General features: G+C 51.2%; 3 protein-coding genes and 1 long non-coding RNA gene across 4 annotated transcripts in view; 3 read left to right on the top strand and 1 right to left on the bottom strand.

The window, feature by feature from the left end:
* Window positions 1–22874, top strand: part of LOC119098923 (prisilkin-39-like) — a 61487-nt gene extending 38613 nt beyond the window's left edge. Inside the window, exons 8-11 of the mRNA XM_037221971.1 lie at window positions 5746–5943; window positions 10989–11126; window positions 22366–22599; window positions 22866–22874. Coding sequence (XP_037077866.1) covers window positions 5746–5943; window positions 10989–11126; window positions 22366–22599; window positions 22866–22874 — 579 coding nt within the window. The remainder of the gene's footprint in view (window positions 1–5745; window positions 5944–10988; window positions 11127–22365; window positions 22600–22865) is intronic.
* Window positions 22875–28607: 5733 nt separating this feature from the next.
* On the top strand, window positions 28608–35781 carry LOC119098913 (larval cuticle protein LCP-22-like). Its single transcript, XM_037221961.1, has 4 exons — window positions 28608–28616; window positions 28826–28852; window positions 29048–29281; window positions 35770–35781. Exons 1-4 carry the CDS (start codon window positions 28608–28610, stop codon window positions 35779–35781), a joined length of 282 nt encoding a protein of 93 aa, XP_037077856.1.
* A 1709-nt stretch (window positions 35782–37490) lies between these two features.
* Window positions 37491–64694, bottom strand: LOC119098901 (cilia- and flagella-associated protein 44). Its single transcript, XM_037221949.1, has 24 exons — window positions 64605–64694; window positions 64163–64301; window positions 63496–63599; window positions 62875–63037; window positions 61446–61600; window positions 59768–59896; window positions 58554–58689; window positions 57405–57477; window positions 57240–57365; window positions 56472–56633; window positions 55923–56028; window positions 54588–54664; window positions 53992–54097; window positions 53545–53657; window positions 52833–52952; window positions 51916–52096; window positions 51364–51552; window positions 49806–50000; window positions 49445–49477; window positions 49170–49258; window positions 48759–48899; window positions 45118–45220; window positions 44489–44666; window positions 37491–37672 (listed from the first exon to the last, which is right to left on the bottom strand). The coding sequence occupies exons 1-24, from the start codon at window positions 64692–64694 to the stop codon at window positions 37491–37493; spliced, it is 3090 nt and encodes a 1029-aa protein (XP_037077844.1).
* Window positions 64695–66487: 1793 nt separating this feature from the next.
* On the top strand, window positions 66488–68355 carry LOC119097971 (uncharacterized). The gene is made up of 3 exons (XR_005094219.1): window positions 66488–66656; window positions 67619–67872; window positions 68254–68355. It is a non-coding gene; the product is annotated as an uncharacterized LOC119097971 (long non-coding RNA).
* The last annotated feature ends 2955 nt before the right edge of the window (window positions 68356–71310 follow it).

Here is a 71310-nt window from a genome sequence, read left to right as displayed (position 1 = left end):
TGCAATAGTGTGATTCACCGAGGTGATCCCTTGACCGATTTGTGATGTGTTAGGCTATTTTTATGAGGTTTCCAATTGTCTCTTTTATGCCCGTTTTTATCAATGATGACCTGTAACTTTTAAAAAGCCCCTAGATCTTGGCGAAAGTTACGAAATGTGTGGACATGAGCTCCAAGGCTCTATCTTTATTCAATTACTTTTATTTTTATTGGTCCTATACGTTGTGATGCGACTTCAATTTTTCTTCCTTTCCGATTATCTTTAAAGACACCATCTATGGCTTAAAATGAAGGCCAGTTTCTTTGCAAAATGTTCCAACTGCCAACTTCCATTTCATTCATATATAAATTGGATTAATTCGCCAGCCGCCAAAACATGTCTGATATGCACCCGAGAGTGAACAATGCGTAGGGAATTAAGGTAAAAATACGTTCCGTGCTTTGCATTGTCTCCCTCATTCCCTACAAATTGTTCACTCTTGAGTGCATACCAAACATGTTTGGGTGCCTGGCATACTAATGCAAATTAGGTATGAAGTGTATGCAAGTTCTCAGTTGGATTATGCTGCAGAGAAATTGTACAACGTTTGAAAAGGAATGTTCCCCATTTAAATATATTGAGATTAGCGTCAGATACGATGGGAAAAGATTTCTTGTAACTATTGGTAAAATTTACAGGTTCAAAAACGACCCTAACTAGCAAAATTTCAAAGCTTGAAAAAGGCGCCTCATTACGTCATTGTTTGATGGCGTCATGGAGTGGTTTTGTGACGCCAGCAATACCTGGCAGCATCTAGCAGCAAGACCTAAAGAATACGTAGATGCGCACGAAAGCTGACGCCAACCGGCCATTCTCGTCGCGGGCGCTGTGTTGGGCGGCCGATTAGTGAATGGCTTGTCTGGGGATTTTTTGTCTTGGTATCGGTCGTAAGAAAAGCCTTGGTGGACTGTTTGACATACGTATTGTAGTGTCAACTCATCCCTGCCTGCAGTGCTGTAGTCCTGACATTGATGTTATGTAATGTGCGCAGTAGTTACTAATTAATGTAATTATAACGCAGGTGCATGCAAAAATAAATCAATATGTAACGCTGCTGTGAAATGGTTGCCAAAACATTGCTAATGCCGTGGCAAAGATGGTAGGGTTGAGCTACCATGAATGTTTTTCTTGCTTACGATTATTTATGTAATTACTAGTTAACCCTGATATCACCATTGTGGTGGAACAGCATTCTTGCTGTTGATAGTCATTTAGCGTTGTTAAATCAGTTCATAAATCATTCATAAATTACAAACTGTTATCTCACGGGCTTGACATAAGCTTGTCAACCAATGCGGTACGTTGCATAATGGCACGGGTTAACAGTGTCATTGTAGCAGTACCTCAATGCTGTACTGTGGCATGACATAATAAACAATGGTATAGTTTTTGTTCTGTAATCTCTGCTGCTTTCACAATAAATTTCATCTTGAAAAGATGGCTCAGGCTTGTATTTTTGTACTAACTCCGCATTTGGCATACGAGTGACCGAAAACACGTGATGCAAAATACAAATCCCTTTCAGCAAAGCACACAACCAATAAGTGACATCACTTGCTCAGCATGTTTTGGGAATCCACAAAACATAGGTGACAAAAATTCGGTCATGTCCTCTGCTCCCACAGCTCACAACATGTTACAGCCATCAGACTGCTTCACTTAACACGCGCTCGGGTGGGGGTCAAATTGACCCCTCCGAAGGTTTTCCCAAAATGATTTCCAAACGGCGCGCTGTAGCCGCGCCAAATTTTGCATACTGTAGGCAATTGAATAGCAAATTGTCTGACATTAAATAATAAGAAGTACCTTGTAAGGTCGCTGACCTATGATAGGTAGAAGTCAGGTCATGGTTCCAGCGAAGGCACGTTCTAGAGAATCGTTCAATCCGATCAAACAACGCATTGTTAGACGAAGCCATACATCACTGAGATACTTTCTTAAGCAATACAACAATTGAATAAACAAATAGCATTGACCTACGGTCAGGTATGAAGGTCAGACCAATGTAAAACCGACCTGTTTTATTACTCTAGAGCTTGCTGTATTGGCTGGTTTCTGGTGCTTATTTCGAACATATTGATGGCAAGAACCGTATTATACACCTTCCATGGACTTCTTATAAGTCAGAATAGATCACTGACCTTAAAGGCCCCAGGTCAACATTTTGTCTTTAGGAACATACTGCCTAGCGTATTCTTTGTCGCTTATCCAAATGCACAACTCAAAACCCTCTTGTATCATTTTAATCATCATGACTTTAAAAAGTCAAACAAGTTCACTAACCTTAACTGAGCGTGTGGTATTTTGCTTAGAACAGTTGCCTGGGTTCTAGAGGCCCTTTGGAGACTCATCTGGAATTTAACCTTGTTTGATCTTATCTGACCCGGAGGTCATGACCTAAGAGCTTTAAATTTTGACCTAAGTGAGTTCACGTACAGTTCAACACACGCTGTGAATTTTGTCTCTCTAGCGCTCTTCATTCCGGGGATCTCAGCGGTCAGATTGCCCAACTTACCCGAGCATAGGTTGACCAACCGGTGACCCTGGCGCGTGTTGAAAGGTCAAACAAAGTCACTGACCCTTACTGAACGCGTGAAATTTTTCTTAAAACAGTTGCCTAGATTCTAGGGCTCTTTTGGACACCATGCTGGAATATGACCTTGTCTGACCCTATTTGACCCGACGGTCAAGACTTTCGAACTTCACACTTTGACCTAAGAAATTACGTACAGGTCAAGACACTCTATGAATTTGGCGTGTCTAGCTCTTTTAGTTCCCGAGATCTCAGGGGGGGGGGGGCAAATTGACACCCCACCCGAGCGATGGGTATCCAAACGGCTACCCGGGCGCGTGTGAAAAATGCGATTCACACAAGTAATCGCACATGCATAACAAGAAAACATTCGATGTCGTGAAATAACACTGCGAACGGCTGACCTTGCTCAATGCTGGAGACATGACAAGTGCATATAGTTACGGTTAGATGGGCGAAATGCAAAGAAGTGATGAAGCTGCCGGTGCACACAAGGCAGATGATAAAAATGCTATTAAGTGCTGTCCAAGAAACCAACTGCAATACTTATCCACCTCCCTCCGTACCCAGTATCTCACACAATTGAAATGCTCAGACCAAGCATGTGCATTGATGAGCCGCACTGACCTGTCCCCACTGCCGAAATGAATTCCTAATATAACGGCATGCGAGGGATTAATTACATGGTGGAATATCCCAATGGGTTCAAAATTATGGCAAGATCATAATCAAATAGCGAATTGCCTTTGAGCATCCCTGAGTCATAGATGCCAGTGTTTCTTTCAGTTTGACGCCATCACAACTTTATCATGTTAAATCGAAAACCTAGAACAGGTCTCAAACCATATCATTTTATTGGGATTCATTAGATTGACAGAATACCAAAGCAATGTTCTCTGTTTCAAGTACAAACCTCGCACGCACCCTCCCCATTACATCAAGATTAATACAAGCCACTGGCACGCCCTATCAGTGATCACACCAATTTCAAAGCCCTAATTTACACTCTAATTTCAAATAAGTGTAATCCCACACTTGCATAACCCGCGAGAGTATCAAATTGCAGGTTTTCTTGCAATACCCCACAGGTTTTCGGTTATAACACCGTGTTTCGCCTTGAGCTCCCTTCAAAAACGGAATCCCAACAGGGGTTCATGGTAACACAACTCAAGAGTTTGCACTTGAAGGACACAATCATTTTGTTCATGATTTAAACTTGTCCTCCGACATGTGACGAATATTTAGCAAAATCTATATATCTAAAATTACTGTACTATTTTCCCGATGTTACAATGCCTGGCTAACCCATAACACCATGCAGGGCCCCTTTCTCCGGTATACAAGACGCTAACTGAGTTGTCTGTAAAAAACACGTCAGTAAAAGAAAAGAAAACGTCAGTACGAGAAAAAGGCGGATTTGCTGTCGTGTCTTGTCTGTTTTTATGACATTCGGAAGTGTGCCGTTTTTCGGTACTGCGCTATATTTGCAAACAGTGGCATTCTCTTTTTATAACCTTGACCTATGGCGTAAATCTAAGGAAAATGCCCAGTTGGCCACAAGTGCCAGACAACCTGAAAGTGCCCGCCGTTAAGTTCGCGACGCGCATTCAGCAGCGAAATTTTTAACAGCCAATCACCTTCCGCGACCATGCGTGCCGCATCGTCACTCGTGTTAATGTATTAGCAGCAATTATTTTTGGACCATAAGCAGAAAACAGCCTGAAATATAACGACGATCGTATGACGTTTCTATGATGTCATCAATGCCAAGGTGACTTTAAAGTAGTCTCCCATTAAACCCTTTCGCACTTTTGCAGGCCTTTAACTCAGGAACCAGAGAGCTTGATGTCTTTTAGGGTCTTCACTAGCCTTTCAGCATCAGTCACAACGCAAAAGACATCCGTCATAGGCCGCTTCCCTGCGAATCATTGGCTGGTGTTCGATTCCGCGGCCGTGCCGCTCCGACGCCGACCTGAAGGTGGCGCAACCAAGAGCGTCAGCCTGTCCCCTGTACCAGAGAACATTTTAACCTGCTAACCCTTCTGCTTGTAACCTGAACCTGTCTCAATGCGTGCTACGTGCCGCCGTCCCCGCCCTCTCGGAAGCGGTGCCGGGCCGAGCCGTCTCACGTGGAATCGGTGGACCGGAGGCCGGTTGTGGTCGGGTCGTCTGGCTGGACGGGGACGCCCGCTGCAGAGGGCGTTGCGTCAGGTGGGGCAGCGCCGCCGGCGGCAGCGTGACGGCCAACCGCGTCGCCCTCCCACGGCCGAATAAAAGCCCGGCCGCACACACACCAGGCACCAGTCACTCGCCAGCAGTGGTGTCCACCTCACAACGCCACGGCAAACATGAAGCTGGTGAGTACGGTCCGGAAGATCGGTGCTTCACATCAGCGTTGCCTTTCGTATTTTAGCGGTGTCCGTACTGTCAGTTAGGGCGCCACAAAAGGTCCTGCAAATAGGGTTGTTGATCATCTTCCATAAATTCCGCGTCCGGAAAAATCAAAGTGTTTAATTTTAGTGCCTGAACGTTTTTTTTCATTCCGTTCCAAAGAGCCTAAACAGGTAGGCATGGAGCCATTTCGGTGAACCGCAATATTAGCAAGACGTGCTTAAATTGGTCAGCTTAAAAAGCAAGAGCGTAATTTGACATCCAAAACGTTGCTACGATACCACACTGGCCAGAAGAGATCAGAACAAAAGTGCGGACGTAGGCCACAATTTCAACAGTCCCTGGATCAGTGCGAGAGGCCACGTCGCCGGTCGTCGCTGTCAGGTGCTGCACACATTCCACAACTATCCCTTGATCCCTGCATCCACTGATGAGAGAAACTGGCCTGACAAAGGCGCTGAACCACGTCTTATCACGGTAAAAAGGTGCGTCGTGATTTCAACCTCTGCATGCACCGCTGGGTCGGCACCTCCTCTGACGTCAGCTGGGTGTGTTTCCAGTTGATCGTAGCCTCGCTGGCGGCTCTGGCCTGCGCTGATGGCCCGCGGCAGCAGCCGGCGCCCGCCTCCTACCAGCGGCCGGCGGCCCCGGCACCAGCCTCCTACCACCAGCCGGCGGCACCGCCCTCCCACCAGCAGCCGGCCGGCTACGGCCAGCCCTTAGCCATCCTCAGCGAGGAGAACGTCCACCCGGGCGACGGCACCTACCAGTTCAGCTTCCAGACCGAGAACGGCATCTCACGTAACGAGAACGGCAGCCCCAAGGCCGGCTACGGCAAATCCGAGTACGGCCAGCCCACCGGCGGCTACGTCCAGCAGGGCGGCTGGAGCTACAGCGACGGCTACGGCAACCCCATCCAGGTGACGTTTGTTGCCGACGAGAACGGTTACCAGCCGTCTAGCGACATCCTGCCGACGCCGGTGCCGACCGAGTACCCGCTGCCGATCGTGCCACAGGTGTACCAGGGCGAGCAGAGCTATGGCTCTGCCCCAGCCCCCGCTCCCGCCCGCTACAGCGCCCCGGCTCCTGCTGCCCGGCAGTACAGCGCTCCCGCTCCTGCGGCTCCTGCTCCTCGGCAGTACAACGCTCCCGCTCCTGCTCCTGCTGCCCGGCAGTACAGCGCTCCCGCTCCTGCGGCTCCTGCTCCTGCTCCTCGGCAGTACAACGCTCCCGCCCCTGCTCCTGCTCCCAGGCAGTACAACGCTCCCGCTCCTGCGGCTCCTGCTCCTGCTCCTCGGCAGTACAACGCTCCCGCTCCTGCTCCTGCTCCCAGGCAGTACAGCGCTCCCGCTCCTGCCCCCAGGCAGTATAATGCTCCTGATCCGGCTTCTGCTCGTTATAGTGCTCCTGCCCCCGCCCGCAACTACTAAAACGGATGGACGGCGAGCGCTGAGAATAGCGCATATGCGAGTGCGAGGATGTGAGGCTGCATGAGTAATATATTTATGCGTCCGTATTGCTAAGAAATACAGCCGCATGTAAAATAAACTGTTTTCACCGCACTGTTATGATCATTTGTACTTGAGACAAACGATGCCAACGATGTAAATGGCCAGCAACATGATGGACCGACGAGGCAACATTTTCAACTGAATAGCTCACATCCCCACCAGATCCCTGACCTGGCTGCCAGCAGCTCACAGAAGAGGGATCGACAACGCCGGGCTGCTAGTCAGGTCGCACGGCACGGTCCGGGGTGCCGTGAAACGTCCCTGCTCTTTTGAAAGGTAGCGCTCAAATCGTCGTTTTGGGAGCGCTGCTTCATTGGATTGTTTTCTTCTGATGAGAATATCTGCACTGCAATTGAAACGTTTCAGATCCAGGAGCTGTCCACACCAATGCATAAAAGTTGTATATTAGTATTCACTCAGCAACCCAAATAAAAGTGGCTCCGGTTTATAGTTTGCTACGGTGTGGGCATTCTTGAGTGGGTCAGAAACTACCTCCGCACTCGGTAAGGCAGGGACATTGGAACATCCCAATGACATGACCGGTCCCAAATCGGGATTCACCTAACCAACCCTGAAATTTCGGTTTCCCCTTGGATTTATGCCAGTTCCACTTTACGGTCGGACGAAAAGCCACAAAACATATAGCGAATATCATGTGAAATGTGGTGGGGCTAGGGCGGAGTCAAAACACTCGAGAGTGAGGGGTGCTGGGGTGGGATGGGCTGGGGTGCGGTATCTCTAATTTGTGGAGGTAGCTTGTGCGGGGAAGGTGGCGCTGCATGGAGTGCGCGCTGCACAACAATGGTTTTGTGCCAAAGTTTCCATTTTTTCTATCACTGCTTCTTAGGGGTCTCTTGGCCCTTACGAGAAGATTGGAGGGAACCTGGAGTTCTGTGACGCTTTGTTTGGACACGCGAATGCTCGTGAGGTGGACAAGCGACTCCGCCTGAGCTGAACACGCGACTAAGTTGGACACGCGACGGCTCCTGTGCTTGGCTTATTGCTACTCCAACGATGGGCTCAGCGAAACTGGGCTGAGCTACGCACACGTTTCGTTCTGGTACACTTGATGTGATGCGTTTCACCGTTACCGTGATAGCCATTAGCTTTCAAAGTATATTTCTAATTCATATGTGCGTTCCGTTTACGTAGCCATTTCCTTCAAAACAGGTATCTGCATGCAGGTCTGTGTAAAAATACAGTTCAGCATACGACGTGGCATACTGCGATTAACTGCATACTGCATACTGCATACTGCGATTAAGACCCGAAAGCTGCAGTCAGCAGGCAATGTGAATCGTAAACGAAGGTCTAGGTATCCAATGCTAACTATTCATCTTCGTAAACATTTTGTGACAATACAAATTTGCTCAATGAGATATTGATAAATATACCACGTTGTTTTGCTGCTTTGCTAAGTGCGCATGTCAGTGACACGGCAGCATTTTTGAACAGCTTATTCTTACTATCCTTGCTTGTACGCAGCATAACAAACAACAACGTAACTTTATTTTATGCTGTTGAATGACACGTCCTTCTAAGGACAACACACACAACATATAAGATCCCGAGTTTGATACTCCAATACGAATATGGCATTGCGGCTGTTGTGGCGCATACAAATGTTGTGAAATAGAAAGAGTGAAACTGTCGAGTTCTAGTGGCTGTATGAGACAAAATATGTCTGCATTTCCCTAAACTATATAATATTGGTGTCCATGTACCATATAATTTGCAAAGTTGACTTTCCACAGCTGGAAATATCCAGGTTTCTTTACGCTTTGCCGGTGCAAAGTCATGAGCTGATGCGGGCTATTTAAGAAGACCACGCCTTGGTCTTACCAAGATGAGGTAGAGGTGTGAAATCTCCGTACCTTTTATCTATATACTGTTTCAAATTTCAAACTCCCTTTGTAATCTGCATTCAAAAATCGGCACCGCAGTGCTAAATAAGATGGCAATTAAATGACATATTGTTGGCACATTTTATCTGCATGCGAAAAATTACAGAATACCGGAAAAATACAGATTGTACTTAGCGTCAGATAAGATTTGTAGCACAGTCAGTTTTTGCGGGTCAGATCGCTAGCTGGCCAGGGCAGGCCGGGATACGGGAGGACATTTTGCAAGAAAGTGACCTTTCTGAACCGTACCCACCGTCTTACAGTCGGAGCCAGGCGGACCTCTGCGGCTGGAGAATGCGGACATCACATACCGTGTCCCCTGACAGGGTGTCAGGCCGTGTGACACCGCTCAGAAGAGCTCAGAGCCCTTCTGCCCGTTCGGTCGAGAGTTACGTGTAGCCCGAACACTACACGGCTTAGGGTTCGGGCTCAAGTAAATACACTTTCACACGATGGCCTTCCAATCGAGTACGAATACTAGTGAAAAACAAATTTGCAGTTGCCACCTGGGACAGAGGGCAGTTGAGGAGAACCGACCGCACCGTTATCTTCAATATCTTGTTGACCTTTCCTTCATTGACCATTTTATCATACGTTAACCGAGCATTGCTGCGCAGTCAAAATTTAGCACATCATCGCGTGGTTCTTTGTCCATCCGCCGTTGTTTGTGCGGTGGCTACCACATCCCTCTAGGAGATATATGCATGCCATGACACACCGCGACCACAAACGATGGCGTTAGCGGGCGTGAGCCGGCGACCACAGCCGTGCCAGTGAGTGCTCATGCCACGCCGTGCTATGCTCGTTCTTCTCAAGAGCAGAAAAACTTGCAAAAGTCCCGGCAACTGTTCAATGGCAAATTGTTCATTTATCATCACACTCGGCTCTATCTGCCATTGCGCTACTTTTTCCGAACACAGTGACATCTAAGTGGCTACCCTGCCCGGTAGCGATGAACACGACAGGGTAATCTGAAGAGCGCGTACTGCCGCCACGCAGCGGGATGGCAGGCCAGCGTGCATTGTACGCAGCGGATGACGGTCGACTTCATTGGGATTACGAGCCAAGTCAAAACTCAAGGCCGGTATGTTGAGGGCGCGCACAACGTCAGCCTGTCCATGGCATCATCAAGCACACGCAATTGGCCATACCCACGCAGTCCGCGTAATTGGCGTGTTTAGTGCCATAGCGCTATTCCTCTCAGTATTTAGTCTTCCCATCTGGCTAAAAAGTTGCGAAGAATTGACTAAATGTGTCATCGTATTCCACCATGAGCTGCTTGTAGGCACTGTTGGGCCACGCCGTGGCCCAACAGTGCCTACGTGTGTTTTTAAAACATGCACAGACAACGACTCAGTTTTGCATAATCGCTTCCAATATAGTTCAAGATCTTCACCAGCCTCTCAATATTAGTCACAACATCAAAGGCATCCGTCATCTGCCGCTTCCCTGCGAATCATCGGCTGGTGCTCGATTGCGCGGCCGTGCCACTCCGACGCCGACCTGAAGGTGGTGCAACTCAGAGCGTCAGCCTGTCGCCTCTACCAGGGAACATTTTGACCTGCTAGCCGCTCTGTTTGCAACCTGAACCTGTTTCTGTACGTGCTCCGTGCCGCCGTCCCCGCCCTCTCGGAAGCGGTGCCGGGCCGAGCTGGCTCACGTGAGATCGGTGGACCGGCGGCCGGTCGTGGTCGGGTCGCCTGGCTGGACGGGGGCGCCCGCTGCAGAGGGCGTTACGTCAGGTGGGGCAGCACCGCCGGCGACAGCGTGACGGCCAACCACGTCGCCCTCCCACGGCAGAATAAAAGCCCGGCTGCACAGACACCAGGCACCAGTCACTCGCCAGCAGTGGTGTCCATCTCACAACGCCACGGAAAACATGAAGCTGGTGAGTACGGCCAGAAAGGTCCGTGCTTCATATGAGAGCTGCCTCTCGTATTCCAGCGGCGTCTGTACTGTCAGTGAGGAGGCCAGGGAAGGTCTTGTAGATAGGGTCGTTGATCATCTTTCATTTCTTTCTGTGTCCGGCAAAGTCAAAGTGTGTTTAGTAAACGGGTAGGTATGTAGCCATTTCGGTGAACCGCATTATTAACATGACGGGCTTTAATTGGTCACCTTAAAAAGTAAGAACGTAATTTGACACCCCACAGCTTTGTGTAAGAAATCAGAACAGAAGTGCTGACGTAGGCTACAATTTCAACAGTCCCTGAATAAGTGTGAAAGGCCACGTCGCCAGTCAATGCGCTGTCAGATGATACACATATTCAACAGCTATCCCTTCCCCACCCTGCATCTACGCCCAGAGACTGATGACAGAGGATGGCTTGGCAAAGGTGCCTGCACCGTTGGGTCGGCACCTCCTCTGACGTCAGCTGGGTGTGTTTCCAGCTGATCGTAGCCTCGCTGGCGGCCCTGGCCTGCGCTGATGGCCCGCGGCCGCAGCCGGCGCCCGCCTCCTACCAACGGCCGGCGGCCCCGGCACCAGCCTCCTACCACCAGCCGGCGGCACCGGCCTCCCACCAGCAGCCGGCCGGCTACGGCCAGCCCTTCGCCATCCTCAGCGAGGAGAACGTCCACCCGGGCGACGGCACCTACCAGTTCAGCTTCCAGACCGAGAACGGCATCTCACGTAACGAGAACGGCAGCCCCAAGGACGGCTACGGCAAATCCGAGTACGGCCAGCCCACCGGCGGCTACGTCCAGCAGGGCGGCTGGAGCTACAGCGACGATTACGGCAACCCCATCCAGGTGACGTTTGTTGCCGACGAGAACGGCTACCAGCCGTCCAGCGACATCCTGCCGACGCCGGTGCCGACCGAGTACCCGCTGCCGATCGTGCCGCAGGTGTACCAGGGCGAGCAGAGCTATGGCTCTGCCCCAGCCCCCGCTCCCGCCCGCTACAGCGCCCCGGCTCCTGCTGCCCGGCAGTACAACGCTCCCGCTCCTGCGGGTCCTGCGCCTGCTCCCCGGCAGTACAACGCTCCTGCTCCTGCTCCCAGGCAGTACAGCGCTCCCGCTCCTGCAGCTCCTGCTCCTCGGCAGTACAACGCTCCCGCTCCTGTTCCTGCTCCCAGGCAGTACAGCGCTCCCGCTCCTGCCACAAGACAGTACAACGCTCCTGCTCCGGCTCCTGGTCGTTACAGTGCTCCTGCCCTCGCCCGCAACTACTAAGACGGATGGACGGCGAGCGCTAGGCATAGCGTATACGAGTGTGCGAGGATGTGAGGCTGCATGGGTGAAATATTTATGCGTCCGTACTGCTAAGAAATACGGGCGCATGTGAAATAAACTGTTTTCACCGCACTGTTATGATCATTTGTACCTGAGACAAACGATGCCAACGATGTAAATGGCCAGCAACATGATGGACCGACGAGGCAACATTTCAACTGAATAGTTCACATCCCCACCAGATCCCTGATCTGGCTGCCAGGAACCCACAGATGATGGATCGACAACGCCGGACTGGTAGTCACGTCGCATGGCTGGCTCCGTTGCACAGGTTGTGCTTGCAAGGCGCTTGTCCGGCGGAGTCGGGCGTCAGAATGGTAGGCCCCGCAGCACGGGTTGTACTTCCAGAGCGCCTGTCCGGCGGAGTCGGGTGTCAGAATGGTAGGCCCCGTCGCACAGGTTGTATTTGCAAGGCGCCTGTCCGGCGGAGTCGGGCGAGAGGCTCAGTCTGTTGACGGAGAAGTTCACGGTAATGTTGATATGGCCGCTCGCCTTCTCCAGCGACGCCTTCTCTAGCAAATCGCTTAAGAGGTGCCACTTGAACGTGCAGAAGCGTCTGAGTCGAGATGCTTTTGATGCAGATCTTGCACTTTAGATACTTTCAAGCGCGTTGGCTTTTTGTCTCTGTGGAGCGCTTCCGTCTTGAGGACGACGTTAAAGTAGGCCTGCAAATGGACTGGCCCGTCTTGAATGAGATCGGCGGAACCATTTTCCAGGACCTGCCAAAAGCCACGGACACGTGGCCCCACGCCGTTCACTGCAGTGGGGTCTTAAGCTGTCAGCAAACAGATCAATACACTTCTAATTTACAACACTACAAGCTCTTCAGACGCGGCAGACGCCTGTAGGCTTCCGTTGGCCTCTGTCTGGCGCTGAGGCCGTCGGTCACCGATGTCAGAAGTGGTAGGATTTGGTCGCCTGTTGACAAGGTTGACGTCTTTACACACAATGTTTTTTAGCATAGCTAATGATACGGCAAACCTTTTGCTGCAAACATTGCAAGCTCATGCCTATTTATTGCTGGACGTTCTGTGGCACCGTGTCGATACCTGTTGCGTGCACCAGGCTGGTGTTTAACCTGCCGCCTTTCTGCACTCCAGCTGACGTGCCCCGGGCCTGAAAGCTTTCCCATCTTTCCAAGTCTTCCTCATGGGACAATGTAAGAGCATGGCAAAGGGGACATGTACCACCCGCCCAAAGGCAAAGAGGAGGCTTGAAACCACCGGCCGTGGTCGCAACAAATTTGTAAGTGAAGGTACAGGAAGGAGTAACTGTGACCACACGTATGCAAACGTTCGTGGCAATCACGGAAGTCAAGTAAATCTATGACGTTGTACTAACTAAGTTGTACGTGCCAGAGCCTGACTACTGCAGCGGCTGGACCGCACCGGACTGGCGCTCCGCGTGCCTCAGCCATTGTTCACCATGCTCTTGTCCGCGTGCCTGCTCCGTTATCCTTCGCGCTCTTGGACACGTGCCTGTGTCGTTGTCCGTGGTATTATTGGCCACGTGCTCCATGCCGGTGCTCTTCCACCTTCACTCATCAAGGCCGACCAAGCGCACGTTCAGCCCCCTGTGCGATATGCTGTACCGCTAAGCAGCGCTCCTCGTCCGTGCCCCTGCGCCAAGCCGGGGACAAAGGATATCCCAGTATTTCCGCCGAGCTCCTTAGCTATCATTACTGAGGAAAGCACCGTTTCTATCCAAATAGTGGGGTCTAATTCAACCACTGCCCCACACAAACTAAAATCCTATCCAGCCTGTTGATATTTGCCGAGGCAGATATGCTTCGAGTACGACTACAACGCGGCGACAAGCAGGTTAACCCGCAGTGGCCATCCAATCAGCAGGAGCATCGCAACTTAAATATGTCGTCTTAGGTAACACGGATCATTTCATTTTTATATAAGAACTGTAAGGTGAAATCAATACGCAGATTAAGTATGCATGCCCATACCCATGCTCAGCGTTCTAGAATCACCGACTTTGCGTGTTAAAGAGCACCCCATGAGGCGTTATTTTTCAGTCATTCTCCCCATACTTAATGTGAATTTTTCACTCCTTCCTGTTATCGTCTAACCACACATGCCAAACCCATATTTCCCTTTCAGAGGTTCTAAGACGTCATCCAAAACCGAGCTCACTTGAAGCCATCAAGCATAAACAAGGCTAAACAGAACCCGGACACCCATGGCTATATCCTGCCTCACCTACATTTGATTTATGCCTATGCATTTACAAGGCAAGGGCACCAAGTACCTTCAATCCCGAGAGCCTCAGTGACTCAAGCTGCTTGCTTGCATTAAGTTTGTGATAAATTTTATTCATAAACCAAACTTAATGCAGGCAAGCAGCTTGAGCCTCAGTGACTCAAGCTGCTTGCTTGCATTAAGTTTGTGATAAATTTTATTCATAAACCAAACTGAATGCAGGCAAGCAGCTTGAGCCTCAGTGACTCAAGCTGCTTGCTTGCATTAAGTTTGTGATGAATTTTATTCATAAACCAAACTGAATGCAGGCAAGCAGCTTGAGCCTCAGTGACTCAAGCTGCTTGCTTGCATTAAGTTTGTGATAAATTTTATTCATAAACCAAACTGAATGCAAGCAAGCAGCTTGCATTAAGATAAATGCATTGTGATAAATGAGTATTATATAATATCATATCATAAGATAAATAAATGCATTGTGATAAATTTTATTAATAAACCAATCATCAGCTCTGTGCCAAATGCAAGGTTTACAGGCATCCCGAATTATTTGGGTCACACTACACAAACACCGCAGCAAAGAAAAGCTTAATACAAACACCACCAAAGCGTGGTAGATGATTTTGCTCCACGTATTTCTTGTACCCGAAGAAACTTGACGACTCAATTACTACTTAATGAAGTATAAAGCTGAATATCAAAATTTGAGCACTCGTTTTCACAGATTTTTGATCAAGCTGATTGATGACAAAAACTGACCCAACAGCTCTACGTCTCTACCTTTATTCAATTACTGTTGTTTTTCTTGGCCTCATACGGTTGTAATACAACTTCATTTTTTCTTCCTTTCCGATTATCTTTAAAAACACCATCTATGGCTTCAAATGTTGACCATTTGTCTGCAAAATATTCCATCTGCAAGCTGGCATTTAATTTGCACATGAATTGGATTAATTTTCAAGCCGCCCAAACATGTTTGATATGCGCCCGAGGGCGAACAATGCGTGGGAAATTAAGATGAAAAGCAATTTTCGTGCTTCACATTGTCTCCTTCATTCCCTACAGATTGTTCAGTCTTGGGTACAATCTCCTTCATGTTTGGGCGGCTGGCAAATTAACTCAATTTAGGTATGAAGTATATGCAAGTTTTTGGTCGGAACATTTTGCAGAGAAATTGCACAACACTTGAAAGGGAATGTTTCACATTTAAACATATTGAGATAAGCATCAGATATGACGGGAAAAGCTTACTTGTAACTATTGGCAAGCTTTCAAGGTTTACAAGTGACCCTAAAAAGCAAAATTTCAAAGTTTGAAAAAGGCGCCTCATTACGTCATTGCTTAATGGCGTCATGGAGTTGGTTTGTGACGACAGCAATACCTGGCAGCATCTGGCAGCAAGACCTACAGAATACATCGAAACGCACCAAAGCTGACGCCAACCGGCCATTCTCGCCGCGGGCGCTGTGTTGCGTGGCTGATTAATGGACGGCTTGTTTGTGTATTCTTTGTTTTGACATTGGTCGTAAGAGAAGCCTTGGTGGGCTGTTTGACATACATATTGTATTGTCGACTTATCCTTACCTGCAGTGCTGTAATCCTGGCAATGATATCATGCGATGTGCACAGTAGTTACTTACTTATGAAATTGCAACGCAGTTGCATGCAAAAATCAGTGAATCTGTAATCGTTGCTGTGAACTGATTGCCAAAACATTGTTCATGTCATGGTGAAGATAGTAGGGTTGAGCTACCATGAATATTTTTCTTGCTTAGGATTATTCATGCAATTACTAGTTAACCCTGATATAACCGTTGTGGTGGAACAGCATTCCTGGTGATGATAGTCATTTAGAGTTGTTAAATCGGTTAATACCAGTCAGTCATAACTTATAACCTGTTATCTCATAGGCTTGACATAGAGTCGCTAACCAATGTGGTACAGTGCATAATGGCACGGGTCAACAGTGCCATCGTGGCACTACCTCAGTGCTGCACTGTGGCATGACATAATGAGCAATGATATAGTGTTTGTGCTGTCATCCCTGCTGCTTTCACAATAAATTCCATCGTGAAAAGATGGGCCAGACGTGTATTCTTGTATTACCTCTGCATCTGACATATGACTGGCCAAAACCACATGATGCAAAATACAAATCCCTTTCAGCAAAGCACACAACCAATACGTGACATCACTTGCTCAGCCTGTTTTGGGAATCTAAAAAACATGGGTGACAAAAATGCAATCACGTCTCCTGCTTCCACAGTCATGCAACATGCAGCCATCAGGCTGCTTCACTTAGCACACGCTCGGGTGGGGTTTAAATTGACTCCTTCGAAGGTTTTCCCGAAGTGATTTTCGAACGGTGCGGCGTAGCCGCGCCAAATTTTGCAAAGCTGTATACAGTTGGATAGCGGATTGTCTGGCAACAAACATTTAGATGCACCTTGTAAGGTCGCTGACCTATGGCAGGTCAAAATCAGGTCATGGTTTCAGCGAAGGCACGTTCTGGGGAATCGTTCAATCTGATCAAGCAACGGAGTGTTTGACAAACCCATACATCTCTGAGATACCTGTTTAACCAACACAACATTTGAATAAACAAACAGCATTAACCTAGAGTCAGGTATGAAGGTCAGACCAAGGTCAAAATCAGCCTAATTTGTTACTCTCAGGCTTGTTCTATGGGCTGGTTTCTGGTGCTCATTTCGAACATATTGGTGAGAGGAACCGCATGGTACGTCTTCCATGGACTTATTATAGGTCAGAATAGGTCAGTGACCTAATATGACCCAGGGCAACAATTTTTTCAGTAACATACTGCCTAGCGTAATCTTTGTCGATTATCCAAATGCACAACTCAAATCCCTCTTGGATCAGTTTGATCATCATGACTTTAAAAAGTCGAACAGGGTCACTAACCTTAACTGAGTGTGAAGTTTTGCTTAGATTGGTTGCCTAGATTCTAGGGGCCTTTTGGAGACCAATCTGGAATTTAACCTTTTGACCTTTTCTAACCCGGAGGTCATAACCTCGGAACTTTAAACTTTGACCTAAGTGAGTTCACGTATAGTTCAACACATCCCGTGAATCTTGCCCCTCTAGCTATCTTCGTTCCCGAGATCTCAGAGGGATCAAAGTGACCCCCTCCGCCCGAGCGAAGGGTATCTAACCGGTCATCCGAGCGCATGTTAAAAGGTTAAACCAGGTCACTTACCTTAACTGAGCGTGTGAATCTTTTCATAAAACAGTTGTCTAGGTTCTAGTGGCCCTTTGGAGACCAATCTGGAATCTGACCTTGTTCGATCTCATCTGACCTAAATATCATGACCCTATGAACTTTAGACTGTGACCTAAGGGATCTCACGTACAGGTCAAGACACTGTGAATTTGGTGTGTCTAGTTCTCTTACTTCCCGAGATCTCAGGGGGTCAAATTGACCCCCACACGAGCGAAGGGTAGCCAAACGGCTACCCGGGCGCGTGTTAAAAATGCGGTTCACACAGGTAATCACACATGCATAACACCTGCTGACCTTGCAGAATGCTGGAGCCATGACAAGTGCATGTAGTTGTGGTGAGATGGGCGAAATGCAAGGAAGTGATGGAGCTGCCGGTGCACACAAGGCACATGATAAAAATGTTATTAGGTGTTGTCCAAGAAACCAACCACCGTACTTCTCCACCTTTCTCAGCACCCAGCATCTCACGGAAGTTGCAGTGACTAAGACTATATAACAGTGTCAGTGACTATATATGAGGATGGTGACCCACAAGCAATGCTTGCCTGCATATAAGATTCGTTAAAACAGTGGTAGGTGCTTCCATGATAATACAGCACTATATTTTCAGAATTCTTAAGTGAAAGACAATTTTCAAAGTTGCACCATGCAAGCTTATACCAAGCATGTGCATTAATGGTCCACACTGACCTATCCCTTCTGCCTAAATGAATTGCTAATATAATGGCATGCAATGGATTAATTATATGCTGAAATATATCAATAGGTCCCAAATGTTGGCAAGATCATCATGTAGTGGCAAATGGCCTTTGGACACCCCTGCAGCATGGGTGCTTGCGTTTCTTTCAGTTTGACGGCGTCAGTACCTTGTCATATTCAAACGCAAGCCTAAAGATAGAGGTAGGTATTAAACAATAACATTTTATTGGGAGTCAATATATTTAAAGAATACCAAAACAATGGTCTCTCTTAGAAGTATGAACCTTGCACGCACACTCCCCATCACATCAAGGTCAAAACAAGCCACTGCCACACACCTCCAGTGATCACACACATTTCAAACGCCTGATTTATACTCTAATGTCAATGAAGTCTAATCCCACACTTGCACAACCCGCGGGACTATCAAATTGCTGATTTTCTCGCAATATCCGCGCAGGTTTTCGGTTGTAACACCGTGTTACGCCGTGAGTTCCCTTCAAAACAAAGTCTCAACAGGGGCTCATGGCTGTATAAGAGGCATCAAGAGGTTGCACTTGAAGGGCGCAATTCTTTTGTTCCAGATTTAAACTTGTCCCACAAGATGTGACGAATATTTAGCCATATATATACATATATATATATATATATATATATATATATATATATATATAAGGTCATATATATATATATATATATATATATATATACCATTACTGCAATATTTCCCAAAATTTGATATGCCTGGCTGACCCATAAACCCGTACAAGGCTCTTTGCTTCGGTGCACAAGGCGCTAAACGAGCTGTCTGTAAGGAATACGTCAGTAGAAGAAAAAACGTCAGCACGAGAAAAACGCGGATTTGTCGTCGCGTCTTGTTTGCTTTGTAACATTTGGGAGAGTGCCGTTTTTCGGGTCTGTACTTTCTTTGCGAACAGTGGCATTCTCTTTTTATAACATTGAACCAGGGCCTAGAACTAAGGAAAAATGCCCCGTTTGCGACGAGTGTCGCACAACCTCAAAGTGCTCACGTTTACGTTCGCGACACGCATTCAGCAGCGAAATCTTTCTAACAGTCAATCACCTTCCGCGGATTGCATCACACGTGCCACATCATCGCTCTTGCAAATGTATCAGCGGCCATGCTGTTTTGACCATGAGCAGAAAACCGCCTATAATATAACAGCAATCTTATGGCGTTTCTATGACGACATGAATGCCAAGGTGATTTTAAAGTAGTCTCCCCAAAAAACTTTTCACACTTTTTCGGGAGTACAACTCGGGGACAGAGGATTTTGGGTCTTAAAAAGGGCATGGCCGTGAACTGCATCAAAAGCTCCTCAACACGTCTATTTCAGTTCAAAACCCTATGTAAAGGTGGAACGTTGCCTTTAAGGACAGCAGACACAACAGTTTGAACAGATCAGATCTTGATTTTGATCAGGTCTTGAGTTTGGTCTCTTTTTGGTTTGGTTTGGTCTTTTTTATCAGATCTTGATTTTGATCAACATATCTTGAGTTTGGTACTCTAATACGAATATGACACCGCAGCTGTTGTGGCGCATTCGAATGTTGTGAAAAAAAGAGTAAAACTGTTGATTTCCAATGGCTTTGTCGGATGAAATATGTCTGCACTTTCCTAGAACTGTATATCATCTGTGTCCATGCACACCGTAATGAGCTAAGAAGACTTCCCATGGCTTGAAATATTCAGATTTCTTTACGCTTTGCTAGCGCAAAGTCATAAGTGGATGCAGGTTATTTAAAAAGACCAAGCCTTTGTCTTGCCCAGATGAGGATCAAAGCGTGAAATACCTGTACCTTTTATTTGTCCGCTGTTTCAAATTCAACATCTTCCTTTTGACTTGTACCCAGAAACTGGCACCACAGCACCTAATAAGATGACGCTGAGATGACATGCTATAGGAGCATTTTATACACATGCGTGAAATCGCGAAATACTGACCAAATCTAGATTACCCTTCATCTAACGCTTGCGGGTGAACGCCGTGTTAGATCTGTCGAACAGCCGGCATTTGCTGGTGAGATCACTAGCTGGCTAGGGCGGGCCGGGATACTGAGGGCATTTTGCAAGAAAGTGACCTTTCTGAACCGTACCCACCGTCTTACAGTCGGAGCCAGGCGGACCTCTGCGGCTGGAGAATGCGGACATCACATACCGTGTACCCTGACAGGGTGTCAGGCCGTGTGACACGTGTACCCTGACAGGGTGTCAGGCCGTGTGACACCGCTCAAAAGAGCTCAGAGCCCTTCCGCCCGTTCGGTCGAGAGTTACGTGTAGCCCGAACACTACACGGCTTAGGGTTCGGGCTCAAGTAAATATACTTTCACACGATAGCCTTCCTATTGAATACGGACACCAATGAAAAGCAAATTTGCAGTCGCCAACAGGGCCAGAAGTAGTTGAGAACCGACCGCATCGTTATCTTCAATATTTTGTTGACCTTTCATTCATTGACCATTTTATCATACGTTAACGGAGCATTGCTGCGCAGTCGAAATTTATCGCATCATCGCGTAGCTCTTTGTCCATCCGCCGTTGTTCGTGCGGTGGCTAACGCATCACAATAGGGGATATCCACATGCCATGACACACCGCGACCACAAACGACGGCGTTAGCGGGCGTGAGCCGGCGACCGCAGCCGTGCCAGTGAGTGCTCATGCCATGCCGTGCTATGCTCCATCTTCTCAAGAGCAGGAAAACTTGCAAAAGTGCCGGCCACTGTTTAATGGCAACATATTCATGCATCATCACGCTCGGCTCTGCCTGCCATTGCGCTACGTTTTCCGAACACAGTGACATCTAGGTGTCTACCCTGCCCGGAAGTGATGAACACGACAGGGGAAGCTTTGGAGCGCGTACGGCCGCCACGGAGCGGGATGTGAGGCCAGTGTGTCGTGTGCACGGCAGATGGCGGTCGGCCTTAATGGGATTACGAGCCAATCCAATACCCAAGGATAGCCTGCTAAGGGCTCACGCACAGTCAGCTTTTTCATGGCAGCACAAAGTGCAAGCAATTCGCCATACCCTCACAGCTCGCGTAACTGGCGTGTTTTCCTGCCTGTATTTAGCATCCATATCTGGTTAAAAGTTGTGAAGAACTGATCAAGTGCTTCATCGGATTCCTCCATGTGATGCTTGTGGGCACTCTTAGGCCACGCCATGGTGGTGTGGTTAAAATATCACGGGCAACGAGTCGTATTTGCATAATTGTTTCGAACATTCTTCAAGATCTCCAACAGCCTTTCAGTATCAGTAGCAACATAACGGGCCTCCGACATCGGCCGCCTGTCTGTAAATCATCGGCTGGTGCTCGCTTCCACCACGGTGCCGCTCCGACGCCGACCTGAAGGTGACAAGGTCTAGCACGTCAGCCTGCTGCCCATCCCAGCGAACCAATCAACCTGTTTCCTTCTGTTTCCTTCTAACCTGTTTCCCCCTGCTTCCAACCTGAACATGTTACTGTGCGTGGTCCGTGCCGCCGTCCCCGCCCCTTTGGAAGCGGCGTTGGGTCGGGCCGGCTCACGTGGAATCGGTGGACCGGCGGCCGGTTGTGGTCGGGTCGCCTGGCTGGACGGGGGCGCCCACTGCAGAGGGCGTTGCGTCAAGTGGGGCAGCGCCGCCGGAGGCAGCGTGACGGCCAACCGCGTCGCTCTCCCACGGCAGAATAAAAGGCCGGCCGCACAGACACCAGGCACCAGTCACTCGCCAGCAGTGGTGACCATCTCACAACGCCACGGCTAACATGAAGCTGGTGAGTGCGGCCAGGGAGATCGGTGCTTCATATGTGGGCTGCCTTTCGTATTCCAGCGGCGTCTGTATTGTCAGTTAGGGCGTTAGTATACGCCTAGCAAAGATAGGCCCATTGGCCAGCGTCCGTTTCTTTACGCGGCCGGCTTAGTCGAATAATCTTTAGTCCTAGTGTCGTTGCGTTTTTTTTTATCATTCTGATCAGTCTTGGCGGACGGGTATGGAGTCATTTTGGCGAACGACAGGGCTACCACGACCAGCTACAATTTTTCAGCGTGAATAATAAGCGCGTGCTTTGAAACCCAGCACCTTGGCATGATGTCCCAAAGGCCAAAAGAGATCAAGCTAGACGTGCGGACGTCAGGCTACAATTTCAGCGGTCCCTGAATCAGCGTAAAACGTCATGTCGTCAGTCAATGCGCTGTCAGATGCTACACACATTCCACAGCTATCCCTTAATCCCTGCATCCACGGGTGGAGATCGATGACAAAAGCTGACCTGACAAAGGTGCTAAATTGCATCTTATCATGGTAAAATAATGCGTCGCAATCTCAACCCTTGCCAGCACCGCCGGGTAGGCACCCCCTCTGACGTCAGCTGGGTGTGTTTCCAGCTAATCGTAGCTTCGCTGGCGGCTCTGGCCTGCGCTGATGGCCCGCGGCCGCAGCCGGCACCCGCCTCCTACCAGCGGCCAGCGGCCCCGGCACCAGCCTCCTACCAGCAGCCGGCGGCACCGGCCTCCTACCAGCAGCCGGCCGGCTACGGCCAGCCCTTCGCCATCCTCAGCGAGGAGAATGTCCACCCGGGCGACGGCACCTACCAGTTCAGCTTCCAGACCGAGAACGGCATCTCACGTAACGAGAACGGCAGCCCCAAGGCCGGCTACGGCAAATCCGAGTACGGCCAGCCCACCGGCGGCTACGTCCAGCAGGGCGGCTGGAGCTACAGCGACGGCTACGGCAACCCCATCAAGGTGACGTTTGTTGCCGACGAGAACGGCTACCAGCCGTCCAGTGACATTCTGCCGACGCCGGTGCCGACCGAGTACCCGCTGCCGATCGTGCCACAGGTGTATCAGGGCGAGCAGAGCTATGGCTCTGCCCCAGCACCCGCCCTCGCCCGCTACAGCGCCCCGGCTCCTGCTGCCCGGCAGTACAACGTTCCTGCTCCTGCGGGTCCTGCTCCTGCTCCCCGGCAGTACAACGCTCCTGCTCCTGCTACCAAGCAGTACAGCGCTCCCGCTCCTGCGGCTCCTGCTCCTGCTCCTTGGCAGTACAACGCTCCCGCTCCTGTTCCTGCTCCCAGGCAGTACAGCGCTCCCGCTCCTGCCCCCAGACAGTATAATGTTCCTGCTTCGGCACCTGATCGTTACGGTGCTCCTGCCCCCGCCCGCAACTACTAAGATGGATGGACAACGAGCGCTAGGAATAGCGCAGACGGGTGTGCGAGGCTGTGAAGCTGCATGAGTGATGTATTTATGCGTCTGTACTGCTAAGAAATACAGGCCGATGCAAAATAGACTGCTTTCATAGCACCTTATCACCATTTGTGGCTGAGACAAACCATGCCAACGATGTAAATGGCCAGCGAAATGATGGACCGACGAGGCAACCTTTCAACTGAATAGTTCACATCCCCACCAGATCGCTGACCTGGCTGCCAGGAACCCGACCCACAACACACGTCGCATGACATAGTTCAGAGTGCCGTGAAACGTCCCTGATCTTTTGAAAGGTAGTGCTTAAACCCTCGTTTTGGAAGCGCTGCTTAATTTGATTGTATTCTTGTGAAGAGAATATCCGCTTTAACTGAAAGCTTTCGCATCCAGGTATTGTCCATACACTTGCGCAAAAAGCTTATTTTAGAACGAGCGTCTGAGCAACACTGCAGGGCCCGAGTGTTGCTCAGACGTTCCAGCACCGAGTTCAAGCACGCAGTGCCATAATGTGTTGTAGTCGCGGTCTCGTCCTGTCCAAGCCTTTTTCACGGGATAATGTATGGACAGGGCACAGGAGGCATGGACCACCCGCCAAAGACAAAGAGGAAGCTTGGAGCCCCCGCAGTGGTCACCACAAATTTGTAAGTGTAGGTAAAGGACAGAATAAATGTGACCGCATGTATGCCAGTGTTCGTGACAATGAGCGAGATCAAGTCAACCTGTGAAGTTGTATGTGCCAGAGCGTGGTCACTGCAGCGGCTGGACCACACAGAACTGACGCCCCGCGTGCCGGCGCCGTTGTCCGTCGCGCTTTTGTCCGCGTGCCTGCGCCGTTGTCCGCCACGCTCTTGCCCGCGTGCCTGCGCCGTTGTCCGTCGTGCTCCTGTCCGCGTGCCTGCGCCGTTGTCCGTCGCGCTCTTGTCCGCGTGCCTGCGCCGTTGTCCGTCTTGCTCCTGTCCGCGTGCCTGCGCCGTTGCCCATCATGTTATTGGCTACGTGCCCCATACCGGCAGTCTTCCACGCTCACCCGTCGCTACGGCCGACCAACCGTACGTTCAGCCCCCTTTGCGGTATGCTGTACCGCTAAGCAGCGCTCCTCGTCCGTGCCCCTGCGCCAAGCCGGGGACAGAGGATACCCCAGCATTTCCACGGATCCCCTTAGCTATTATTATCGAGGAAAGCAGCGTTTCTATCCAAATAGTGAGTTATAATTCAACCAACGTCCCACACAAACTAAAATCCTATCCAGACTGCTGGTAGTTGCCGAGGCAGATATGCTTCGAGCACGACTATGGCGCGGTGACAAGCGGAGTAACCCGCAGGTAACCTGCGCTCTAATTCAAACGTCTCAGATGCAGGAACTGTCTGTATAACGGCATAAAAAGTTTACTTTAGCATTCACTCAGCAGGCCAAGTGAAAGCGGCTCCGGTTTATAATTAACTACGGTGGGAGGATTCTTGAGTGGGACAAAAACTACCTCCGCACTTGGCGGGGAGGGGCTTTGAAACATCCCGATGACATGACCGATCCCAAATATTGATTCACCTAACCAACCCTGAAATTTGGACCTCCACTAAACTTATGCCAATTCCACTTCACGGTCGGACGAAAAGCCCCAAAACATGTAGCGAAATGGATGCGATGTGATAAGGCTAGAGCGGAGCTAGAACACTTGGGAGTGAGTGGGGGCGTGAGGGAGAATGTGGTGTGATGGGTGGGAGGTGGGCGGCATCTGATTATTTGAAGAGGTAAGTTGTGCGCGGAAGATAGCGTTGAAACGGAGTGTGTGCTGCACAACGATGCTTTTGTGCAAGATTTTCCATGTCTTCTTTCAGTGCTTCTTAGGGGGCTCTTTGTCCTTGCGAGAAGATTGGAGGGGACACACAGTTCTGTGACGCTTTGCTTTACTGTATACTGCCTTTGCAACAGTCTGCAAATTTTTCAACATCTCAAAATCATTATATGTGAGCGCTTGTACGGAGACCACCGAAGATGGTTTTAGGGTGTTAGTCTGCTTTGTTGAAACCAAATATTACTAAGACTTGCCACAACAAGGTATCTTCCAACGGCGGCAAGATAGGATTTAAGGTGTCGCTTTTCTCCAGCTCTTTAGTACATCAGAATGGAATTCAATAACGTTAACACCACGCGCCCGAAGCATTATAACTGGTGCCGTGGTCAATGGCACAGGTCACATGTGCCATCTTGCATTTGCACAACCGAGGTACATAGCAATGCAGACGGCCGTGGCGCCTGTAAACTTTCGTGGGACGATTGAACCACTAGCTCAAGATGCGTAGAAAATGCACAGAGAGGGGAGTTGGTGTTCTCTTTTCCATGCAATATTCTAGTCAAATTAATCCGCGAGTATACGGGAGTATGCCCATTTGAGCCAAAACCAACTCCAGCGCTCCAGCAGGTATACACGCATGGGTGAGCTGACATGGATCACCCCTGGTGGCAATAGATATCATCCTCCCCAAAATTTAGCCATTTTCGTTAACATATGAAAAAAATGTCGACAGCAGGTCTAAGAAATCCTAGATTTAGCAGACTTAAGTATTTTGTAAATTGAAAAGGTTATCCCCATGGGACAATATAAGAGCAGGGCAAAGGGGGCATGTGCCACCAGCCCAAAGACAAAGGGGAAGCTTGTAATCCCGCGCAGTGGTCACCACAAATTTGTAGGTGCAGGTACAGGAAGGAGTAACTGTGACCACACGTATGCAGATGTTCGTGACAATCACGGAAGTCAAGTTAATCTATGAAGTTGTACGTGCCAGTGCCCGACTACTGCAGCGGCTGGACCCCATCGGACTGGCGCTCCGCGTGCCTGTGCCATCATCCGCCTTGCTCTTGTCCGTGTGCCTGCGCCATTGTCCGTCTTGCTCTTGTCCGCGTGCCTGCGCCGTTGTCCGTCGTGTTATTGGCCATGTGCCCCATGCCGGCGCTCTTCCACGCTCACTCGTCGTCACGGCCGACGAGGCGCACGTTCAGCCCTCCGTGCCATATGCTGTACCGCTAAGCAGCGCTCCTTGCTCGTGCTCCTGGGCCAAGCCAGCAACAGCAGACACCCCAGCGTTCCCCGGATCCCCTATTACCATAAAGGAAAACACCTTTTCCATCCTGATGGCGGATTCTAACTCAATCAATGTCCCTCACCAACTAAGATTCTACCGAACCTGGCAGCAGTTGCCAAGGCAGATATGCTTCGAGCAAGATTACGGCGCAGCGGCAAGCAGGGCAACCTGCACTGGCCAGCCAATCAACAGTGGCATCGCAACTTCACGCTAGTTTAATCTTCGATAATACGAATAGTCTTACTAGTATTGAAATCCTGCAGGGTGAAAATAAAGTATATGTTAAGTATACATGTTCATATGTATACAAACATGTATACACGCGCACACACACACACACACACACACACACAGACACACACACACACACACACACACACACACACACACACACATATATATATATATATATATATATATATATATATATATATATATATACATAAATATATATATATATATATATATATATATATATATATATATATATATATATATATGTATGTATGTATGTATGTATATATTACGCTTTGGGGAACACTGCCCAGACAATTAATTGAAGACGTTTGTTTCGCGTGCCAAAGCATGCACTGAGAACAGCGTGTCCCAATGGGAAACGTAGTCGCGATTCTAATTAAATGAGAACGACGGATTATCATATCAACATCCGTCAGTTTCCCCAAAATGCATGTATATATATATATATATATATATATATATATATATGTATACATGTATATATATATATATATACATATGTATACATGTATTTTGGGGAAACTGACGGATGTTGATATGATAATCCGTCGTTCTCATTTAATTAGAATCGCGACTACGTTTACAATTGGGACATGCTGTTCTCAGTGCATGCTTTGGCACGTGAAACAAACGTCTCCAATTAATTGTCTGGGCAGTGTTCCCCAAAGCGTCAAAAACGTCACGATTACTCCCCTGTTACGACTGTATAGTAAGACATACTGTTTCTGCACTCCTGTTTTGCCTCAAAAGCGTTAAATGTGATGGAAAAACATAACGACCCGATTTTTTATGAAACAACACGAAGGTTATGATATTTACATATATACATATTATATATATATATATATATATATATATATGTGTGTATATATATATATATGCATATGTTTATATACATCTATCATATATGTAAATTCATATGTAGCGTCTTTCGGTGTTCACATGTAAGTACCATGGCCTTGTACCCAGTGCGGGGCCACCGCGAGAAGTACTTTTATCTTTAAGAAGGTTGGGTTTTTGTTGTGGAAGAGAGCTATAGCTAGTTAGAATGCGACCCTGATAGAGTGTGTGATTTACATTGCCTAGATAAGGAGTTATGCGTTGTAATTCTGCATTCGTACTGTAATAACACGGAATATTGACTTTAAAATGGTTATTATATTAACACTCCGATGGCTTGGTTTTGTTTTGGCTTCAAGTCCCAAAATCGAAATGAAATCGAAGCATCCGAAGCACATATCCAAATCAACTTAACGCGATGTGTTTCAGCCTCATGGCTCGGTCGAGGTTCAGCTATATATGTATACATATACACGTAATATATGAATTATCTATGGAAAATACCAACGCCAGGAAGAAACAAATAGACCTGAAAATATCGGTAAACGATAACGCAGATAACACTAAGCGAGTAAAACGTGTACAATGGCATGGCATCTTAGCTAAGTTTGGCAACGAACTGTTCATGAAACGTGCCTCGCAACTTGCTCATTCACCTACTTCCCGACTTACTTTGCGCTTGACCTATTGCATCATTATTCAGACACCGGACGAAGCAATGCTCTCCGAAACTATGACGTTCCTTGTCATGTTTTGTATTTCTGGAACTGTTTTGAGCCCTCAGTCAACGCGTCTCATTCAAACTAGTTTTATCACTGATTTAAAGCCAGGTCAAAACTCGGTAGATGTAGTCATCAAACACGCCGCAAGAGCCAATCTAATTATATTTGTGATCCTGATTGTCTAGGTCAGATCATCTGTCTGTCTAACCATATATGTGATACCGTGAGCATGTCGGAGCCTAACCTGTCGATGCCGTAAAACTTTGTAATGTACTTGAGAAACTACACTAGAGAACTCTTGGTCGTAGAACCAAAACAGGCCACCCACATGGGCGCCCGTCAGTCCGCCGTCCATCTCATCGAACCGGTCGCTCCACAAACACTGACGCCGGCTCCAAATTGCAGGACAACAACACACTCTTCAAGACGGCCCACCCACCGAAACATCCCCGTGGTCCTTTCTGTGCGTGGTCCGTGCCGCCGTCCCCCGGAAACGGCGTCGGGTCGGGCTGGCTCACGTGAGCTCGGTGGACTATTTGAGTGGTTGTGGTCGGGTCGCCTGGCTGGACGGGGGCGCCAACTGCAGAGGGTGTTGCGTCAGGTGAGGCAGCGCCGCCGGAGGCAGCGTGACGGCCAACCGCGTCGCCCTCCCACGGCCGAATAAAAGCCCGGTCGCACAGACACCAGGCACCAGTCACTCGCCAGCAGTGGTGTCCACCTCACAACGCCACGGCAAACATGAAGCTGGTGAGTGCGGCCAGGGAGATCGGTGCTTCACATGAGGGTTGACAATCATATTCCAGCGGCGTCTGTACTGTCAGTAAAAGTGCCAGTATACGCCGAGCAAAGACAGGCCCATTGGCCGGCGTCCGTTGGCCCTTGGCCCTTGCCTTCTCAACCCTTGCCTGCATTGCTGGGTCGGCACCCCCTCTGACGTCAGGTGGGTGTGTTTCCAGTTGATCATAGCCTCGCTGGTGGCTCTGGCCTGCGCTGATGGCCCGCGGCCGCGGCCGGCGCCCGTCTCCTACCAGCGGCCGGCGGCCCCGGCACAAGCCTCCTACCACCAGCCGGCGGCACAGGCCTCCCACCAGCAGCCGGCCGGCTACGGCCAGCCCTTCGCCATCCTTAGCGACGAGAACGTCCACCCGGGCGACGGCACCTACCAGTTCAGCTTCCAGACCGAGAACGGCATCTCACGTAACGAGAACGGCAGCCCCAAGGACGGCTACGGCAAATCCGAGTACGGCCAGCCCACCGGCGGCTACGTCCAGCAGGGCGGCTGGAGCTACAGCGACGACTACGGCAACCCCATCCAGGTGACGTTTGTTGCCGACGAGAACGGCTACCAGCCGTCCAGCGACATCCTCCCAACGCCGGTGCCGACCGAGTACCCGCTGCCGATCGTGCCGCAGGTGTATCAGGGCGAGCAGAGCTATGGCCCTGCCCCAGCTCCCGCTCCCGCCCGCTACAGCGCCCCGGTTCCTGCTCCCCGGCAGTACAACGCTCCCGCTCCTGCGGCTCCTGCTCCTGCTCCTCGGCAGTATAACGCTCCCGCTCCTGCTCCTGCTCCCAGACGGTACAGCGCTCCCGCTCCTGCTCCTGTCCCCAGGCAGTACAGCGCACGCGCTCCTGCCCCCCAGCAGTACAATGCTCCTGCTCCGGCCCCTGCTCGTTACAGTGCTCCTGCACCAGCCCGAAATTACTAAGAAGGATGGACGGCGAGCGCTAGGAGTGTCGCACACGAGCGTGCGAAGCTGTGAGGCTTCGTGAGGGATATATGTACGCGCCGGTACTGCTGGAAAATACAGACACATGCAAAATGGACTGCGTTCATGTCACCCTTGTAATAATTTGTGGCTGAGGCAAATAATGTCGACGATACAAATGGTCATCAAAACCATGTACTGACGAGACAACTTTTCCATTGAATAGTTCGCATCCTGACCACATCCATAATCCGGCAGCCTAGAATCCACAGACGATGGATCGACAAACCCGGGCCGACGCTGTCTTAACTTGAACAGCAACTGGACTTTGAAGAGTGGATAGAACGCCTGTCATAAAGTATTGGCACGGGTGTGAGGATGGAGTGATGTCTGGCATCATCCTCGATGGATCATCTTTAGCGGTCAGACTCCTCATCACCTGCAGCGTGAGGACGCCCGTCCAGTGAAACCACGGACCCGGTCCACAGGGTTTGTTTTATACTGTTGCCGTGCTCGGACACCTCCATGCCCATTGCCTGGACGACAGGGTTCTCGATCCGCTCATATCGCCAGTGCGATATTCCAGTGTAACGTCATATTCACGGGCATGCTGTCAGGTTTAAGAGGAGTCCAACGATTGCGCTTGACTTCGTCTGGAGACCATGCCGCTCCGAGCTTGCGACACTCTATCTGCATCTGAATGCAGTTTGGACCTCTCCGCACTGGCAGAACGTATTTTATTTTCACCTGACGTCGGATAAAGTTATTTGTAACTACTTAGGGTACTTGCATTTGTTAAGGCGTCATTCCTCAGCACTACAAACGCACCAAACCCTCTAAAACTAGTTGTGGGTATAGTAGCAACTTTGCATCTGAGCACACAGAGCAGCAGAGTCATGCTACATAATATAATCAGTCGTAAAATTCATGTCATTCCCCCGAAGAAACGCTGGCGATATTGCCAACTTCGGTTGGAGCGTCGAAGCCTTCACTTTGCTGCTCCTGCTACTGCCGTCTAAACAGCAGCAGGAGCTTCCGAGGCGCTCGGGGATGTAGTGACCTTGTACTTCCGAGGCGCTCGGGATGTAGTGACCTTGTACTTCCGAGGCGCTCGGGGATGTAGTGACCTGCTGCTGCCGTCTCAACAGCAGCAGGTACTTCTGAGGCGCTCGGGGATATAGTGACATTGTACTTCCGAGGCGCTCGGGGATGTAGTGACCTTGTACTTCCGAGGCGCTCGGGGATGTAGTGACCTTGTACTTCCGAGGCGCTCGGGGATGTAGTGACCTTGTACTTCTGAGGCGCTCGGGGATGTAGTGACCTGCCGCTGCCGTCTCAACAGCAGCAGGTACTTCCGAGACGATCAGAAATGTAGTGACCTGCTGCTACCGTTTCAACAGCAGCAAGTACTTCAGAGGCTCTGCGGGACGCAGAGATCTGCAGCTGCACCATTAAAAGCAAGACATGCAGCGTTGCACGCCGCAGCTGCAACAGCCACAAAGCAGGCCTTTGGCGTGCAGACTGCTGCCAGTCTTAGGAGGAAATCGCATGCTCTAGCCGTTGCACCAGCAAGCAGATGAACATCGAAGACAAGGAAGGGGAGTTAGATGTACATAGTGATGATGCCTTTAAAAAGTAGTGGGGCAATGTGACGGGTGCTGTCTGGTTGTACTGCATTCAAACTTTTTCTGGATATTGTAACATGGTACATCGGAGGTTTTCTACTCTTTTGATATTTAACATCTGATTTGACGTTAGATTAGGTCTTGTAGCCCAAAAATAAGTCCAGAAATGGACTCGTAATAGTGATAAACCCGATAAAGATATGTCATACGGCCATCTATGTCATCCAGATGAACATGAGAAAATTGGTTATCATTCAAGATAGCGATGGCCACCACCTTGAATTCTGAGAAGTGCTAAGGTTGCACAAATAGCAACCAAGCTATTTGGCTTGCCCCATTGTAGAGGACATATTTCCGCGAAAAAGTAGCATTGCAGCGTAAACATTGCAGGGTCAACCTTTTGCCAGCTTGAATAATGGTGATTCAGAAAGTTTGGGCAAAGAAGGGCTAAACAAGCTGCTCTGTTTATTCGTGATCCAGTTGAAGGAGACAGACGGTGGTGGGTACGACACCACCTCAATGTATTCTTCTGTCTCAGTGCTTGGCCGTTATGCTAACGATATGGGCATAACGGCCAAGGGGATATTGAAAAAGACAGCCAAGGCCTGGGCCTGATCGGCATGAAGGGCCCAAGGCCTGGACGATTACCAAGACCTGAAAGATGTGAAGAAAGCCAAGGTTGAGCTCCTCGAGTCGACAGGAAAGGGCAACCGCCAGAACCAAGCGCTTGCAATCAGCAAAGAGGAAGAGAAGATGCTATATGCCGCAGGCCAGCTTGGGTGCTGCGGCCTCGAGACTCTTCAACGCACGTTCTGGCGGCACCTAACAGTGCTGTTCGGACACAGGGCTGTGGTGGGAGCCGCCAGCTGAAATGGGACGATGTCCAACTGAAGACCGACTCAACAGGTGACCAGCACTTTTAATTTAACGAGCGGCCCACCAAGGCCTGTGACGAGGGATCTGTCTCAGGTAGTCGGGCTTTGAAGCTAAAAGCCTTCGCTGACAAAGCACTGAAGATACCCAAAAATGCACAGTTCAGACATATGAGCTGTTCGTGGCTCGCCGCCCAGCCAAGATGCTCCAGACCGGGAACCCTTTCTTCCTGACATTAAATCACTGCTGGTACCCTGATGACGCCACAGAAACCCAGAGGTACAAAAAAGTCGCTGATGGGAAAGAACAAAATAGCAGGCATGCTCAAGACGGCATGTGAAAACGCGTGGATCCTGGGCAGGAGAACAAACCATTTGGCCCGCAAGACCTGCGAGAAGAGGACATTGGACACAGGTTGTCCAAGACATACGTAGCCCAGTTGACAGGTCAAAAGTCTTTGACGAGCCTGGAATGCTATGCAGTGACTGATATCAACATCCAGAGGACCCTCTGTACTGGTGTAACGAATGGATCTCGGTTCAGTGGGGCCACAAAGAATAGAATGTCATCGATGTCAACAACAGAGGTAGCAGCGAAAGCGGCAATTATTTTTAGCATCACTAACTGTCAGAACGTCAGAGCGTCAAGCAGCTAAATGAAGCAAAAAATGGGAAATTGTGTTTATATGCATAACAAATAATATTCAACTCTGGAGCAAAATGCAAGCTATATTTAACTGCACTCTATACTATTGTTTACATTGCTCGTCGCACTTGATCGTTAATTGGCGAGATATTTGATCTGAGGAAAACGGTGTATCTATATAATCAATTGCGGTTATCTCCGTTCAGGAACTTACGTCAAAAATCGATAAAATGTAGATACCCGGCGGGCCGAAACCTTTGTCCCATTGACCTAACATAACATCTCAGACATCCGAGAACCTTTTACCGCACATTCGCGCTGACGTTAAAACATCCCCCCCCCCCCATGTGGTAAAGACTGAGTCACTGGCGCACTGAGCCGACGTCCACGTGCATGCGAACCATCGTGTTGTTAGCTTAGTGTTGTCTCACAATGCGCTCATTTCCCGTCGCCTGTACGGAGAGACGCGTGGGAGATTCTGAGCCGAGGTCGACAGCGGATGGCGCAAATGAAACGCAGCCCCTTTTTCTGACACGGCTGCCAAATCTTTCCAAGTCCATAACTATCTTTTTGGATTATGAGGTTCCAACTACGCACTTTTACATTCAAATGAAAAAAGCTTCAAAATCGCGTAGGAAAATTGTTTTGCATGCATTACAAATGTTCATAAGAGCACAATAAGCGCCTTGCGTGAAATGACTCCAGCCAAGGCCTACACGTAGTTTGGAAGGTTTTGAACCAGTTTGCCACCTATATTTGTACGGTTCTCTTTCATAGTAGTGAAAAATTGCCGCCGAACGTAGCCATTTAATCACAAAATAAGAAAATACCAGAGACTGTCATTCCGAAACCGCTCATTTGAAAAACCTGAGAATATCACGGGCGTCTTCAGCGCCACTGACATCTCCTGTGGCATATTTTTGGCAACATTCGAGAGATGAGGGTGTAAAATTGACCCTTTGACCTGTCGAGTTGTTGAGGAATGCCCCGCTTACCAACTCATCCAGAGAGACGCGACGAGCAAAGTAAACAAGCGGGTTAAAGGTATCGTCGGCGCCATTTACCAAAAGGGCTACACAGGGCAGATCCAGCGTAGGCACATGGTGGCGGACCAGCCGAGACCTGGCCAGCTGCAGGGCAACCCAAGTCTACAAGTGACATTTCTCTGCGACTTGTCTACCTCACGAACGAGTGTCCACAGAAAAACAAGGCGGACAATCTACAGAGACCGACGGAGTCAGGAGGGCTGTGGAAAGGAGTGTGTACTATGCAGGCGCGTGTATGTACATATATATATATATATATATATATATATATATATATATACGAATATCTGTATCCATATTCAACAACAACCATCTCACTCAGTATACGCATCACGATGCACGTCCAGAACGTCTGCCCAAGAACGCAAACGGAATCCAACTATGACCAGCGACCTAACCGGCAACAAACTGCAGATAGCGCCACTGTGGTAGGCAGTTGCCACGGCATGAGACGGCAATATGTGATGGAAGCCGTATACATGCGAGACATGGACCTATCCATCAAGAGACAGCTCAACACGCGGGGAACCCTAGCCCTATACGAAGGAGTTCCTATCCGTTGGCCCACGGATAGGAATTAAGATGCAACTGAATTAAGACAGTCCAACTGAAACCACTTAATGGGAGACAGGTTAGCTCTTTAGAATTGGCTTCCGTGAGCTTTAGCTTTAAGATAGTTTCTAATACCTTGCTGGTACCGCGCTTTCGTGAAAAAAAGAAGAAAAAGCACGCTGGTGTTTTATATTTTTCCGCCAAGTTTCGGTAATAGATTAGACTATTTGTTAGATTTTTTGGTAAGTTCATCAATTATTCACAACCCATGGTGGGTGTTACCTGTTAATATTGTGTGTGATTACTGTGATTTCAAGCTAATGTCTTGCGTCTTGAGGACGTCAAAAGTTTAACGAACATCGGCGGGGTTTAAAAGGGGACAGAAATGTGGTTCGCCTGAGAATGTGCTCGCAATGAGTTTTGCTTCAGGACTTACAAGCACAGTCCAGAGAGCAAGAACTTAATGCGTAAGATTGAAAGTACATCGCGGAGGACCACAACAACGAAATCGCTGTTATTTTCAACGGCGCTGTTATTTTCGCGAAACCCCCTTTGATGTCTGCAAAGCCTACATACAACACGTTTCGTGAGAGCAAAATCGACGCTGATTGAACTATCAAACGCAAACATCACCACACACGCACAGGAGCCACGGTCATTTTTCATTATGCGCCTTTTGTGGAAAGGAAAGGAACAAACATGACTGGAACAAAGGCCCCATTGTTGCAAGGGAAGGTTGGACATGGTGAACTGCCTATATGCATTTTCTGAAGGAGGCATTTCTCAGGTGAGCACTCCCTCCGACCGTCACCGCTGGGGTCGCCCAAAGATGTGGCCATCGCACCGCTCCCAAGTACTCTGAGCGCACAGTGAAAATGCTCTTACGATCATTGTTATCTCATCGCCTCGCTATCCGTCACGTAGCTACAGTATCGCAAGTTAGTTATTTTCTTTACTTCCATATTTTCTCCAAAACATATATCCCAATGAGTTAAATATCATCACGCTGACAGTCTCTCCAGTCACAGTAAGAGCCAAACAACATGTGTGTTTAATGTTTCCACTGTTATGAGACCGTTGCATTTCCTAGGGTATGCGCCGAAGAGGCGCCGAGCACTTCAGCGCGCGGTGCCGATGCTTCCAACGCCTCCTCCTCCGTCGCCGCCAGCGGCAAGCAGCGACTACCCGTCCGCCGCTGGAGGCGCCTCCACCTCCGCTGCGGCCACCGGTGACGGCGGCGCCACGTGCGCTGGCGCCGTCCGCGGACGGTGGGTGGCGCTCGGCACCGAGGGGGCTCGGGACTGCACGTGAGCAGGCTGCGCCGGAGCTCGGCAAGGCCGTGAGGAAATGGACGACTATCGAGGCAGCTTTGCCAGCACATCATCAGCCAGCGATGGTTAGTCGGTCTTCGATATGTTGACGCCTCACCTCTTAGTCTCGTCTATTGTTTCAGGCGGCGGCGTAGGCCGAGCGAGCTTGTCTTCAAAAAATACATTTGTTCTGTGCATGATAGGCCAAGCCCGACCTGACGCGACTCTCGGGCTCTGGTACGCTAATAGCCCTGCAACCATTGTATGATGCCGGCTTCTTTCATCGGCCCTTGGCAGCATTCTGGCCTTGTCCCGTTAGTTAACTGTAGCATCACTGTTTTATATCACCACTGCCTATCGGGTTCTCGAAGCATTTGTTTGATTATTCCGGGAAAATATGGTAGGTGCACGGCATCATGGTCTGGTCCTTTGTGATGGCACTTAAACACCAAACCTGTTGAATCTTGTAAGGTCTCTTGTAGTGACTGAACGTTTTGTCCAGATACCGTTATCAAGGGGCTAATAATTTGGGTGATTTTGCTCTTTGGAAACCGATCAGCTGTGTAGCGCGTGGCAAGTTTATATGAGAAGCTTCTGTAAATGTGTTTAATGCATGTGCTGAGTCCAATTTCAAATGGTGTTGCCCATGCGCACAACCATGACAAATCATCGACGTTATTAGAAAAATAATTACGCCCACCGCACCTATGTGTATCTTTGCTCAACGACAAATCACCAGCCAGCAAAAACGTGGTGGGGCATCGACTGGAAGAAAACAGTATTCCTACCCTGGTTGAACAGTCCCTGAGTCATGCAAAAAGTGTGACGTATCCGCGAACCTTTCCATCCTTCTCCACTTCTGGCATGGAATGCGTTTTCTGTATAAAACTTAATATTGCGTTGGTGTCGGTGATGCGTTTTCATGCGTGCGGTACGACTTTGCATCAACATGCACCTACGGTATAGGAAATTTGACTTACAAGTTCGACTGAGGAGGCCGGCCAGGAATACCGCAGACAGCGAGACTGGAGCCTACGTCCCATGGCCGTCGCGGACGTTCAGTTCACGTTCAGGGTTTTGGGAGACATGTGGTGGCCTGGGCTGTAGTGCACTTCGCCAAAACTGCCTAGGTACGTGATCGCCAACATGAGAAAGTCTAAAAACGGCGCCAAGAGTGCCGCACCAAAGTGCGCCAAAATTTGGAAGCGCCAAAGACCAAGTCAAAGCGCAAGTTTCCCGCTAAGAACATTATAATATTTGCAAAGCTTTCAAGTTTTTGGAATCAAATGTTGAAAGACCATTGTACCCCCACATCTGACACACTCAGACCCAAGCTCAGAAATCGTCCGAGGACGCAAGGACAACGCCACACTGCGAGGCAAGTTAGCCCTCGTAGCACGAGTGGCGGCGGACTGGCTCCTGTCTAATGCCGCGACATTTTTCTCACGCCACATGCATGGCACAACGCCGCAGTGATCTGAACGGCCGACGACGCTGTCACTCCCACAGCACGGCAGACCCGCGGCGCGGTCACTCCCACAGCACGGCAGACCCGCGGTTCTGTCACTCCCACATCACGGAAGACCCGCGGTGCTGTCTCTCCCACAGCACGGCAGACCCGCGGTGCTGTCACTCCCACAGCATGGCAGACCCGCGGTGCTGTCTCTCTCACAGCGCGGCAGACCCGCGGTGCTTTCACTCCCACAGCACGGCAGACCCGCGGTGCTGTCACTCCCACAGCATGGCAGACCCGCGGTGCCGTCACCCCCACAGCACGGCAGACCCGCGGCGCTGTCTTTTCCACAGCACGGCAGAAGCAGCCCGGCCTCCGGCAGCGGCGCGCCGGCGGTCGGCCGGCGGGCACTTACCTTTTAAGCCGCGTTTGGGCGACCCAGTCGTAGAGCTGCTGGTCGCAGCCGGGTGGGCACACGCTGAGGTCCCAGGTTTCCTGGATGGCGTCCTCCTCGTCCTCATCCTCATCGTCCGAGTCCGAGTCGTCGTCCGAGTCGGACAGGGAAGAGGACGAGTCGCTGTCGTCCGAGTCGTCTGTGGAGGACGGGCGGCGATCATGTGGATGGTGTCAGAGCCCGGTCAGCCTCCCGACCCCTCGGAGGAGACGGATCACCGACGAGACATATGATGTCGTGCAGGTCCCGGGGATGATCCCGAGCCCCTCCCCACAGCGCATCTGGCATGTGTCCCGTCACTGGTGGCGTAGCTGTCCTGTACACGTGATCATGTCGGGCTAGGACCGCGCCACCCAGTTCGACTTGGAAATACGGAAGGCACGAGTGCGGTACGAGTCCCGTTTCCCAGCAGCAAGACTTTTGTCCGCTGCCTTCTTCAGCACTGCCCTCATGCTGTCATCTACCATCGCCAAAAATGCGTTTCCGGGGTGAGCAGGCCTAGCTTCATAGGGCTGCACACAGTAAGATAGGTTCTCGTACTAAAGATACATATACATTTATTACTAAATTTACCATTACTTCATACACACACGCACACGCACGTACGCACGCACGCACGAACGCACGCGCGTGTGTGCGTATGCGTGTATTTAGTCATGATAAAGTTAGTACTAAATGTTTGCATATGTTTGACGCGGGAACCTATCTTACTGGGCGCAGCCCTATGGAGCTAGGCGTGTTATGTGTGCACACACATGGAGCTCATTTATTTTCTCCAGGTATGTTAAATCCTGAAATTTTGAGGTCAAATAGTTCAGAAAAACATGCCAAATAAACTCGAGTTGGCTTCTCAATACCATCAAAACAAAGCACGGACTTGATTCCTAAGTTATTTACGGCTAGCCGGCTGAGCGATTTAATTACCTGATGGTTAATGACTAACGCAAAATTTGTCATTTGTTCTACAGGAGTACAAAATATCCTAGCATTTAAAACGTGTTAAGAACGTCATGTACAAGTATGCTAAGTGCCAACATTCAAAAGCAAAGGAAATGACATCTACGACGCAGGCGGCACACAAAATTACGTTCGAAAGTTGTGCGTACAAATTCATCGGCGCATAGCCGACTGCTGCCCTGAGGCTAAAGCACCAAGACCAGTAGCGACTGAGCCTGAGCGATCATGGGTGCCGCGGGAGGCCAATAGAGACTGAGCCTGAGCGATCATGGGTGCCGCGGGAGGCCAATAGAGACTGAACCTGAGCGATCACGGGTGCCGCGGGAGGCCAATAGAGATTGAACCTGAGCGATCACGGGTGCCGCGGGAGGCCAGTAGAGACTGAACCTGAGCGATCACGGGTGCCGCGGGAGGCCAGTAGAGACTGAACCTGAGCGATCACGGGTGCCGCGGGAAGCCAATAGAGACTGAACCTGAGCGATCACGGGTGCCGCGGGAGGCCAATAGAGATTGAACCTGAGCGATCACGGGTGCCGCGGGAGGCCAATGGAGGCTGATCCTGAGCGATCATGGGTGCCGCGGGAGGCCAATAGAGGCTGAACCTGAGCGATCACGGGCGCCGCGGGAGGCCAGTAGAGACTGAACCTGAGCGATCACGGGTGCCGCGGGAGGCCAATAGAGACTGAACCTGAGCGATCACGGGTGCCGCGGGAGGCCAGCAGAGACTGAACCTGAGCGATCACGGGTGCCGCGGGAGGCCAGTAGAGAATGAACCTGAGCGATCACGGGTGCCGCGGGAGGCCAATAGAGACTGAACCTGAGCGATCACGGGTGCCGCGGGAGGCCAATAGAGACTGAACCTGAGCGATCACGGGTGCCGCGGGAGGCCAATGGAGGCTGAACCTGAGCGATCATGGGCGCCGCCGGGGACCAACAAAGAGGCTCCCTAACCTAACCCACCTAACCTAACCTACAAATATACAACAAATATAGGACCTTCAGAGCAAGCAGTAAGAACCCAGGGCTACGGTGGCGGGCCCCTAAACAATCGGGAGCGCTATGGCAGGCTGACATGTAGGGCCCGGCCAGAGCACAGGGTCCTCTGAACAAAGGGGCATCACCCAACACCATGAATTAATACCCCCTTGCGATCAAGAGTGCCCGAGCAGGTTAAAAGAAAGAGCCCCGATAAGATTGAAGGGTCCTCCGCGAATGAAATCAAAGGGAAGTGGCCCTCGGTCATAGTAGAGGGCCCCTGAGCATCGAGTGCCGCGGTGCCTCACCATATATGATGGACAGCAACAGCACACGGCCCTCCGAGCAAGTGGAAAGCATATGTATGACTAGTATGAAGGGCCCCTGAGCAACTGAGCGTACCTGGGCATATCGGGCCCCGGAAAAGGCGTTTGGAGCCTTTCGGGCAAATTGAAAGAATCGTGGAGGAAAACCTGATTGATCAAGATTACCAACGCATGGAAGCAGATAGCGTCCCAACAGCAGCGTTGGGCTCTTCCAAAAAAATGCAAGGAGATCAAAGGCAACGTGGAAAGCTCCTTAATGATCAGATCGACCTGACAAGTGGACATATAGGGCCCGGGCAACAGTGTAAGACCTCTGGACAGCGTGATGAGCCCAACAATTTCCCCCAATCAACAAAACACGTTAACAGATGGGACCCCGTCAAGAGCGTAGGATCCTCCATTCAGATAGGAAGTACCCAAGACCCAACGTACAAGCTCCCCAACGATCGGATGTGCCCGTGCAGCTCATCAGAAAGGGCCCCGACAAGGGCTTATTTAATAATTTATATAAGACAAGGCTATTCATTCAAATAAGGAGCACCAAAAACCCAGTGTGGAGGGCCCTCTAAAGATGGAGCGTACCTGAGCAGGCTATCAGATGGCTTCGATAGGACTGTAGGGTCCTAAATTCAAACACCAAGACGCAATGCCCAAGGCTCCGATCAGCCTAGTATGACCACGGAGACGAGCTGAGGGGGCCCCGACAAGTGCGTTGGACCTTCTGTTCAAATAGAAGGAACCCAAGACCCAATTTGGAAGGCCCAGAACGACCGAGTGTGCCCAAGCAGGTTAACAGATGGCCCCCGACGTGAGCATAGGGCCATAAGCCTGCAGAGCCTTTCTGATCAGTGGAAAGAATCCGTGGAAGGCCCCTGATTGACAAGACCGTCCCGACACGCTAGCAAGGAGTATCCAGCAGCAGCGCAGGGCCCTTCGAGCAAGTGTAAATAAATCAATGGCAACATGGAAGGCTCCTTAGCAATCGAGATGACCCTGATCGGAATCCCCCGGAAGCAGCGTAGGGTCCCTGTAGGACCCCATGATACGCAAAATTATCAATTAACAGCTTTTTCGATCATTGAATACATTTTGTCTGCTCGTGGGCCCCTCATTTTTGCTTGCGACTGTTCTTCCCTGCTCACCTGTAAAACCAAAGACGTCCAATTTTGTCAAGTTTTGTGTGATAGCAAACTATACTTGTTCAATTGGCGGCTATGGGCCGTTCGGAGCCTAAGGGCTCCTTCGGGATCAGGGGAGGCATGAGCGTCAGGGAACATCAGGGGCCCACCACGGATCCTTTCCATTCACTCAAAAGGCCCTACGCTATTGCCGGGGCCACACATGTTAGGCTGCCAGGGTCGGTTCCTCAGGGGCCCTTCACATTGGTTTCGGCTTCTTTCCACGTCTTCGGCGGGATCAGCGCTGTTGCTGGGGGCCATATAGGTTATTGTACCGAAGCACTCAATGCCCAGGGGTGCTCTACACTGGCATAGGGCTCTCATTTGCGGGTGGCCATACACTATTGCTGGGGTTCTTTCTGTTAACCGGTCCGGAAACTCTTGATCGCGCAAGGGTCAGCAACATTGGTATTGGGCATTTCAAATTTACTCAGATGACCCAACACTGCTGTCATTAGCCCTATACGTTCATGTTTCAAGGTACTCCCGATCGTGTAGATGGCTTGCGCATTGATCATGGGTTGTTTCCCGTTTGCTCGGAGGGCCCTGCGCTCTGACCGGGCCCTATGTGTTCAACTACCGGGTACTGTCGATTATTCAAGGGCCCACAATTTTGGTCCTGTTTTTTTCATTTGCTCGTAAGACCGTTTACGGTTGATATGAGCCTCTGTGTTGAGCTGCTGGCTCACCTTTCGATCCGTTAGATGACGACCCTGCTGGTCTTGGGGTTTTCTTATTTATCGGAGGACCTACGCTGTTGACGGAGCTCTACGTGTTAGTCAGCTGGGGCACTCTTGATTGCTCTGGGGCCTCCCACATTCGTTTTGGGCTCTTTCTATTAGGTCAAAGGGGCCTTATTCTGTTGCCAAAGGCTCAACGTGTGCTTGCGAGCGCCAGCACTTCCATCATTCATGGTGTTCTGCCAGGTCGGGTATACGCGTCTGGCTGAATTATTTCAGATAAATAAGTTCGAGATCTACACGATGACAATGTTCCGCGGGGTTTTAGCTGCACATCGTAGCAGCCACATCTGTTCCGACAATTTTTACGCGCAATTACCTAAGAACTTCAAGCGCCACCAGCGAAATATATTGCAGTGCCCTTGATTGTTCATTTGTGCCTCTCATTATGGTGTGCATTCCACTTCTAACACAGTTTATATGCTAACATATTTTATATTTCCATCATATCCAAAACAACAACACGGCATTTGTTAATAGTCATTGGCTGTTCACAGCATCCACTAGCTGGCTAGCCGCCGGAAACCAGCTGGCCGCAGCCAACCCTGGGATCAAGTGTCGTGCTGGACTTTGATGGTATTTAGCAGCCCATATGAACCTATGTTGCCATATCTTCTCAACAACATTGAGCCTTAAAATAGCGGTGCACACCATGATCTGAAGACAATGAACGCGCTCTATGTATACACATACGTCCGACACTTAGCCTTCTGGGGCCGCGCACAGAAATATTGTTCCCGCATGCAAAATGGTAGACATAAAAAATCTTGAAAATTAAAAGAAGAAATCTGAGGATTTTTGGAGAACGGACTCCAAGCTATAGAGTGGCCCACAATGTTGCGTGGCCACCTCCTTGACTCAATTATGGACCAGCCTCTGCCTGCGTAACGGCGGCAAAAGCCAATGCAATCATGCCATGCCGATTCTTGAGACGGTTCCAAACGTACGATTTCCTTCCAGGCGTCACAAGCAGTCAACGTTTTTTAAATGACGTAAATTCCGTCGTTTTGAGCTATAACACCATTCACTTTCATTTTAAAAGAAGTATCCCACCTTTTCATGCCTCTCACTTATTGTTTCATCGGACGCGTACAATTCATCAGTAGTACCAGTTTTCGAAATTCCTCTGAATATTTTAAACCTTTATTCGAAATAACCAATGATGCGGGAGAAACTGGTTTGACTCACTGTTCACCACTATTAAAGCAATACATTTAGTTTGCCTCGTTTTATCCAACGTATGTCACCTATAATGTTAGCAACGCACTAATGTGTCAAAACGCTTGTGTGATAAATGCTGCGAAAGCTATGAACACTTTGCTAAGATGAGCGAACATGAAGCCATTATTCCGAGACTTCAACGAAACGTCATATGTTGAATTTGGTTTCTCCCCGTATGGCGTTTACAGCAGTAACTCTTCTCGGGGCGCACTTCGGCTTTGGAAATAGCAGCGCTGCATGATCCGCGCGACGCACTGGTTCAAACTTTAACCAATGCGCTTCTAGGTAGCAGGCTCTTGCCAGCTGGGCCAATGACAAACGTTCTCTTATTCGCACTAGTAGAGGTGCGCACGGTGGTTGTCATGGTGAAGGCGACCGCGACTTTAAGGAAGAAGCGTATTGATTTTGCAAAGCGATGACAGCATAGCTAACACTAAAAAATAATTAAAATTGATATTCTGATTATGTTCTTATGGTGCTCCAGTGGCACTATCCAGTGCTATTATTGGACGTAACTAGTCTTGAAGTTTCACTGGATTATGTTTCTCTGAAATATTCCCCAAAGGTGGGACACCCCTTCAAGTTTCGTTGGGAGAGGAGGAAGGGTTACGCGGTCAGGGAGCCTTTCGCAGATGTTCTTGAAGACATGTCTCTGTGCAGGAGGATACACGAGAAATAATGGCGGACGAAAGCACAACTCAAAAATGTGTACTGAAAACGTTCAGCGCGCTTCAGGCGCGCGAAATTTCTTGCGTGACGTAAAACAACATCGCATATTGTCGATCTTGTCTTTACCTGTCCACCTGGCACTTTTAGCTGTCAACACTTAATCACACACGTATAAAACATGACATAGATTCAGGAAGGAGAGCGCACACCCTCAGGGGCTTGTACGTGTGCAAGCTCCTGTCTCTGTACACAGTGATCAGCGATTAAAGCTTTCCTACAGCAGTTAACGAGGCTCAAATCGTGCCTCGGCCGTCGTGTTCGCCGGGCCAAAAACAAACGCGTTAGCCCATTACTTGTTGTGGAAAGCTCTCATAACCATGCAGTTCGGACTGGGAACACTGAAACGCACAGTCATTGAAACCAGTCACCCGTGTTAAGTTAAAACGGCGGCTTGTGCTCGATTATCGGATGGCCATCACTGCGCCTTCTTTGGCATTCCGGAAACTTCAAGCCAGTCATGCTGTATCTAATAACATTGTTGTATTTCTGAACTACATTGCCGTGTTTCTGAACTACACTGCTGTGTTTCTGAACAACGTTGTTGTATTTCTGAACAACGTTGTTGTATTTCTGAACTACGTTGTTGTGTTTATATATCACCACTGCCGCAATGCTTTGATACAGTTCAGCTCCAGTCTGACAGGTCAATGTATTCAAGGCTTCCTTTACCTATCCACCCAAATCAGAGCACGGCTCATTGACAAGGACTTCCATTGCAGAATTCACGGAACAAAAAATATAGATACTTGATATCAATGAATCACACCTAGCATGCAACAATATCCAGAACGAACACAAAGTGCACGCCTCACCAGAGGCCCGCACTCACCATCTTTTTTGGTGTCAGATTTGCGTTTGATTTTCCTCTTGTACACCCGGAGCAGAAACTTGGCATACTTGTCACCGGGTATGTTGTTGGTGACCTCCTTAGCCAGTGCGACGATCCCCTGCTCCAGCTCCTCTTGTTCCCGTGTACGCGCCTCGAAGCGCTGGGTCACCTCGGCCAGCTGCCAGCGGACAGCCGACAATGAAGTCGAGGCTGCTGAGAGCCCAAGGCCCAAACCGCACCAATACGGCAGAACAGGGACAACGTGCGGTACACTAAGTCGCATGGACAGGGCGAGCTAGCGAAAGACAGTCATCCCTCAGAAACCTCCCGTCCAAAAGCTTAAGCATGCTCAGCTTCACACTGTTTATGCCCGCGCGGCCGCATTCGAAAAGTGACTGGCATGGATATTTCCACTCAGTTTGAAAGGGTGATTTCTTGCATGACCACCGTGCGTTCAAACAGCACGGTCGACAGCATCAGGCAAAACAACAAAATGGTTGCAGTTTGATGACTCATCTCACTCGACCGCGTGCGACCGCTCAGATCCTGTTTTGTTCAGACCAGCAGTCATGTTCAGTTCTGGGGCAAACCCCTCGCCCGCCTTTTTTGAAATCGCCGTGACATCTTACCGCCATCTGTGCCTCCGTGTCCTCCTGCATCTTTTCCTGGAGTACGCGGTTTAGCAATGCCTCTTGCTTTTCGAACTCGCGCACCAGCACCAGCTCACGGAACCTGGAGCACGGCGGGTGCTCTGCCTCACCAGGGTACCAATCGTTCACAGCCATCCGACCGGGCAGTCAGCCGGCCCGGGGACCCCGACCAGGCAGTCAGCCGGCCTGGGGACTCCGTCCAGGCAGTCAGCCGACCCGGGGACTCTGGCCAGGCAGTCGGCCGGCCCGGGGACCCCGGCCAGGCAGTCAGCCGGCCTGGGGACTCTGGCCAGGTAGTCAGCCGGCCCGGGGACCCCGGCCAGGCAGTCAGCCGGCCCGGGGACTCTGGCCAGGCAGTCATCCGGTCCGGGGACCCCGGCCAGGCAGTCAGCCGGCCCGGGGATTCTGGCCAGGCAGTCAGCCGGCCCGGGGATTCTGGCCAGGCAGTCAGCCGACCCGGGGACTTTGGCCTGACATAGCCGATCGCTTACCGATAGCTTCCAAAACCATGGGCGGATCCAGGACTTCGTCAAGGGTGGTACACGCTTCATTGCTAGTCCCCCTGGAACTTGGCGCCCTCCTCCCCCCCCCCCCCCCAACAAAAAGTCCCCGAATTTCGACCACTTCATTGTGCAATTCTTAACTTTTAATCGGCAAACAATCTTCTGCTTGAACGGCCCACCGGATTTAACTCACTTTGATTTTGGAGGTAAATTTTCTTCTATGTAAAACCTGAAGATATGAAACACGAAACATGAAGCATGTTGGGCTTATTCAGCTGAAAGAGAAGCTAGAAGTTACCGGAAGAGACAACTCAGCACGTATTTAGGAACAAATGAAACCAAAGTAGGCAGGAATTAAATGACTGCATCAAATAAACGGCAGGCGCTGTTTAACTTACAATGGACTATTTGTTCCTTTCTATTGAATAATAGTATCCAAGAGCGTTGCCGGAGTTACTCGGGTTTTCCAAAGATGTTGAAAGGTCAGTGGAGTGAACGACAGCGTAGATGGAAACGACCAAATATTTACATGGATGTGCCTATGTTCCTCCTTGAACTATCCCTCGTTCCTTGGGATAGTTCAAGTTTTCTTCAGAATCCACCAGCGAAAAGCAAAATATTAACTAGTTTTGAGCAGTAGTGCTCTCCGCCTAGACAAAAAAAAAACACCGACGCCCGCGTTGTGGTCCGTACGGGCTGCGCGGAGCCGGCCTCCCAGTAACACACGGCGGCGGCCAACGGGCGGGTGAAATTGGTGACGTGGAGGACAGTGGCACTTCAAACGCTTCATGAAATAAGTTGCCTCGTGTTGCGGTAACTACAACACGACGGAGGGATACATTATACAACGGGCCCCTCTCTCAAGCGGTAGGCTCTCGGGCCAGGACATCTGGCAGCAGATCGACGCAGTGCCTTGAGTGTGCAAAAGGATCTTTTAACGGCGCGGGAGTCCAATAATTGGTACAGAGACAACACTGCCGCTTATCGGCCCCTGGTTGAAACGGTGCGGTGAATCCCTCGTTCGGTACTGGGGGCTGGGACTGACGCAGGGTCTGTCGATACTGGGGGGCTGGGACTGACGCAATGTCTGTCGGTACGGGGGGGCTGGAACTGACGCAGGGTCTGTCGGTACTGGGGGCTGGGACTGAGCGCAGGGTCCTTTCGGTAACTGGGGGCTGGGGACTGAAGCAGGGTCTATCGGTACTGGGGCTGGGACTGACGCGGGTCTGTCGAGTACTGGTCCCTTGGGACGGACGCAGGGTCTGTCGGTCTGGGGCCTGGGACTGACGCAGGGTCTGTCGGGTCTGGGGGCCTGGGACTGACGCAGGGTCTGTCGGTACGGGGCCCTGGGACTGACGCGGGTCTGTCGGACTGGGGGCTGGGACGTGGGACAGGGCCAGGGGTCCTTGTCGTGATTGGGGCCTGGGCCTGACGCAGGGTCGTTCATTACCGGGTCTGGGACTGACGCAGGGTCTGTCGGTATTGGGGCCTGGGACTTACGCAGGGTCTGTCGGTACTGGGCCTGGGACTGACGCAGGGTCTGTCGTACTGGGGCTGGACTGACGCAGGGTCTGTCGGATGTGGGGCCTGGACTGACGCAGGGGTATTTCAGTACCGGGCCTGGGACTGACGCAGGGTCTGTCGGTACTGGGCCTGGGACTGACGCAGGGTCTGTCGGTACTGGGGCTGGGACTGACGCAGGGTCTGTCGGTATTGGGGCCTGGGACTGACGCAGGGTCTTTCAGTACCGGGCCTGGGACTGACGCAGGGTCTGTCGGTACTGGGGCTGGGACTGACGCAGGGTCTGTCGGTACTGGGGCTGGGACTGACGTAGGGTCTGTCGGTATTGGGGCCTGGGACTGACGCAGGGTCTGTCGGTACTGGGGCTGGGACTGACGCAGGGTCTGTCGGTATTGGGGCCTGGGACTGACGCAGGGTCTGTCGGTACTGGGGCTGGGACTGACGCAGGGTCTGTCGGTACTGGGGCTGGGACTGACGCAGGGTCTGTCGGTACTGGGGCTGGGACTGACGCAGGGTCTGTCGGTACTGGGGCTGGGACTGACGCAGGGTCTGTCGGTACTGGGGGCTGGGACTGACGCAGGGTCTGTCGGTACTGGGCCTGGGACTGACGCAGGGTCTGTCGGTACTGGGGCTGGGACTGACGCAGGGTCTGTCGGTATTGGGGCCTGGGACTGACGCAGGGTCTTTCGGTACCGGGTCTGGGACTGACGCAGGACGCAGGGTCTTTCCACTTTATGATAGTGAATGCCAACTCTTGCCTCGTTATTTCCCACATATTCATTCATTGCCAAGAGGACCGTGACCAGCACAAGAGACGCATTGACGTTCGTAGTTCCATCCCTGAGCCTATTCCGAAAATGTGCCCCCGGTCTTTCCCATGCCCTCCCCCGGCCCACCTCCATCTCGAGATATGGGCACACACGCAGCTCGACGAGCCAAACGGGGCGCGGCTATGAAGTTAATAATCTTCCGCAGAAACACATCGTGGCTCCATGCGGCATTCGGCGGGTGCTAGGGATTTAACGGGACTGTGCCAGGACCTCCGCTTATCTATAAAATCCTGTGAATTGCCACCTGACGGCGGAACTTGCGTGGCATCAAAAACTGAAGTCCATCGCAAACTCTCCTGCGATGCAGACGCGTGCCTGGTTCTCATTTCGTCTCCATTCAGCTGCCACCATATGAATCTCATTTGGAAAACCTCGTGTTGACGTCCAGAAACACGCCGCATGTCACAGGAGGTAACGGAAATCGCGTGGCGATCTGACCTGAATCTCATCAGGCAAGCCTAGTGTTGACGTCCAGAAACACGCCGCATGTCACATGATGTAACGAAAATTGCATGGCGATCTGACCTGAATCTCATCAGGCAAGCCTAGTGTTGACGTCTAGAAACACGCCGCATGTCACAGGAGGTAACGAAAATCGCATGGCGATCTGGCCGGTAACGCGTGGTGATATCTGTCTCTGTCATATCTATTGGAATGGGTCGATATAGCCGCAGTAGCCGTGACATCTGACTGAACAGTCCTGGCACTGGCACTACTTAGCCATGTGACCCGCCTGGCGGGTCACGGGCGCCTGGCACCAACTGACCTGGTGATGAGACGGAGGTCGGCGTTTTTCAGCTCGTACTCGATGCGCACCATTTCCTTCCACACTTCGTACACACACTCGTCAAACTCTTCAATCAGCTCGCTCATCTTGCGCAGCTCCTGGTCGCGCGCGAACGCCGTCCTGCAACACACGAAGCCACCTGGCAGTAAGTTGCGGAAGGATCACGGGGCGCAACGACGCAAACCTCTCTTAGTGCTCCCTGCGCTCCACAAAGTGGCACCTGTCAACTCCAAGGACAGGCTCCCTTGTTTCGCATCGGCTGGGCCTGGAGCGGGCTTTGTCTGAGACAGAGAACACAGATCATCCCCAGCTGATCTCGAAGTACCGTCGCCCATCGCTGCCCCCTAGTGTTCGCGTTCGCGGCCCCTTCCCCTCCTCCTCCGCGCTCACCGCATCTCGGCGACTTTGGTGAGCGTCTGGTCGGTGTCGGACCGCTGCACGACCGGGCGGGCGCGGTGCGCGCCCACCTCCATCGCCGCCTGGTGGCGGGCGCGCAGCAGGCTGCGCCGCCGCAGCGAGCCCAGTGGTGTGCCCGCGGCGCCCGTGCTATCGGTCGCCGAGCTCTCGGCCGCCGCCGCCGCCGCCGCCTGTGCCGCCGCCGCCGCCTGCGCCGCCGCCACCACCGCCGGGTCCTCGTGCGCGATGGCGGCGGCGGCCGCCGCCACCTTGCGGTACTCAGCCAGCGCCTCCTCCGAGATCTGAGCCGGCAACGGCAATACGGTAAGCCATTGCAACAGACGCCCGCTGCTGGTGTTCTTGACATACGCACACATTCACCTATGCTTTCGGAACGGCACCGGCTTCCACGGGTGGCTATGGGGGCATTCCGACGGCTGCTCTCGCAGCCGTCAGAATCTTACAGACCGCACCAGCAAGCTAGTTAATTCAAAACTAGCCAGACACTTTTGACCTTAGCGATAGTAGTATCGCCACCAATCCCCGGCTAAAGCCGCACAAAATAAGGTACACGCCATCGCACCTGGCCGATCAGATGCGTGACTCCGACGTCAGCCAGCCGGGACTGACCTGGTAGATGGCCTCGGGCGACTCGTCATCGGCCAGACTCGGCTGCTCCGGCAGCTTGACGTGCTGCGAGGGCGGCAGCTTCTTCTGCAGCTCCCCGGCCCTGGTGAGTGATGCGCAAATTTCGCGCAGCACCTCCTTCTTCCGGCGGCGCAGCTCCAGCACGCGGCTGTTGAACTCCGTCTTGTGCTTGCGAATCTGGCACGCAGAGAGCCAAACGGATAACAGTTGCGCGCACAGGTGTTCTGTCAAGTGCTGATTTAGTGTCCGGGCAACATTCAACGCATATTCGGGTGGGAGGTCAATCTGACCTCCGCTTCCTAAAGTATTTTTCCAGGACAACACCCGAATGGAGCGACGTAGTAACGCTTTACTTTGAACAGCTGTTGACGACTCAGAAGTTGAACTTTTTATGCCAAAATATAGACATATCTCTTAAGGTCACTGACCTGTAACAGAAAAAGTCAGGCCATGCTTGTCAGCGAAGGGAACATTCTGAGCTGATGCGACAATGGGGTTTAAGACGAAGTCATGCAACTTTAAAGCCTTTTGGGAGCAATTATACTAATAACATTAGAATTGGAGCTTATTTTTCTATCCTTGGGTGAGGTATGAAAACCAGGTCGAGGCTCAAACCAAAACACATCTTCTTACTTAAAAACGTGCCTCTGTGGATGGTTTTTGACAAAAATTCGGGATTTTCATTACAAGGTTAACAAATTGTATTTTGATTTCGTGAACGCCAGAGAAGATATTTGACATGAATTAACCTCGATCAACCTTTTCCTTTCACGGACATGCAGCTTAGGGTAGGTCTTGACGCTGATTTCAAATTCAGAATGATCTCGAAGTTTTTTGGGTTGTTTTGACCTTTTTAAATAAGATAAGGCCGCTGACCTGATATGACCCCTAAATACATTTTGCTTGGAAGCTGTTTCGGCTAAAGCACGGTTACATGCGGTCAGACGGCACGTTGAGTGCTGATCTCGATCTCAATCGTGTTTGACCCGAAGACCACGACATTAAGAAGTACAAAAGACACCAGCGAATTCACATCGAGCCCCACGTATTCTGCGCCTCTTGTCACTCTAGCTCGCTTAGTTTTTGAAATATCAGAGGGTCAAACCGGCCCCAACCCCTACCATCCCGAGTACCTTCTAATCAACTGACCACCCCGGTGCGTGTTAAACAACACTTGTTCCTCCCCGTGATTCATTGAAACTTTCCACTTTAATTTATCTAAGCTGAGAAGAACTCGATGCTTCGCCCATATTTCACATGCTACTAGTGTCCGTAACACGACTGCACCCATGCAGTTTCGTGCACCAGTCTAAAAAATGTATAGCCCCATGACATGTCTGCTACAAAAAAACCGGGTCGGAGCTGCGTGTTTCCCCTGCTTACTGCGAGCTCCTGCTCCAAAGCTGACCGCCTCACTTTATAATCCCAGGCAGTTCTGCGAACATCGGCTGGTCACGCCGAGGCGTTGTGAGCACCGCACTGTCTTATGCCGCCTGATCAGCAAGATAGATGAACCCACCAGCAGCTACAGTCTGCCCACCTCTTCCTTGACGGAGATGAGCTGGTGCCGCTTGAGGCGAGCCGTGTTCTGGCGCGAGTCGACTACCTTGAAGTCAGCGGCCGTTTTCAGCTTGAAGTCGCCCAGGCTGTCGAGCGCAGTCTGGATGGCGGCCAGGTCGGTCGGGTCGTCGCGGTTTTGGTCGGGCCGACGGGCCATCATGTTAGCCCACTGGCGGCGGCCGGCCAGGTCAGCTGAGAGCGATGAAGCCGCCCGCCGCCCGACGCGGCTTCTGTCGCGGCAGGCGGAGGTGGGGACGCGTGGCAGCCAGCCACCAGTCGCGATCACGCCGACCGCAGCTCAACAACGAGGCACTCCTTACCTTACCGTACGTACAGCTGCTGACGTCACTGACTCACGACGCCGACCCGGGAACCTGGACACAAGCGGCAGCAGGCTTCTAGCCCATCAACTGACGCTCCCGGGCGGACTTTCCGCAACCGTGCTGACCAGTCCTCATTCCAGATCACCGCACCAGACGCCCGTCGCCAGCATACCACGCCACCAGCGGCGCAGCTCCGCCCGCCCGCCCACCTGTGTTCTGCGGCGCCGCCGCCTGGTCTTCTTCTCCTCGAGCCGCAGGAGGGCGCGGTAGGCCCGGATGCCGACGCTCTTGCGCGTCTGGCGGCGCGCACTGACCGACATCTGCTCAAACCGATTGGCGTCCGGGTCGGCCGGGACCGCTATCCGGGAGCGGGAGGGGACCGCACTCGACCTGGGCCCAGCCAGAGGCGTCAGTGGAGGCGCAGTCAGCGGTCGGCTGTTCCAGCAGGCTCAATACGATCGCGTGCAAAAGCGGGCCACTAATTAACAGCGTATGAATGATGGTACTGATCAGTGGCATTAGTCTGACCAAGATGAGTTTATTGTTACCATTGCCAAATGAATAAGAAAGCACGCTTGTATGAATTGATTGGCAGAAAAACGTAATTGTTAAAGTGGCTACGTTCGTCCAGATCACGGCCACTTTTGTTTCTCCCCACCGGATCGGTCACGGTCAGACCCCGTTGTACAGGCCGACACTGAAGGACAGTGGTGCCCGGCATGACAGGTAAGCCGGACCTATCCGGTCCTAGAAACGGACGTGCCGGCCGGACCTACCAGGTCCTGGAGACAGACAGGTCGGCCGGACCTACCCGGTTCTAGAGACGGACAGGCCGGCTGGACCTACCCGGTCCTGGAGACAGACGGGTCGGCTGGACCTATCCGGTCCTGGAAACGGACGTGCTGGCCGGACCTACCAGGTCCTGGAGACAGGCAAGTCGGCTGGACCTACCCGGTCCTGGAAACGGACATGCCGGCCGGACCTACCCGGTCCTGGAGACGGACAGGCCGTCCGGACCTACCCGGTCCTGGGGACAGACAGGCCGGCTGGACCTACCTGGTCCTGGAAACCGACATACCGGCCGGACCTATCCGGTCCTGGAGACGGACAGGCCGGCCGGACCTACCCGGTCCTGGAGACGGACACCACCTCCAGCTGGCTGACGGCCGAGTCGCTCTGGTCGCGCGCCTCCAGGAAGCTCTCGGACAGCGTCTTGACGCGGAACGTCCACACCTCGCGGCAGTTCCTGTGGCGGGGCCGACACGGCGCCAGCCTCAGCGCCGCAGCTTATGTTTGGGGAGGGGATGGGCGCGCTGGCAGGGCAGCGCTACTCGTTCCGAGGTAAATGCACGTGCGGCACGTGTGGCTCGTTGCAAAGACTCAGCTCTGGACCACGACAGTATGAAAGCGTACCAAAGGAATCGTTACGCTCAAACAAGAAGCAGTGATACTGGCGATGCCACCTTCCCTGGTCGTGTTCTGTGGCGTCACGGATCAATTGCTGAACTGCAACTCTTTCAATGATCACGCCATTATCAGTAAAACAAGCAGAAAGTTCAAAAACGAATATTCATAAACGACGATGCGATCTCAGCCCTCACTCCACCGGCCACGTATCACAAGGTGTATTACGTTCTCCAACTTCTGGCGCGCTTCCTCCGATCGCTACCATTCAGTAGAGGTGTGGTCCACGGGTTGGGCTCATGATCGAGGGGCCTGGTTTGGGTCTCCGTCACGGTACACCACTGGCCCTAGTTTTCGCAACGGCGTGGCGCCGCTGGTGATGTCTTAACACGAGCCAGTCGTCAACGTAACGATAGAGCAAGACTGACGCTTACTTGAAACCTCGCACAACCACCCTGTCGTAGTCCACGGTGCTCTTGAACCTGTCAAACAACTTCTTGCGCCCCAAACGGTACTTATCAGCTTCCCATTCCATCTCCTTCCGAGCCTGTGAGTGGGAAAAATGTGCCTGAATAGGGAATCCTCTATGAGAAGACGGAGACGCTGATAACAAATTTCATGGAGGTAGGCCTGAAAGAAATGAAGCGGTAGAAGCTAACCTTGTTTGTCATAATTGTGTGGCGAAAGAACGCTGTAAATTTTTCCTGTGGATGCATTCGAAATTGAATTTTCAACTCGACGAAGCTCAAGACAAGTTGAAATCAGTGAGAAGACGACAAAGTCCGACGAAAACAGTTTTTGTGCTAAATAAACAAACAAAAAACCTTCCAAACGTCTCCACGTCCTCAGCTCCATCTCCATGCCCCTGCCCGGCCACTGACCGTCTCGAGGTTCTCCTCAGCTCTGCGTTGCTGCTCTGCCCTGATCCGTTCGTCCAGCAGCAGGTCTTCATGGCTGAGGGCTACCTCTTTCGGCAGAGCCTGATTCCTGAACGGCACCGGTGGCAACAGTCAACTGAACCATGCAGGACGCTAAGCTTGTTTGGAACGCCATAAAAGGTAAGCCCTGTCACAGCACAAATCGTGCTCGATGACTCCAGCACCGAGGAAGTGCACACTTAGCAAAATAGCCTGCTGGTCGCTGCAGCAATCCATGTCACACTTTATGTCGGCGCACTTCATGACGAAGCAGCTGAAGCACTCACAGGTTCAAAGCATCACCATGGCATAGTCTTCCAAGCGATCCATCGCACTCCTCTGCCAAACCAGCCTGTACTGTTCACCTGACTGCCAGCTAAGGACTCGCGTCAGCCGGCTATGACAGGGTGTCTCCACCAGGTGGCAGGTCGGTCGCGACCCCGGCACGGCAGCGCCGTCCTGTGGAGGACAGGCCGCACACTCCGTCCGCTCGGACATCCCCGCCCGGCCCTGGTGCGGGGCGCGACAGCTGACCCGACAAGGCCCGGTCGCCGACTCACTGGACGATCCACTGCTTGAAGTCGCGCCGCAGCTCGGCCAGCTCGGTCTTGACGGCCGCCTTACGCTGCTCAGCCAGCTGCAGCCGGGCGTCACGCGCCGACCGCTGCCGCTGCTCCTCCAGACTGTACGACTGCGGGTCGTCGATTTCGTCCACCCGCTCCTCCGGCTGATGGGACCAGACACCGGGCCCCGGTCAGCGGGACACGCGAGCGCACGAGCGACTGACGGGACCACATACCGGGCCACGGTCAGCGGGACACACGAGCACACGAGCGACTGACGGGACCACACACTGAGTTCCGGTCAGCGGGACACACGAGCGCACGAGTGACTGACGGGACCACATACCGGGCCCCGGTCAGCGGGACACACGAGCGCACGAGCGGCTGACGGGACCACACACCGGGCACCGGCCAACGGGATACGCCAGCACATGAGCGGCTGACGGCACCACACACCGGGCACCGGCCAACGGGATACGCCAGCACATGAGCGGCTGACGGGACCACACACTGGGCCCTGGTCAGCGGGATACGCCAGCACATGAGCGGCTGACGGGACCATATACTGGGCCCTGGTCAGCGGGTCACACGAGCGCACGAGGGATCCACGATTACCCCGATCGTGACAGTGCACATGTGTTGAATCACTTTTTTGCCTAGAGGGCAAGGTCTGTCCATCTTCAACAGCATTCTGGAAAAAACCGCTTGTCGTGGTGTCCCTGGGTCACGTAACATACCCTGGTGTACCTGCTGTCTGTAGATACTATATTGCTATGGGGCATCAAACGAAAAACAATACACATCTGTTCACATCATCTCAGCCGATACCGTACCGCCTCTTTACATTGTGGAATTTTTATGAGCCGTCAAGTTATCAGAGCGCGAGTCGCCTGGAGCATCAGCCCATTACTTGATTGGAGATGGTGGTGATCCGCCTGCAGTGTGGCCGCAGCCGCTCATCATCGTGGGCACTAGTTACCAGGATCATGGTCGGCAATGCCAAATATGATTGCGGGTTCAGCAGTAATGTTTTACGTTTTGAGGGCATGCTTTCCGGACATCGCCGTGACTTATTACCAAATCCGATGCAACTGAATCGCTCGTAATCATAATCTCCATGCAGTGCCCTGCAATGTTGATTCTTACATATCCGTCCACCTGGCAGCAATCAGTGCCACAATGCACGCCAGCACGCGGTTACGGCCGACCAGCCGCCGCCTCCCGATCCATCGACCAAACGGCGCGGCCGGGCGGGCCGAGGGCGGGCCGGGGGAGGAGGGAGACCGGTGGCGTGAGGTGGGAGCTGGCACGTCTACCTCGGCCGACACTCACCGGGCCGACCAGGGCGATCCTGGACGAGCGGGGCCGCGCCATGCCCTCCGGCGGATTGAAGTCGAACAGGAACACGTTGCCGTCCGCCCCGCATGTGATGACGTTCCTGAAAGCGTGCGACGCACTGCCCTTGTACGAATTCTAGTTTGCCTATGGTGCTCACTGTACGACAGAGCAGTTCATGTCAATTATCTGAGGACACAGCTCTCGTGGTTTACGAGACGACTTATGAAATCAACTAAACGCATTTTCGATCAACGTATGCCTTGCAAGCGTCGATTATTAACACGGGCTCATCATAAGACAAAAATAAACTGGTTGCAGGATGTCACATCTCAGGCAGTCTTTCCGTGCAATCTTACATGATTTGCTTTTATTTAGAGCAGTGCGATCCTACATGATATGTTCTCATTCTGAGTGGCATCCAGTGCACGGCTACATGCGGCGCAATTGTGATGATGCCAAAAATGTTGCCACTGTTGTCTACTCGAGAGTGTTGAGCCCGACGTCCATCAGCCATTGAGCCACAAAGCGGCAGTGACGGCTCACCTCTGGTCGTAGGTAAACTGGATATCGGTGATCCTGCCGTACGTGTTATCGTGCATGGAGAGCACCCAGTAGTCGTCCAGGTACCAGGGATTGTCCGGCTGCACCGCGTGCACCCGAATCCGGCCGTCGCAGAGGCCCAGCAGCAGGTACTGACCGTCGGGGCTGTAGACAGGGTAGCGGACGGCAGCTGTGATGTCGGCGCCCGCAGGCGACAGCGGTCAGGGAAAGTCGACAAACACGTCACGCAATGCTGTGCTGCAGAAAAACACACGCAGGAACCGGCCCGAAACCTTTTTGCAAACGCATCCGCCCTTTCAGAAAAGGGATTACTTCGATCAGTTTTTTTCCACCCCCACAGAATACTTTCAGGCATCAGAGTGTCCACAGTAGTTATGTGCGTTACCCATAACTCAGAAATAAGCCAACAGTCACATACTACTTGCCTACGTTCTTCTCAGCGAATCAGCACAGTGCAGCGCATGAAGTCACAATGCTGTACAAGCCTTACCCGGCCTTAACCGGCCTCCAGCCCGGCGTAGCTCCATACCCTGATAGTTGTCAACTGACGCATGCCGAGCCGCTGCAGGGGTCAGCGCCGCCACCAACGCCGGCTTCGCCGAGCCGACCTGGTCTGAGCGCCGCCCAGTCAGCGGATGTCACAGCTCCTGTCCGAGCTGGCCCAGACCCGGCCCCGGCCGCCCCACCGGCCCTCTATAGCGCTTCCCCCCCCCCCCTCTCACCACGTGGCGCCTCAACGTCGACACTGACCTGAAGCGGCGTACGCTGACGCCGACGTCCGAGGCGCCGGGAACGCGCACGGCCGAGGGGCGAGCCTCGCGGAAAGCGGCCGAGTGCACCCAGCCAGCGTCCCAGCCATCCATCAGCAGTGTGAAGCTGCCGTCGCCGGCCGGCACGCCCACCAGCACGGCCGACGGCGGCTCCGGCACCACCAGCGGGATCTCCGGGATGTCGCGGTCCTCCGCCGCCAGCCGCTTCTCCAGCTTGTCTGAAGACGGCCGCAGGAGGGGAGTCAAGGCACATCAGCGGCAGGCTGGCACACAAACCGAACAGGTTCCAACGCCCACGGCCCTAAAGAAGCGAAACTGAATGATGGGTGAGACTGATCGCGCGATTATAACTCTATTCTGCCAGATAATGGTGATACAATAAAGTGTCACAGTGACGGCAGCACAGCCACGACAAGATAAGACTGAACGAGTTATTTCCGATTCGACCGTCACCAACCCGATCGTCACCAATCCGATCGTCGTAAAAAATTATCACTAAATAGGACGTATTTACGAGAAGCCATCAGGACGGGATGTCTATTTATATTATCTAAGCATTCTACCTTCCCAAACGTCGATTCGTCTTACAGCTATTTCTGCTAAAATGTCATCAATGGCTCACAAGAGTTGATTACCATAAAAGTCTAGTCTGGGAAATATTTGATAGCCGTGACTGTGTAGCCGTGACTGCATGGCCCTGACTGCATAGCTGCTGAAATAACTATTTAACAAATGGTGCAAAAACAAAACTTAAGGCAAGATATCGCTCATGAAAATAACGTGGGCAAAATTTGTTAGCACGTATTTAGGATCAGGGTGTTCTCCTGGCCCTCGGCTCAGCCATGCGTCCGTCATTTACAAAAATCGACGCGCTTGCATGAGAAAGAACATCGACCCAAAGTTCAATGAAGCCAAGTAGCGGAGTCTGTTTTCGGCATACCTCATCCTTTTGGTGGAGCAGTCCGGAACTGTTTCATCGAAATCACACGAACTCCTTTATGATAGCGAAGTGAACTCCGACGCGTTTAACGAATTTTCATCTCCCGGAGAACAAACTGAACCCGTAATAACGCCGTTACTGCGTAGCCGTCCTGCCCCGTAAACTACTAGAGTACAAAGATCAACTTCCTCCCTCACTGGCAACGCGAGCACAGACAGTTACTACTGCACGCTGCGGATCCACACCAAGCAAACCCACCCTGACTGCTGCGTCATGCCCCACCGCCACCGCCCAGCAGTGCAGCACCCGACCACGTGACTGCCGGGCCGAGCTGGGCTCGTCCAGCACACCTACCTTTCTCCACCTCCTCTTCTACCTCGACGCCGACCTTCTTGCGCTCGTCGATGTCCTCCTGCAGCGCTGTCCGCTGTTTTTGTTTCTCCTCCTCGCGGGCGATACGCGCTTCCTCCTGCAGGATCTCCGATTTCACCTGACAGCGGAGCGCCCCGGCGTCGATCTCACGCGGCGCGGGGTGCAGCCAGCCCGGGCGTTTTGGGGGGTGGGCGTGAAATAGCTGGCAACAAGGACATCTATCGAAGTTAAGTGAGGACTCGGTGTCCTGTCAAACGCTTAGTAGATTCGCAAGTTTGCGCTGACTGGGACTGCCAGTGTTTATCCGGGGTCCAGACCGGGGAACCGGATATCGTGATGCACCTGCGTCATGCTTCCAACGCGTGCGAGCAGATAAAACCAGGGTAAAATAGTGGGGTGCCATTTTGAATACATTTCTACGAATGCATTTAGTACGGCGCTCGAAAGCGGGTGCCCACTTTTGCAGGCTGTTAAAACGCATCATGCAGTGAAGTATGCGAGCTGTCTGAACGTGTCACCAAAAATGCACCTGGCTTACACAAAACACGCGACAAGAAGCTCATTTGGACACATTTTAAACGTCAACATCTGGTCAACACTGTTAACAGCACGGTAGCACTCGAAGTTCAGTAGCCAACACGCGGCCAGCTAATCAGAATAAACAACTCAACGGGTCACCGCACACTTATTGGCGAGGCTTTGGCTCTGTGGGACTTTGATTTCGTTGACAATAAATTTTTATCAACATGAAGCATTCCAAGCTTGCAAATATAAAATGGCAAAAGCGACCAAAACAGCGTTATGGCAAGGTCTACCGCAAAAAATGTTTGCAGAGACGGGTATACACAACCGAAGCATATCATGTGGAAGGGGGCACGTTTGCGTTACTAATGAGCAAGACGGTCGATGAAAACAGTCAGCACAAATCTACAGTTTTAACCCGGAATCCGGGCCATTGAGGAAGACATTCACACAACGGGGTTTGCGGTGGGAACGGTACACACCTCATCTGGCTACACGGGTGCGAATTATAATTTTGAAATGGCTGAGCATACTTAACCACTGTCTACGCGCTTTGCACAGTACCCCCGCACAAGTAAGCGATCGATTGTTCAGATGCATTTTGAATGTGCAGTGATGTACACAATTTGGTGTGCTGCCAGGTATCTCGCGCCGTCCTGCCCTGCGGCACTGACCGTCTTGAAGATCCAGCTGCGGCCGCGCACGCCCTTGATGCCGTAGGTGGAGTGGTCGGTGAGGTCCTTCACCCCCGGCGTTCGCATCTCGACCACCCGACCACGGCCCGTGAACAGCGTGAACTTCTTCTGCACAGTGAGTAACAGTGATATAAAAGCGCAGCTCTGATAAATATCTCACTTCAAGTGACAGAAACAATTGTGTAAGAAAACTGACATCGCTTGCGAGAACCGTTAAACGTACGCATCAGTTGCTCATTCTCAGCCTAGCAGAGCTTTACAAAGAAGGTTATTCAACCGATCCAGAAACTGCCATATAAGTTCAAGCGCATTTCTTTCTTAAACGGTCTCCACACAGAAAGGTACTTGGCCTTTTTTAAAAAACACACTAGAATGCACCCTGATCTCGAACATCATAAAGATGTTGCTATTAACCGCGAACAACATGGCAGAAGCAAAAGCGTACCAAGGCCACGGGTACGACACGAATCAGCAAATCTAAACATGGAAATAATATCAGCCTGACTCTGAGAAGACCAACACAACAAAACACTCACGCAATCTTAATTGTAACGCTTGATTTGCAACATTAACACGCGCCCGGGTGGCCGGCTGGATACCCTTCGCTCGGGTGGGGGTCAATTTAAGCCCCCTAAGGTCTCAGGAACTAAGAGAGCCAGAGGCACCAAATTCACAGGTTGTGTTGACCTGTACATGAAATCACTTAGGTCAAAGTTTGAGGTTCCTAGGTTGTGACCTGTAGGTCAAATAAAGTCAAACAAGGTCAAATTGCAGATTGGTCTCCAAAGGGCGCCTAGAACCTAGACCACCTGGTCATCGCAAAAGGTCACATGCTCATTCAAGATCAGGGACCTTGATTGACCTTTTGAAGTTCATGGTAACCAAAAGCATACAAGACTGCATAAAGTTTTGAATTTGAACAAGCAATGAATATTACACTAGGCAGCATGTTTTTAAAAAACAAAATGTTGACCTGGGTCATTTTGGGTCAGTGGCCTATTCTGACCTTAAATACGTCCATCGAAGGTGTATAATGCGGTTTCTGTTATCAACACATTCGAAATGCGCTCCAGGAACTATCTCATACATCAAACCCTAGAGTGATAAATCAGGTTAGTTTTGACCTTGATATGACCTCCATACCTGGCCCTGGGTCCATTTAATATGTTCATTCAATTTTTGTCTTGCCTAAGAGAGTATCTCAGAGATGCATGGCTTTGTCTAATAATCCGTTGTTGGATCAGATTGAGCGATTCCCTAGAAATTGCCTTCGGTGAAACCATGGCCTGAATTTGACCTGTCATAGGTCAGCGGCCTTACAAGGTACATCTCAATTTTTTCTGTTAGACGATCTGCTGTTCAATTGCCTGCAGCCATGCAAAATTTGGTGCGGCTATGCCGCGGCGTTCAGAAACCATTCTAGAAAAACTTTCGGGGGGTCAATTTGACCCCACCGAGCGCGTGTTAGTGGAATGATCCATTAAATGAATCAATTATGACTGATTTAACATCATTGCACAGTTGGAGAGCAATGGCTCAGCCGTGATCAGCCTAGGATATCAGACGCCCCGGAGTGCCGCGGCCGCGCCGACTGACTGCGCGCCGCCAGGTGGCCGTGCCTCTCGGCGCGGCGGCTGGCCAGCGGCCCGTCACCTGCCTCGCTGCCGGGCACGAACTCCAGGCACGTGACTGTCTCGCCCGGCTCGCCGTACCGGGAGAACCCGAGCGGCGCCACCACAAACTTCTCCTCCTCCATCAGCAGCGAGAAGAACCAGACGGTGCCGTCGTCCGAGGCAGTCACCAGCATCCGACCTGCGGCGGCCGTACAGACGATGCTGTAGGCGGCTCGAATGCCGACGATGGCCAGCTTTGGGCGCTGACCGCGCGCCCATGTGGCCAACGTTCGGCGGGTGGCAAGCGACGGGCGCGCGAGAGCGACCACGTGTCAGGAAATAATGCACACTGTAGTAATATGTAGTAATGTAAAATAAAAATAACACAAAAAGCCAAGTAGTAATAAAGTAAATAATCAGACAATTTTAGCATTACACTGCACCGTTCAAAAGTTCGGTTGGGGTATTTCACCTGTATTATTTTGGGTTCATTCTCCGAACGGATTAGCAGTTACAGCAACACGCACAATAGAGATTTCATGGTTGCATAGTTAAGGATAATGAAAATGTTAATCCGCTCCTAGCATCAATCTGAAAACGACACAGGCGACGTTTACGGTCCGGAATGCCTCTGCCATATGCGACTTGATTTCATAAGTGTTCTAGAATGTTGTTTTCCAATACGTCGCCGTTCTCGCTCATCCGTGGACCGAGTCTAGTATTAGCTGGGGTGACTGAAGCTGCGCAACCTAGGACGCTGCAACGTCGGGACATAGTGTTTTTGCTCGCAGACTGCAAGAACACATGTCCAAATAGTTTATGTAATCTTTGTTACTAATTGGCTCTGAAGAAGCGATAAACACCTCTAGACGAACTTAGGTTGGACGTACAAAAACAATTTTTACGTTTCTATATGCATTGTTGTTCAATTCAGGTGGATCCTCAATACATCTATCTGTACTACGTCGGGAAAAAATGCCGGCAACAACTCTGACCGCTACGGTTTTAAAGCGTCCTTTGCCCTTTCCCAAGACTCTGGTTGCGCCTCTGGAGGAAAACTCATTCTTATCCCATCCAGAATTGCGCAGAACGAAAAAGCAGGTTGGCCATTGCCCTGTAAACGATTGGCTGCTCTTCCTGCCATGGTTTTACCGTCAATTTTGTGGTGATTCCCATATCAAGATAATTTTGCAAGAGCCTGCTGGTCAAACAGAGCTGGCAGTCCTTTATCACGCCAGACAGTATCACGCAATGTCCAGCCGTACTAAACGTCCCCTTCGTCGGTTCCCGTAATGGCACCCACACACTCTGAGATCATTATGCCAACGTTACAGCTGTATTCGAACATGGGCAATACAAAGTCCAAAAGACTTGCATGCAGAATAAAATTTTACATTTCAGGTGACTCTGACTTTAGCCATTTAAGCGGATGCTTTGGTAAGTTCTCCGTTAGCAGCGGCAGTTGCGCCTCACCTGAGGGACTCTGCTTGATGACGGTGATGGCGGCCGTGTGGGGCTTCTGGACGAACATCAGACTCATGCCATAGCTGCCCTTTTTGGTGCCGGCGTGCAGCTCTAGCAGCCGGATGCAGCCGTCGGCAAAGCCACCCAGTATCATGCAGGTTTGTTTGCACACCTAGGGAACCGCCGGTCAGTTCGTCGACACGCAGCATAGTGAGACAGAGACAAGGTACCCTGCAGCCCCTCAGGGTATTGCGCAAGCTAGGCAGTGTGGCGGTCGCCTGTCACACTTCCCTGTTAGACCAATTCAGATCCGTGAAACATCCAATGTGCATGTGTACATGGAACAACGAAGTGATCCTAACGGCTGTTGCCCGCGGTTCAGATGCACAGTTTCAGACGGACGACAGCTTCACTCACCGCCAGATATACGCCGAGTCACAGCGCACAGGCAAACGCGAATTGCCATATCACGCCCACAAGTTAGCCTACACATGCGACTATTATTACGTTGATAGCATCGCTCATGTCCGTATTTGTCTGGTCTTTCAAGGCCTTGGAAGCTGTTATTCACGCCGGTAAACGCGTGGTCTCTGTGTCTCAGTATCAGACAGTCCAGCCCAGCGACCGCACCTCCTGTGTGAGCCAGATGAGTGAGTTACCCCCGGCTGGGTGGCGGTTGCGGGCCAGCAGGTCCCGAGTCCGGTAGTTAAAGACGCTGACGTGGCCGTCGTCACCTGGGAAGGGCAGCACGGTCGCGGAGCAGCGTGAAAAAGTGCGAGTGGGTGCGAGATCCCACTTGGCGTACAATCGATGCGGCTTCAGTTCAGACATCCCAACACGCTGCCCGGCGCAAGGGACCACCGTAACAGCCATTCAAAGTGTTACAGTTTTAATTGGAACATGGCGTTACCTGACCACGGTAGGAATCACTGCAAAGCTAACTCTCGCGAAAGCAAGCAGAAAGTGTTTCCCACTGAAACTTCAAGTGGAATGATAAACATGAATAAGTTGGACACGGATATGTGGGATGTGGAGATATCCACCACCATGGCCGGATTCTGTCTATAAATGACGGCGAGACAGAAGTCTCGAAATTGACCGCTGCGTACGGAAAATGCTGCAAAGGCTGTCCGCACCTACTATCAACCCTGAGTTTTGTCTCGGATCTCGAAAAGAAACAAGGGAATCATCATCATGACTATTGACTCAGCTTTGGCAGGTCTGTGGTAGACCAAGTTTGCTGAGCCAACAGAGCGCACATTTGCCGTACGAAGTCGACCGCAGCACGGTGACTTACCAGTGACGGCCATGAGCGTGCCGACGGGACAGGTGGCCAGCGCCCGGGCGGGCCCGGCCGGACACTCGTACAGCCGCTCCGGACCCTTGCTCGTCATCGAAAAGCTCAGGTCGGCCCGCCAGATGCCGCCACACGCGTCCTGTGCCAGGCGGCCGGCAGGTGACGGACGGTCGGGACGAGGCCCAGTAGGGCGTACCACGCAGCAGACGGGTCTTACCGCCTCTGTACACTCAACGCGAGGAGAGTTAACGGTTGGCAGCGATGCATTTGGTATCACTTGCTCGATTTCTGACCAGAGACGGCCAGCTTGCCCTTCACAAGCAGTGGGTACACATGTACAGCCCAGGCACCGAGCTGACACTGACGCTCGGCAACAGGACAAGCAGACGCGGCAGCGATCTCGACCACCGGGCGGACACCTGTAGAGCGGTCAGCGACTGACCTGCATGAACCAGATGCTCTCCATCTCTGGGTCGGGGTGCGGCCACATGGAGAAGAGGCTGCTGTGAGGGGAGAAGCGCAGCTCGTTCATCGGATCGAGTGCAAACTTGCCGGCCATCTCCTCCGGCGCCTCTGCTTGGTCCACCGTGTCAAAGTCCCATGTGCGCACCCAGCCATCACTGCCTGCACAGTGGCGTGACGTCATAACGTGAAACGTGACGTCATGATGCGAAACAATCCCGACGGCATTGGCGGTGGACACGTTGGCTATGGTGGTGCTCGGTGGTGGGCAAAATGTGGTGCACTTCGGAGTTGCGGATCTGCAGTTACCGGGGCCTACGAAAATGCCTCTCAGTCTCGGTCCCGGTCTCCACCTCCGTCTTCGTCTTTGGCTCTGCCCCCGTCTCTATCTCTGTCTCCGTCAGAGGCAGAGACTGTTGTATCAGCGTCCACGCTGAGCAGTGGTTGTTGTGAACCCTGATCCCATAATTTGATCGTGAAATTCCGGGTCAACGGCAGAGTTTTGCGACACAAGCTTAGCGTTCCCGAATTCTCCGTACGGTTCGTTCTCTCTGACGTCACCTAGCCTTCAGTGTGGCCGCTGTCATTAGCCGCAGGCCACATCAGAACCACCCAACCACTTGCGGGTAAATCGGGAGGCGGGCGCTTTAACCAACTGAGCTATCGGGAAGATGCCTGAATGAATCGCACAAGTGTGATTTGGGTGGGCCTCAACACTATCTGCCGAGTTTGATTTAGATGCACCGACAAGGCATGATCAAAGGCTTTATATTGGATGGCACCGTATACACATGATTGCGATCAAGAGCCACGCATTTCATTCAATAATAGATCACCCACAGTATATTATGTGACACCACGTTACTCATACGGATTGGAGGGGCAGATGTCATACAACACGCGGCTTCGCAACGTATGCATTGATTTATGTCATTTAATCCCGGCGCCATTACGCAGCCAAACGCAGCAACACACAGGCCTTGGCCGATGCGCAAAAATGTAGCCACTTTTATTCAGTTTTTGAAAAGAGACACCTGTTTCCATCCAGTTTAAGTTCGAGTATTAGGTGGTTTAGCACCTAATGCAACGGTGCTTTAGGTACTTTAACACCTAATGCAAAGCAACGCAAATGGGCTTGACCTGAACCTACCTAGTGTTATCAATTCTCCTTCTTCAAGGTAAAACTTGTGGATGGTTCCGTTATGACAAGGCTTGTTGTCTCTCCTCGTTATCTCCACCTTGATCAAGGCATCGTCCCAAACGAGAATGTTGCCCCATTCACAACCAGACACCACCTGAAAGAATTAGTTTCATGTCAGCGACAGAGGTCAACAGCTGATTCCCTCTCGCCAAAAGGCGTTGCTTCAGAGCCGTGTTGTTATAAGACAAGACGGGGACGTAAGGCAAGGCAAGAGACCATACGCAAGCAAAATACAAAGGCAAGCTGGATCCATTCCACTATGCCAGCGCGTCACGTGGTCTCGCAACGGACAGCTTATTGGGTTCGCGAGACTGCCGTTCAATTCATAGCTCGCGTTCGATGGCAACGCAAACCCAAAGGTGCGTTTGATGTACATTTAGCAAGAAGAACATGCATCCTAGTTTTCCTTATAAAAATGAGCCCCTTGCCAGAGAATCTACCCGTTATGATGCCGGAACTATAGCTATACCGTGAGCGTGCATCAAGAAAGCAAGGCCGCATTTGTCCGTCAACAGAACACCGCGGCGTCCTGATCGCGCGTCCCCCCCCCCCGCGGCCACAGCCATCCGGAGGGGACGGCACCAGGCTGACGCAACACTTTCCGCCCCACCCCGGCACCGACTGTGATTGGTCGCCTACCGCCGCAAGGCAAATGGCGCCCAGCTGCCGAGCCCCTGGGCACGGACAGACGGGCCCACACTGGTCAACAAGCGGCTGGCGGCCTCATAGACCTGCAGCACATTGCTAGTAGTTGTGACGCGCTGTGGCTGCGGCTGACGATAGTCAAAATCGCCGTTTGTTTTGTTCAATCACAGCAATTTTAGCCTGAAGGTGAGTGGTCTTCTAAATGAGCCAGGAACGGAACTGGAAAGAACGTAACCATGAACGTAAAAGGTAGCAATTATCTCGATTATTCGACGACAGCCAAACTGAAGCCTGCATAGTGCGCTGTGCAATTATTTGGCTCTGTGTGCCGAAATGTTGAAGCGGAGCCAGTTTTAAAAGATGCCCTATCGGGCCTTGCGTGTCCTCGTGAAGATAGCGCGAGCGAGCATCTAACCGGCAACTGTCGTGAACTTCATGGTTGAGTTGGGAAGGCAAACATATCTCAATATTTAAGGAAATCATGTTTTCTTCATCATTCACGTTGCATCCAGCTGAAAAATCAATGTTTTATCCTTCGCATCGTGATCTACATGCTGTACTTTTGCGCCTAGCGAATTTCATTACACAGTGCGCATGCGCCGAGGACTTACCAATGGATGTGACAAAAACAGCTTGTAGCATATAAGTTTCCCCCCTGCTGACACCGCTTCTTGTGCTTGACCCTCTTAACACTGTTCCCTGTGTTGGCCTTTGATGGCACTAGTCCCTGTGTTGGCCCTTGTTGGCACCGCCCCCTGCGTTGGTCCTTGCTGGCATTGCTTTGTTGGCTTCCTGTTTGTCCCTGATGGCACTGCTCCCTGAGCTGGTTCCTACTGGCACCGCCCCCTGTGTTGGTCCCTGCTGGGACTATTCCGTGTGTTGGTCCCTGCTGGCGCTGTTCGCTGTGTTGGTCCCCGCTGACACCACTTGATACGCTCGCTTCTGGAATTCCATTTGTCCGTGCTGACACTCCTTCCTGGGTCCGTCCCCGACGATACAATTTTCTGTGTGCACCCACTATGACAGCCGAGCCTGCGTCATAACCACCGCTCATTGTTCTGAGCTAAGCGAATACAGCACAATAGGTACAAACACGCTCCGCTCCTCTCTCGCAGCCCCACGCCTGACACCGCTGTGTTCTCGGGCAGACATGTCGACTGTGCGCCTGTTCAGCGCGGCGACCCTCCGGCGCCATTACGCCCTGCTGCCTCTGGTCGGCATGCTGGCCGCGGCCGTGACCGGTGCCGTGGCCTTCTCCGTGCGGACGGCGGTCAGGGCGCCGGAGGCGGCGTACCGCAGGTCCGACGCTGCGCCATGGGAGAGCTACCGCCATCGGAGCTACAAACTATACAACCCCAGCGGCCTGCGTCGTGACCAGTGCCCGGCGCCAAGGTTTTGAAAGGTACGGCCACCGTCACTCATCTGTGGGTGTTGTGGAGGTGTGGAACTATGTGCAACCTAGGTCATGTTCGGCTGTTTTGGTGTCATCATGTCGCTACTTAAGTCAAATTCCCAGATCTCTGAACATCCTATTGGCAGTTTTACAGTGCGCTTTTCATACCTTTTTCTTTAGCATACTTGTATTTATAAACACAGGCACATACACGCACGTCTTAATCAAAAATCGTGTCACTGAGAAGTCCACGGGAACTTAACTGTCCGGACCTTCAAATCAACACCCAGACGCCAGCAGCATGCTGTACTATCGGCCATCAACAGGCGGCACGTTTTCTGAAGCGCGCATTCGCGCAGCTCTAACGGCGCTCGTCTTCTTCGTTCGCAGCTCACGTGCGGCGCCGTCGCCGCGTGGTGGTCGCCGAGGGCGACCAGCGTCTCGGCGGGAATCGACGCCGGCGTGATTGTCTTCGCCCATCGTCCGTTGCGATTGTCCAGGACCCCAGTTGTCCGACGTGACTTGCTCAGACCATTTCATTGTCACAAACGAATTGTCTGCGCATAGGCATTGCATTGTGTTTGGTTAACGTTGCGTTCCATTGCGTTTGGTAAAGCACAAAGCCCAGACTGTGGATCACTGTATGTATCGTGTGAAATTAGTTGCCGACAGATGTCAAATTTGCAGAAATGTGTAGAATGGTTCGGGAATTCAATTGCTTTGTAAAACTGTATTGTAAATTGTATTGTGTGACGTTGCACTGCATGGTAGATTTGCCTTGTTTTGTATCTTTGTTCTAGTATTCATGTAATGCTTTATTTGATTTTAAAAATAAAGCTCAAAAGCACCGTATGAGTTCCTAGTGGGGTTAAGCAGCACACAGACTCGGTAGTAAACATTTTCAAATGTGCATTTGTGTGGGTGCCATATCCTAGACAAGAGCTACAGTTCAGAACAGTTGTAAGGAGCCCATGCAGCTAGCTGGCTCACATTCGCAAAGACATGGTCTTTGCAAAATGCCTCAAAACACGCTGAATGTTTGCATGGAAATATTCATTGAAAGCACTGCTAGTGGACGTGTTACCTCGGGTCATACAGCTTTTCAGCATGTGCGCAATTTGCATCCACACAAAGGTGGACGTGGGAGGGAGGGTGTACTGCGACATCACGTTACTTCGTGCACTGTTATGTGCCTGATAATTCCCTTCTTCTAAAATTGTACGCGTGGTTGTTGACAATGGGATGAAAACCATTACTGGACAGGTTATACCGACCTGAACTTGTTTATATAGTTCAGTGATATTCTCAGCGCCCCTGTGGTGCCGGCAGTCACGTGCTGCTGCTAAGTTTCAATCCTATTGTGGTTAGAACCACTTTGTTCTCCAAGCGGTCGCGGCTGGGGATAGAAACATCTCACGGGCTGCTAGGATAATGTCGTCATAACGCACGAATACATATCCTAATCAAAGCATTCAGTGGCTATATGCTATATGAAATAAGCAGCAAGTCGTCATGCCTAACATCAGCATTGTATGTTGCACATGACCTAGGCGTGCCATCGATCACGATTTCCATGCAACACGTAATCGGCGAGGAATTTTTATCCAAATTCAAGTCGTCTTTGGACTCGGCCAGCGTGGTATGCGGCAGCAATCTCACGCCGCTGCGTTAATGGACATTATGGACGCTAATGGATGTTATGGACATTATGGAGTGGCCTGATTAAGATGCGCTATAGGTACTCTGTTGGAAACGACAGTCGAGCACCTAGGTTGGCCTATTTCTTGTTTCAGTTGTTCAAGTTCAGTTCAGGTCAGTTCATTGCTTGCTGAGTGGATGAGTGGAAGACGTGGGGACGTGTGGAGCCGGTACACACCTGCGGCTTCCTCGTCTGTGCGTACTCACCGAGATTGACGGCATGCCGTGCGACGTTAACGTGGACGCCATGATGTGTGACGCAGCAGCGGTGGGAAAAGCTTCTGATTTATCGGATATGATCCGTGACAAAACCGACACTTGCGAGCCAATTGGTGACAAAATTGTGGAAATGGAAACAAATTACAACAAACCATACCATATTACAACAGACCATCCCAGCTAGACGAAACCCATATTGGTGTGTGGCTTAGTACTGATCAGTACTCTCCAAGGCTTGTAACGTGATCATGTGTAGAGCACACGTCAGAAGCTTCACGTTTCGCGGTACAAGCAAGTTAAGCCACAGAATGCTGTCAAACATAGCAGCTTTAATCAGTATAGTTTTTAGCAGGTGACAAAAAGGTATTACAAACTATGCAGTATATCAGTGCTGACGTCACAGATCAGTGGTGACCCAGCGCTTTTCCGATGCAACTCAGACAACTGCCTTTCACAGATTTTCCAACTAAGACTTACTTCATATGCCGAACAGCATAAAACAGCAAATAACTAGGCTTATTACTAGTTGTAAAGTTGTGGCTGGCAGCGGTGTGTTGCCATGAACGCGACGAGCCTGTGACGCGAGTTTTAAACCGTCGTGCCATTTGAGACAGATGGGCTGGAATGCGCGCCACGCGGTAATGAAGTGGGTCCAATGCAAGGCTGTGGGCTGCTGGTTGGTTGTGTCCATGTCGTGAGAAGCTGGCTGGCCTGAAGAACGTAGCCAATCGTCAGCTTTGTGAGGCGCTCTGCGGCTTTTCTAAGGACCTACCACGGAGCGCGTCCCTGGTAATGGCGTTACTGGCCACATCCCTGCCGATCTAGGAGGCTTGTTTGTAAAAAAAGAATCGGACCTATAGCTTCAGAGGTCAACGGATGACGTCGAAGCGCCAGATGTCAAGGATTCATTCGGGGCTTTCCGCTGCTAAGAAGAACGACGGCCGTGAGATAAGATGCCGAGCATCACTGGTGTATGCCACTTACACTGCCGGTCGCGCCTCAGACTCAGCGTTCTGGCCGGTGGGCAGGCGTGAGATAAAACTCCTTCATTTTCATTATATTGTATACCAATATTGCATGGGTTTCGCACTAATTAGTTGGGATTATGTTCGGAAGTACGAGTTCTGCGCCGGTTATGATTATGGAAAGAAAGTGAAAGTCACCGATGCTTTCAGCTGATTGTACGATGACGTTACGGAACCAAAAGTAGCATTGTTTCAGGTGCCCGCAGAAGCATGTTGTCGGTTAATGTAGAGCTACGGAGATGCAGTTTTGCAAAATGCGTAGGGGTGAGTCTGCCTCCGAAATGCACTTAAAGCAGTTTTTACTCAGATTTCACGCACTTTTTCAGAGTTGGGAGAAGGAGTGTGTGCCCCAAACGTAGTTTTGGGAGTGACTAAACCCTATGAATTTTGATTAATGAAAAAATGGATAAATAGGCCAAACGTGATAGCTTTGATTGCTGAAAAATAATGGAAAATGACAAAATAAAGGATACTACATCCCTGGCTACAAGATACAACTCCTCCC

Source organism: Pollicipes pollicipes, unplaced genomic scaffold (assembly GCF_011947565.3).
Source record: "Pollicipes pollicipes isolate AB1234 unplaced genomic scaffold, Ppol_2.1 Scaffold_2555;HRSCAF=2994_pilon_pilon_pilon, whole genome shotgun sequence".
Classification (NCBI taxonomy): domain Eukaryota; kingdom Metazoa; phylum Arthropoda; class Thecostraca; order Pollicipedomorpha; family Pollicipedidae; genus Pollicipes; species Pollicipes pollicipes.
The sequence above is the reverse complement of the archived record's forward strand: the minus strand, read 5'-3'. Positions and strand labels throughout refer to the sequence as shown.

Excerpts from the sequence above, each read along its gene's own strand:
- LOC119098913 (XM_037221961.1), top strand. Across the intron at positions 28,853-29,047 it reads TAGCCTCGCTGGTGGCTCTG|ACCGAGAACGGCATCTCACG; the intron begins GCCTGCGCTGAT and ends TTCAGCTTCCAG.
- LOC119098901 (XM_037221949.1), bottom strand. The coding sequence starts at position 64,694 with ATGAACGAGCTGCGCTTCTCCCCTCACAGCAGCCTCTTCTCCATGTGG. Across the intron at positions 56,029-56,471 it reads CAGTTTACCTACGACCAGAG|GAACGTCATCACATGCGGGG; the intron begins GTGAGCCGTCAC and ends GCACGCTTTCAG. Across the intron at positions 51,553-51,915 it reads GGCGGCGCCGCAGAACACAG|TGGGCTAACATGATGGCCCG; the intron begins GTGGGCGGGCGG and ends GGCCGCCGCCAG.